Raw genomic sequence first — 72089 nt, forward strand, 5'->3', positions numbered from 1 at the left:
CCCGGTTTTTCCTTCCCCCCCCCCCCCCCCCCCCCCCCACACTCTCTGAATTATCTACGAATGTTTATTCCAATTTATGTTGAAACACTGTTGTCGTTATTCGTCAGTTAATTTACTGTGTAAAGAAATAAGTTAAAAAGGGAACACATAGTGCGTAGTGGGGCGATCACTCTGTTGTAGAAATAATTCAGAAGCCAAGATCGCTTAAATACTGTTTACTGGGTAACCGGGTTCAACACACTAAAGGTGCCGTCATCGGATCTGAATGTAGATTAACATTTATAAACCATTTGGATATAACGATACATGAGGCAGACCAGATGATTTTAGATCAGTTTGTCTCATTCGTTTATTATTTTTTTAATTAATTTATTACACATAAAGTTAATTGGCGAATAATGACAACATTATTTCAACATAAATTAGAAAAAAAAAAACATTCGTAGATAATTCTGATAGAGAGGCAGGAAAAAACAGTAATAAAAAAACCCAATATGGTCTCGAACACGGGAATCAAAGTTAAGAAGGAACGACGGTAGCCACTGAGCCACCGCTTCAATTGCGTTCTCGGCTGCAGAAGGTGTCTACACTATAGCAAGAGTGCGTTGATAACTTTGACCGTCGTTTTCTCGGAAACGGTCGAGTGTCTGCAGATAAGTCGAAACACATGTTCGCTTATTTTGTCCTCTCCTTCACTGAGCAAAGTTTCTGGACAATCAGCCTATGACACCTGGCGAGTTCTCCTCGTTAGTCGAGTCGCTTCTTACGCCCGGCGAGAATTATGTATGCCTCAGAGAAAACTGCGCCACTTGGAAACACGGCGAGCGGGGATAAACACGTTTTCCTTCTTATAAGGCAACCTTCTACAGCTAAAATTCACGAAGTGTTCTTCAGGTTGCCTCATATATTTCAGAAATGTTTCTTGCTTTAGGCCTGCCGCATATGCAAAACGTAAACATTTCATTTCATGTAATGTTTATCAGGATAAGACATGACAAGAGTGGACCAGTCCCTTCTGAGAAAAATTACAGATTCTAAGTTGCTCCACTATGTAATGACACGGGTACGGGCTTGAGACCTCTCGTTTATGCCAACGATTTCCGTGTTACACATACTTGGCCACTGCGTTGTGGCTGCCGTCGTGGAGGAGGCAGTCTGTTTCCTACTGGCGCTGTTTCCGCAGCAGATATTAACCGCGACGAATCATTCAGTCAACGCTAAATGGCCCATCTGGCTGAGGAAGACAAGGGCGCTATAATAGCACTCCATGCAGAGGGATTTTCAAATGGCTATACAGCACGAACTACGGGTCTTCCCAAGTCGACGGTAGCCAGGTGGATCAGACGAAAGGAAGAGAGTTGTAACCTGAATGGGAGGCCTCATGGGCGTCGCCGCAAAACAACAGCAGCTCAGGATCAGCAGATACGCCGTTTCAGTGAGAACCACCCATTTGTCACCCCACGACAAATTCAGCAGACTTTGGGTCTCAATGTTAGTAGTAAGACCGTCACTCGTCGTCTAAGGGAAGGTGGACTGAGAGCAAGAAGCGCTGCTGTGAAAGAGACATTGACTGTTTCCCACAGAGAAGCTCGCCTTGCTTTTGCTGCTGAAAATGTCGACAAACCTCTCCAGTTTTGGAGGCGAGTGATTTTCACGGACGAAAAAGTTTTCTCTACGGCACCAACCGGAAAAGTACTTGTTTACCGGCCTGAAGGAGCTAGGTATAATCGAAAATATATTACAGTTGCCGAAGGAATGGCAGGGAGTCGGTAACGGCATGGGCATGGATATCGGCCGAAGGGTGTGGGCTCCTGTGGGAAGTGGAAGGAAGATTCGATGCGCGCAATTACATATCAATTCTGGAGAACGTGATGTAGCCTTCTGTGACAGCAAGATTTGGCGATGATCAGATCATGTTCCAACAAGATCGCTCGCCTATTCATATGGCACGTGTGGTTAAGAGGTGGTTCGACGACCATAGTAATATTACTGTAACGGAATGGCCACGTAAAGGAGCTGACATGAATCCCATTGAGAATATTTGGGCAGAAATGGTCAGAGTAATACGAGAAAAGGGGCAGTCACCGTCGACTCGCCGACAGCTTTCTGATGTGATTCATGACGCTTGGAATGAGTTACTTGAATCTCCTAGTTATGTGGCTCGAGTTGTGGGCTCAATGCCCAACAGACTTCGAGCTGTTGTGGAAGCCGAAGGAGGCTATACGCGATACTAAGCAGCATCAGCGGAGGTGGTTTTTTTTCAGCCCTTCACCAATCAGCTGCAACAGCTGTTTCAAGTTTTTTCTTTATTTACAGACGTATATTTTATATAATTTCAAGGAAACGCAGTAAGTGGAATGTGGACAAACAAATTAATTCACAGCAAAATATGTAATATTTAATTTGACAAGAGAAGAAATACACACCTTATATATTCATGCAGTCTGTAAAAAATACATGACACACGTGTATATGCAAGAAGGGTACAAAACAATTCAGCACAAATGAAAAATATTGAGGAGAAGCTCGCCGATGAAGGCGTAATTTGAGAACAAAGGTTGGGCCAGAAGGAGAGGTAATGAGGCCCGAGAAAGCAGAGAAAAATCAAATACCCAGTAGACTTTGAGTCGTTGTCGCTGCAGAGGGCGGTTGGTATATGCGATTCGGAGCAACAGTAGAAGAATAGTTTTATTTACTGATTTTTGAGGCTTTATTTTGTGACGGCTAAACAGTGCTGCCTCATGAGACCCACTATTTGTCCACATGTGGCTAAACATCAGAGGTGTAAAAAATTTTGAGAGATGCCGAAGTTCTCTGGGAGAGTAACGTGTTTTAGACAAGAAGATGATTTTTAGTTCATTTCATTTTAACCATTCACACTACGCTTTGACATTCTAATCTTTGATTTCATTTTATTATCATGTATCTTTTCTTCAGTGAAAGTCAACGGTAGTAAGTTTCAAGATATGAAGAATAACTGGAAGTTTTTAATTAGTGGAATAGCGTATTTAACACTTAATATTTTCAACAAATCTGTAGTTATAGGACATATTAAGAAGCAAGTCAAAAATGGCATTGTGGAAAGATCAGGTTGGTTTCTAAAGGGTAACGACGGTAAAATAGCAAATACGAAACTATGGGTAACAACTATTGTTGATGGTGAGGAGCAATAATCGATATCCAGAATGAAATTTTCACTCTGCAGCGGAGTGTGCGCTGATATGAAACTTCCTGGCAGATTAAAACTGTGTGCCCGACCGAGACTCGAACTCGGGACCTTTGCGTTTCGCGGGCAAGTGCTCTACCAACTGAGCTACCGAAGCACGACTCACGATCGGTACTCACAGCTTTACTTCTGCCAGAACCTCGTCTCCTACCTTCCAAACTTCACAGAAGCTCTCCTGCGAACCTTGCAGAACTATCACTCCTGAAAGAAAGGATACTGCGGAGACATGGCTTAACCACAGCCTGGGGGATGTTTCCAGAATGAGATTTTTACTCTGCAGCGGAGTGTGCGCTGATATGAAACTTCCTGGCAGATTAAAACTGTGTGACCGACCGAGACTCGAACTCGGGACCTTTGCCTTTCGCGGGCTGTGGCTAAGCCATGCTCTAATTCGAAACATCAAAAATCAATGGAGTGACTATTATTGAACGTCATCAGGTCACTCATCGAGCATTCCTATGCAGTACTGTTACTGGTGACGTATTTTGTTGCCTTTATTGTCAACTTCATAAGAAGAAATAAAGGCTGTGCCCCACCAAAAGACGTAAACTCGAGGAAAGAGTAACGTGAACATCATATTTTACATCTGATAATTCCAAAAGTGTGTTTTGGGCTACGAATTCTGCCCCAGGGTGTGTGCAACACAGCTGGCATTTGTTGCCACAACTGAGACACCTTTCTTTCGCAGTGTAAGAAAATCGAGCAACAAAACTACATCACCTGTGCTACTACATGATAACGCACTATGTTGATTTGAGAAACAAAACAATCCAGAGACTGATAGAAAAGTCGTCTGTCAGGCACTTGTATTGATAGGGAAGTCCTCTCTCAAGCACATGTCCCTCTCGTCATATATTTGTAAAATTTTACCTTTCCCGCTCTTGATCGATCAACCGTCAAGGCAATTCATTTCTAGACGGAAATACTCTTAAAACTACTCTGGTTTAATGACATCGTTAGAATCAGTAGGTTTCTACAGGCGTAGAATTTGTAAACAACTTTAGCATTGTCAGATCGTTTCAGATATCGTGAAAAAAAATTCTGCTGCTGATCAATTTCTCTTTGATAATTACTGTTGCGTTAAGTAAACTAATGGAAAATGCAATTAAAATATTCACTGTACTAATACAAATTAAATTCAGCTTACTACAGAAACATCACGACGGCAGACTATCTTAATAAAGCATTAAGTGTCTGTGAGACGATTGAACCTATTTTAACACGAATTAGTAGGATATTACCAACTTTTGACTTCGAAAAGATCTGTATTTATTTCATTTCCTGTACCATTCGCAAGTATTATGAAAATGTGACATTTCATAGATAAAATTATGTATTCACAACAACAAAAAATATGTCGGCAGAAAACAAAAGTGGCATTATGAATTTGGCAGTACCGTAAGGTTTTCGCTCTGACACTAAGAGTTACTGAAAGTAGCAAGACGAATTTTGCTCGAGCGTTGTCTTACGATTCCCTTATTGAGTTTTTATCAGCCTGCTTGTAGCTGTGCTACAAAAGAATTAAAAATCTGGCTTTCAGCGAGTCGCGAATGGCGAACGAAAGCAGCTTGCACCTGTTAGCTAAGCATGTTACCTGGGAACTGGTTTTTTCCTAAAGTGGGAAGACGTCCTTTTGTGGTTGAATTGTTGGCAAATGTCAGTCAGACGTGTGCCGTTGGTCTAAGCGTTTCGGTGTTTTGAATTTGTGCCAATGATTTTTCTACAGGTTTCTTCTGTCCCAAATAGAGAGTTGAAGTCTCCCACTAGTATTTTCACGTCATCCTGGTGAACTTTGCTCATAGTATTTTCGAGTGTGTTCCAGAAATTTTCGACATTTTCGTAGTTTTTCTTATTTTCGATGTTGGTGGGGACACGTGCATTGATGAGCGTATATTTTTTACTGTGGCTCTGAATGAGCATAGTCATAAGTCGCTTGTTGATGGGCCGGCCACGGTGGCCGAGCGGTTCTAGGCGCTTCAGTTCGGAACCGCGCGACTGCTACGGTCGATGGTTCGAATCCAGCCTCGGGCATGGATGTGTGTGATGTCCTTAGGTTAAGTTAGGTTCAATTAGTTCTAACTTCTAGGGGACTGATGACTTCCGGTGTTAAGTCCCATAGTGCTCAGAGTCATTTGAACCTTTTCATTGTTGATGGGTGTGATTTCTTTGACAGAGTTGATGATAGATCTGTGTTCGAGAAATGCAATGCCGAAGATTGGTACGCCTTTCGCTACCTTTTGTTGTATTTTGCTTTTGAAGACGCGATGGTTTCCCTAATGCAAGGTTTCATTGTCAGTTAGTCGTGGTTCTTGAAGAGCAAAGATGAGCATTTTTTGTCGGTGGATTTCTTTTGTGAGATTATTTAGTTTTCGTGTTTGGATCAATGTATCGATGTTTCCTTTTAAATGCATGTTTCTTCCTTGTAGGGAAATTTACCAGAGATCTTCGATATTCTCTGCCGTCCTAACCTGGACTCCCCAGAATCCGAAAATCCAACTGCCGCCTGTCGACAGCTGGGTTGTGTACCACTTGGGGTAAAGTTGACTTTGCTTGCATAGTTCATGTTTGCTTGTGTTTCATTGGTTTGGCTTGGGTGATACGAGGACCGGACAGGACCAGAGGGTGTTGAAGCCTTTGAAGGCAAATATTTTCAGCCAAGCTCATTGAGCTAAGAGACGGTGACCAGAGTAGCGGTGATTTTAACTCAGACGTGTCTGGATTTTGGGTTCACGGATTTGGTAGCCGTTCAGGATTGTGTTAGTATTTGGTTCACCCCTAGTATTTGATTTCCTCGGTACCACCCATATGGGGGAGGGTTTCCCCTATCCGCCACACGCGATTATTATTATTATTATTATTATTATTATTATTATTATTGCCATTATGTCATCAGCAAATCCGATATGGTGTATCTTCCCACCACTGAAATAGATGTGTATTGTTCGATTCAGTATTTCCATCACATAAATGTGGGTTATAATTACGTTACATTGCTGCTAGAAGACATATTTCTCACTTTTTCTTAGACAGTTGCTATCTGTTACTCCATCATAGGAATTTATGTGCGCAGCATTGTTGCAATACAGACGTTCAAATTATCCGATTTCTGTAATTTCGTTTCGATACCAGATAGTTCTAATCGGATTCAGCTAGGCAGTCTTAATGTGGATATCTGACTACGACTCTGATCATGTGATAGACTGGGCAAATCACATTCTTAATCGGACTGTTGAATATAGATCACTTATCTATGACAGGGCCTGAATTCTTAAACACTGTGGAAAATAATAATCCAATGTGCTTATTACAAATACGTTATTTAAATATAAATACATGGACTAACGAGATAATAGTTTATTTACAGGAGCAGAGCCCCATCCATCATAGCAGAGCAGTGCGAGATTGGTTTCAGGCCCAAGAGAGGATAAAGCTGTTGCCGTTTGTTCCACGATCACCAAACATCAACCAGATGGAGAATATGTGGGCAGAGTAGGCCATTGCCACGTGGATCTACAAAAGCAAGCGACCTTTGGACAAATATAGAAAACATATGTTGGGAAGTAAACCATCACGCTACACTGTCGACGACTTAATGAAATCAATTCCTAAGCCTTCGAGAAATCTTACGTAATGATCGTGGGTGGGTTGGTTGCTAAAAGTATAAAAAAATGTTCAAATGTGTGTGAAGTCTTATGGGAGTCAATTGCTAAGGTCATCAGCACCTAAGCTTACACACTACTTAACCTAAATTATCCTAAGGACAAACACACACACTCATGCCCGAGGGAGGACTCGAACCTCCGCCGGGATCAGCCACGCAGATAATGACTGCAGCGCCCCGGACCGCTCGGCTAATCCCGCGCGGCTACTTAAAGTATACTCGTCCACAAAACCCATGTGGACAATTATCTGATAATCGGTCAAGAGTTGAAGTTTCCCATTAGTATTTTCACGTCATCCTGGTGAATTTTGCTCATAGTATTTTCGACTGGGCTCCAGAATTTTTCCCATGCACTTCTAAGCGCTACAGTCTGGAACCGAGAGACCGCTACGGTCGCAGGTTCGAATCCTGCCTCGGGTATGGATGTGTGTGATGTCCTTAGGTTAGTTAGGTTTTTTTAGTTCTAAGTTCTAGGCGACTGATGACCTCAGAAGTTAAGTCGCATAGTGCTCAGAGCCATTTTAACCATTTTGAACCAGAATTTTTCGACATTTTCGGTGTTTTTCTTATTTTCGATGTTGGTGGGGACACGTGCATTGAGGAGTGTATATTTTTTACTGGGGCTCTGAATGAGCATAGTACCTAAGCTTACACACTACTTACCTAAATTATCCTAAGGACAAACACACACACTCATGCCCGAGGGAGGGCTCGAACGTCCGCCGGGATCAGCCACACAGCCCATGACTGGAGCGCCCTAGACCGCTCGGCTAATCCCGCGCGGCTACTAAAAGTATACTCGTCCACAAAACCCACGTGGACAATTATCTGATAATCGGTCAAGCTTCGCTTTGTCGCAGCTCTTTAGCATACAAGTCAATTTACTCTCAGGCTCCTCCTTACAATTCTTGCAATGCAAGGTAATTGAAAAATCCCATCCACTCGACGCCAACTGAGGAACTGACTGTTGTTCAACACACAGTAGTTGTCAGCCGCCCTAGAATCAATGACTGTGTGTCTGTGTGTGTGTATGTGTGTGTTTTCGTTTTCATGCACAATCTGAATCAATACTATTAACATTAGAGGGACAACCAACAATAAATAATTCATCAAATATGACTGTAAAGTATTTTAATGCGATGGGAAGTTACTAATGAATTTTCACCCAACCCACGTCCTGCATATTACGTTAAGTAAGATGTATTAACTCCATAGTATCGTTAGCAGAGACAGTGCGCTCTTGTTGTCGAGGCTCGCGACAAGCGCAGCGATCAGCAGTGCCCAATGCCGCCGCGATTTGTTTATGTTGACTGAGCGTGGACACTGCAGCAGACGCTTCGCCATAAACAGAAAGAAATCACCTTGTCTCTGACCGCAGTGAGCGGATATCACTGACTGCGTGTTCTTATAGTAACCAACGTAAGACTCTACTCACAGGTGCCATGGAGCAATTGCAACGGGTATCTTGTCATTACTCATCAGAATATTAACCAGTGATGAAATGTCCACTCTATTTGAATCCCAAGAAAATAGGAACCTTCTCACAAAGGAATGTGAGGTGATATCAAAATTTATCCAACATACAAAAATTAACTGCAGGGCTTTCATGTATGCAGTAGTAGCACACAAGGAAATATTATGTCTTGGAAGCGTATATTTCATTTCCTGCTCTCATATTAACGCCCTTGTTTTAGTATGAAGTGGGAAAATAAACACGAAAAAAAATGGTTCAAATGGCTCTGAGCACTATGGGACTTAACATCTATGGTCATCAGTCCCCTAGAACTTAGAACTACTTAAACCTAACTAACCTAAGGACAACACACAACACCCAGCCATCACGAGGCAGAAAAATCCCTGACCCCGCCGGGAATCGAACCCGGGAACCCGGGCGTGGGAAGCGAGAACGCTACCACACGACCACGAGATGCGGGCTAAACACGAAAAACTTAAGGTCCTGAGAAGCATGTAAGTCATTTCCTCTTCTCATATCATAATTTTTGTTTTAGTATGAGGAGCTGTCCATTGTTTTGTCCAAAAGTCTGTTTCCTTTCATGCATTACTCACGTTAGGAGATTCTTATTTAAGGACTTGTGGGCTTCAAGTTCTTCAGCAGAACAAGCCTTATGTTATTGTGCTAATTACGGTATGGAAAAAAATGCAACAAAGACGAGTTCCCCTGGAGCACATGTCTGTATTCAGCAATGACCGCCAGCTGCCACAACACTTCACAGAATCCTTGCAGCGGGCAACACAACTGTGCGTGCACTTCAGACTTCATTCAGTAAGACGTCAGGAGATGGATGGAAACGTCAAATTAACGTTTCTTTCCGAGTCGTATTCAACCGAGAATGAGGTGTTAATAAGGTAGTTGAACGTTCTAGCAATTACACTTATATAATTCCAATACGAGTATTCAGATAGCCAAAAGAACCCGTTAGTGCGAAACCATCTGGAACTGCATTAACATCAAACTGCAAGAAGTTGAGACAATACTGGACTCTTCTCTTCACTAGGTGACCTATTACTGATATTTAGGATTCTCTCCGTCCTAGGCGTAATGGAAACGGAACTTCAGAGGCGCTTTCCGCTATTCTTGACAAACATGAGAAACTTGTAATCACTGCGAGTTACAACTGCGTGATGATAATGGTTCAGGTTGTCAGTAGTTGTGGTGGTGTATTGCTGTCAAACTGCTTACAGCAACGTTAATGGTGGCGCACATAATTTAGCGCTGACTACCTATTTAAGTAAAGATAGTGTTGTGGCGTCGTCGCTTGTCTTTATTTGGCCTCAGCTTCAGTAATCCGATTTAACGAACATAGTACTACATTCGCGGGCTGCTAATGATACAGTATGACTACAGAGATCATCGTGCGGGTATTACATTAATTCTGCAATGAATTGCTTAAAAAATGTTACCCTCAGCTATGCAGCTGGAATGACTCATTACACAGGTACTCTATGTTGCACTTGGTTAAGTGATCAGTTCGCTGCAATCCTGCTTCTTCTGTTTGTAAATGCTTGTATACGTCAAAAATGGTTCAAATGGTTCTGAGTGCTATGGGACTTAACGTCTGAGGTGGTCAGTCCGCTAGAACTTAGAACTACTTAAACCTAACTAACCTAAGGACATCAGACACATCCATGTCGGAGACTGGAGTCGAACCTGAGACCGTAGCTCTCGCGCGGTTCCAGACTGTAGCGCCTAGAACCGCTCGGCCACCCTGGCCGGCATACTTGTATACTGACCATTCGTTATTTGACTAAATATGAACTACAATCGAATTCGCATGTGTATGGCATGGGTTAGCTCCGGCACGAAGGTATGACTAAGGATTGGTTTCCGTTGGAGTCTGAAAGGTGGCTACACTGAGCCACAGCGCCAAAAATCGCGCCAGAGAGAGTATTGTTTCGCCGCCTCCACTGGCAGTGCGTGTTGAGAGGTAGCGGCAGGCAGTTCTTGCCGAGCAGTCGTGGTGGACACTGCTTGTATTTGAAGTTGGAATGAGATGGGGTAGTAGTGAGTGTTGTTCCATGTTATGCAGCTATGTGATGGGAGAGATAGCAGATGTTATTCTAATGGAGATATTGTAATGATCTGAGTGCCTTTCGTCAATATAAATTAAGGTAACTAACTACTGTTCTTTATTTTCTTATTATTTGTGTGTCCTGAATAATGTGTCATTACAGGTTCAGTCAACAAAGCATCTGGCTTGTGTTCTTGTATTAGAGTGTAATTTTGGTTTTCTTGCACAATTATAGTATTTGTAATTTTCTTTTATCACGTCAGTATAATTGCTATTTAAAAATTCTTGTCTTGTTGAAGAAGAACCGTGCCAGATGTGCGTTGAGTCATACTACCACATACAGAACAGCTACACTTGTGCTTTGTTGGTTTCGTGGGTTTTATAGTTGCTGGGGACTTAATTAATTAATTGTATTAACTGAAATTTTCTTACATTCTTTGTGGTCATTCTAAGCAGTCAGATTGCGTACTAAAACTAGTCAGGGCCAGCCGTTTACGAGACATGCGTAATCGGACATACAGCTACTAAAATTATTTGCATTTTTATTATTCATTTTATTAAGCCCCCATGCACGTGGCGACCGCTGCTTCGGATCGTCCCTTGGAATTCTTCTGATTGTAAAAATAGTAGACAGTAGTATTGTTGTAGTAATTTGTAGTTTAGTAATTGTAGTCTAGATTGCATGTGTAGATTTGGTAATTGTTATTCTTCTAATGGTATTTCAGAATTTAATTTTATTGCCTTGTATACGCGTTTGACAATTTAGTGCAATTATTTCAATTGTTCGATTGATCGTGTTTGAGGGAGACATTTCGTGTGAATGGTATTGTTGAAGATAAGGAGTCATTGTGTGTAATTTTCATACAGTGACGAATTTTTTATGTTTTGTAAATGATTACGCGGTCAATGAAACAGGCAAAAATGACGAATAGTCAGAATAACGAAATTGTTAACATGGCGAACTCGCCAACAGAGGAAAACAGTGTCATAAATAATGTAGTGGAAAACAATTTAATAAGTAGGGAAAATAGTCCGGAAACAGTTCAAAATTTTTCACAATCGAAAAATTCTCAGAATACGAGATTAACGACAGAAGATATGCAGCGGTTAATGAGTGCAATATTAAATGTCGGATCACAGTTGGAATCTAAATTAAAAACAGTGGGGTCACAGATAGACTCAATGGGATCTGAATTAAGTGCAATGACAACACGGTTATGCTCAAAAATAGGAACAATTGAAACCGAGATGAAAGCAGTGGGATCACAGTTAGGATCTGAATTAAAAACAGAGATGGAAGCAATGGCAACACGGTTAAGTTCACGAATAGGGACATATTTCAACATGAAAGATGAATCAAACAAAGAAATTAGAGAAGAAGTGCAACCAATTTTGAATGCTCACAATAGTAGTTTAATTTCAACAGAGATTAGACAAAGGGAACAGGATAGAGAACAGGAAGAAAGAGATCGCGTGATAGTACAGAAATTTTCAGAGTTAAATTTACAATGTGCAAAAGATAAGGAAGAAATAGTTGAAAGAATCGAGGAATCCGTACCAAATGACAGAATAAATAACATAACGCAACAGTGTGAACAGTTAACTACTAAATGTGACAATACCGAAACCCGAATCGCGACACTTACGGATGACGTAAATAAACAGAAAGAAAAAATAGGTGACTCATCGGAAAGAGTTGAGGAGATCTCAGATAAACTGACAAGTCTTAGTTTAAATGGGGACAGAGATTCAGATGATACAGCTCCATTGTCATTTTCAGAAACCAAAGAGTACCAGAATATAAATAAACATGTTGAAAATCAGGGAAAATTTAATGAACGCGTTAAAAGGGAAGTGGAGGCATTACGAAAGCAAGTCAAACAAATTGAAGGCGAAATCGTAGGAAAAGACAGCAGAAGGAATTTAGAATCACAGATAGCAGAGGGGTTTGAAGAAAGTAATTTGTTTCATTTACGAGATGCAACAAGAGAGCGACAGGCGCGCGAACTTGACAATAATCGACATTTGGACTGGGACAGACGCGGTAGGTCTTTGTCGCCACGAGGCGAAAACTTTGACTATAAACACTTTTTGACTGTTCGGAAATTTAAGATCTTCCGTAATTCTAAGAATGACATACATCCATGTTCATGGTTAGATCAATTTATGTACGCACTTCCACCAAATTGGCCACTAAGTCACAAACTGGAATTTATGTGTGGATATTTAGAAAACGAACCGGCGACGCGGATGCGCGCACTCATTAGAGATTGTAATAATCTGAATGATTTTTATCATGCATTTTTATCGGCATATTGGTCCGAAAACACACAAGACAGAGTCAAACATAGTCTGATTATGCAGCGTAATTTTAAACAGTCTGAGTTCCGCACGCCGGCAGAATACTTTGAAGACATGATTCGAAAGAATCAGTTCCTTTCCAACCCTTACAGCCCGACTGAATTAATTCGCATTTGTTTAACTAAGCTGCCACAATCCATAAGACAAATTGCCTTAGCCGGAAGATGTAAAGACGACATTGAGACTTTTAAGACTTTGTTGCAAGAACTTGAGTATGACAACGACGATGGGACTTCCTGTAATTTTTTCAGTAACAGTAATTACAGTAGATTTTCAGAGAAAAGGGATAGTGATCGGAACGGGCGTTATATGGGTAATGTTGAGAATGACAGACGTAACAGACAGAACAATAGATACCAGCCCTATGACAATAACAGACGTTTTAACAGAAATTACACAGACAATTATAATAACGGTAATTCGTACCGGAATGATCAATCATACGGAAACAGTAATCGGTATCATCAAGACAGAAATTATTCATACAGTAATAGAAATTCTTACCACAGAAATAACCAGGGTAATAGATACAACAATAATTTCAGAAGTGACAGTCGAAATTACACAAGAAGTAGTTATGCAGACAGACAGGAAAACAGAAATTTTAATAACAGACACAACCAAGAATTTGTATCTAACAGACAGGAGGGACCTAATTGGCATCCTCCACGTGACAGAACTTCAGAGAGACAAGTGCAAATCGTGGAAATGGATCCGCGAAATGACGCGAATAATCAAAGACGTGACGCAAACAATCGACAATGACTTGTAGCTTCGGCTTCTGGCAGCAGTATAGACGGTTCAGAAAGTAATGACACTACGGCTTTACACTACGTACGCCTGGAAGACATGAGAGACATTTTGTTAGACGAAAAGGAAAATAATGTAGACGCATTTTTACATCCTGTTATTGAAGTATGTGTGGGTAAGAATAAGTTCACTGCAGTTTTAGATTCTGGGAGCCCATTGAACGTCATTAGTGAATCAGTTTTTCGTATATGTGAAAGGACTATTGCCTGTCCTGTGTTACCTATTTCTAAAACTACAATTCGGGGAGCGATTTCTGGAAAGGGTGTAGAAGTTAAACAACAGACCAACTTAAATTTCAATTGTCAAGGATACGAATTTTCTGCTAATTTTATTATTGTTCCATTACTCAGTACACAAATTATATTAGGTATGGAGTTTCTTAACGCACATAAGGCAATTTTGAACTTTAAAGAGGGAAGTGTGAATTTGACTGTTGCCGGAATGCCGAAATGTTTGAAATTTTTCGAGTGTTTAACAAGATCTGAGTCAGATACAAAATGTTTAAGGTTTCTTACTTCTGATGTTTTTGTTGAGCATTATGACGACAATGTGTTTATTCATGACAATGACAATAGATACAGAGACGCGATGGATGATATAATTAATAGCGAAGAACTAATTAATGAAAAGGTTAAGAAAGCTGAAGTGCCAGATGACGTTGCAAGAGAAGAGCTGCATCAAATTTTGACTTCACATGCTACAGTGTTTAGTCATCACACGGGAACTATACAAGGCTTACAATATTTATTTAAAGTAAAAGAACACACACCATTTCGCGGGAAAACGTACGCTATTTCTTTGGCTTACAGAGAGAAGGTTAAGAATGAACTTCAGTACATGTTAGATCAGGGCATTATTGAGCCTGCAGTCAGTCCTTATACTAGCCCATTACACGTTGTTCTTAAAAAGGATGGGTCAATTCGTTTGGTTCTAGATTCCAGACAGATAAATAATATCATCATTCCTGAAACTGACCGTCCACAAAATTTAGATGAACTTCTTCAACATTTTCATGGAATTAAAGTTTTATCCACGATTGATATGCGCGCAAGTTTTTGGCAAATAGAACTCCACCCTGATTGTAGAAAATATACTGCCTTTTTAGCCTTTGGTAACTGTTACCAGTTTCGGAAATTACCGTTTGGACTTACTGTATCTTCAGCAGCATTCATTCGTAGCTTAAATGAAATTTTACCCGTTTATCTTCGTGACAATATTACTTCATATGTTGACGACATTCTTATTGCTAAACATTCTTGGAGTGAGCACAACAAAATTTTGGATTCATTGTTACGTATCTTTGCAAGAGTTGGCATTACTGTGAACTTGGAGAAATCTGAATTTGGTCGTTCACAGGTGAAATTTCTCGGTCACATTATTTCTACAGAAGGTATTCTTCCTGATCCAGAGAAATTAGACGCTATTCGTAACTATGCTGTTCCTACCACAAAACGTGATGTTCGTAGTTTTCTTGGTGTCTGTAATTTTCTTAGACGCTTTGTTAGATTGGACGATTTGGCCACACCTCGTTTATGTGAACTATCTGGAAAGAAATCTAATTGGTGTTGGGATGAGGAAGCTCAGTCAGAATTTGAACAACTTCGTGATGCCTTAGTTGGTGCTCCACTTCTTTCACACCCGGATTTATCTAAAGATTTTTGTTTGGCGACGGACTCATCATACAAAGGATTAGGTGCACACTTATTTCAAGAGATAGAAGAAAACGGCGTTGTAGTACAAAAGACTATTGCATTTGGAAGTCGTGTTCTCTCTAAATCAGAAAAGAATTATTCGATTACGGAACTTGAAGCTTTGGCTGTTGTTTGGGCTTTTACAAAATTTCGGACTTTCTTGTTTGGCAGACATACTAAGGTTTACACCGATCATCGAGCTCTGGAATTTCTTATGTCAACAAAATTAACTCACGGCAGATTGTCACGATGGGCGTTGTACCTACAGGAATTTGACTTTAGTATTGTTTACATACAGGGTTCTTCAAATATCGTTGCTGATGCTTTGTCACGTGCACGTATGGGTTTGAAACAAAGTGCTGAAGAGGACTGCAAGGAAAACAATTATTGTTTGATGTATATTCAAGGTGTTGCGTTTGAGAACTTTATTTCGTCTTCGCTCCAGGACATCGCTAAGGAGCAAAATAAGGATCCAATCTGGAAGGACATTAAGGATAAGTGGAGGAGAAAGGAAAGCGTAGCGATTAGACAGCATTATTTAGTTCGCAATGACATTTTTTTCAAACGAAAATCGGTCGACAACTCTGCTTGGTTAGTTTGTATTCCTGATGAGTGGGTTAATAAGCTGATTTGGTATACGCATTTCAGTTATGCACACTTTGGTCCCAGAAAATGCTTTCATAAATTACGAGAAAATTGCTACTTCAATAATATGGAAAAACGTATTCGATTTGTTCTTGCCAAATGCAAATTATGTCAAAAGGCTAAACCGCCGACAGTATCTCACAGAGCACCGTTGTTTCCTATCATTCCAGCGAAATTAAAGGACATGGCTGCAGTTGATTTGTTTGGTCCAGTGGTTCGATCTACTAATGGTTTTGCGTACATTTTCGTAGCAGTGGAGTTGACATCAAAATATGTGTGTTTTACACCGTTACGCAAAGCAACAGCTCGTTCAGTATCTAATGCTTTCATCAAACATTTTCTTAAAGAAGTGGGTCATGTTGATAAGGTTATATCAGATAATGGATCACAGTTTCGTTCTAAAATTTGGCTTCGTACTCTACGGCGTCGTAAAATTAAACCAATTTTCATCTCACTTTTTCACCCTCAATCTAACGCTTCAGAGAGATGGATGAAGGAAATCAATAAATTGTGTCGTCTTTATTGTCATCAGAATCACAGAACGTGGGATCAGTATCTTCATATTTTTCAAAACATTCTGAATGAACTCCCTAATGATTCAACTTCTTTACCGCCTATACTGATATTAAAAAACAAAGCACCGACAAATCGCATTTCTGAAATCGTTCCTTTTCCGCCTACACGGAAACTGCGGCATTCTGAAGTTGTCAACCTGGCTCTACAAAATATTGCATCTGCGGCTGCTAGAAGAGAGAAATCAGCTAAGCGTCCTGGTCGTTTAAAAATCTTGTCAGTTGGTCAGAAGGTGTTAATTAAGGCTCATCGTTTGTCTCACAAAGGAAAAGGCTTGTGTCGGAAATTTTTTCTGCTTTATAACGGTCCATATAGAATTCGCAAAATTATTCATGATAACACTGTTGAAGTAGAAACTCTTAAATCTCGACGCTCTAAAGGAATACATCATATATCAAACGTTAAAATTTTTGTGGAATGATATACTTTTGAAAAATTTTTGTAGAATGACATACTGGTGAGAAATTAACAGCTACATGTAAACATGCGGAGAGTACAAGGACACCGCGCTGTGTTTTGGCGGCGGCACACACTCAAAGCAACAGTCAAGTCTGCGCGCCGCTAAAGGGCAGTCGTTGACCGCAAACAATCACTTCCTACGTCACGCGCCTACAGCTGATCGAGCGCTCAGTGCGAATGCACTGACAGCCGTAAATAAATGCACAGTCTAATTTCTCCGAATAAAATCAGTATAAAGCTATAGTGACTTGATAAAGTCTGTTATTAACATTCAGTATTTTTCAGGATACGGTTCTATAAGGTATTTAAGAACTTCAGGTAAATTCTGTGCGTGTCCGACGTTGAGACGACTTGCTAGCGAGAAAATTTCAGGAAAAATGTCATTTCGAAGAAGAAAGTAATAAACTAAAAAAGGTAACTATTAATTGAGTTTATTTTTCAGGTAACATATTTCCACTTAGGTACGTACTTTAGACGTAATTTGCTGCTCGCGATTACGTGATTCATACTTTGTGCTGATTACATGTTCTATGAAATTGCTTGTGAAGCGACGTGCTTGCGTGCGTTAACTGATTTTGACAATTTTTATTAATGTACTGAGTTGTAACTTGTGTATATTATGCATCGCTTGGCTGCACTGCTTTTTCACTGATGTCATATTTTTTATTATGTGCCTGCTGTGCTTATTTATTTAAATTATAATTGTCACCTGATTAATTGTGCTGATGTGGTTAGGTATGTAAGTTATACTTTGTGATTTATCTGCTTGCGCCTTCATGTTTACTTATTTGCTTGCGCCTTCATGTTTATTTATTAGATTACAGATGAACATTTATTTGCTTACGGTTATACGATGCTGATGACCTGTTTATTATGTAAGATATGTTTGCTGCTATGCGTATGGATTGCATATTTATAAATTTCTGTTTGTTGTCACAACTACTCTTTAATTTTGTATATAGAAATGCTATTATACTGTGTATGAACATAGAGTTTAGGTTACACTGTGGTATGGGTTACGAATTGTTCGCTTGGCGAAGCCTCGTTATAGAAATTGTGCTGTATCCACTTGTTGACATTCTGTTCACTACTGCTATATTTACTCGCTGTTGCTTGTTTTGCTTACGCTCAGTGCCTAATATTTTTAACATAAGAAAATGAACTGCAGTAATTCGACGAGCGACTTTAGTACAAGAAACGTCATAGAAGTCACATGAGCTAGAGGTTTTATGAAAGCTGTATAAATGTATGCCAATAGGAAGGAAGCTAACGACATGACATACCAACACAGTTATTACGCTGCATTTTTCGTGAGCTATTGAAATAGGAAGTGACACTTGACGCAAGAAATACTCCACATGTTTGCTTCTGTTTGCCATAATCCTTGAAGTGGTGTACACACTGTGAAACATTAGGATCATTCACACTCCGTAATCGTACTTAATTACTGAGAGTTATTCGAACTAAGTCTGTTAGAGGTCATGTATGCATTCTTTGTTTATAATTCATAATGAGTAGAAGATTTTGGTCAGATGGATTACACAGAGGTTGTGTGTTGACAGTGTGTCTTCGGATTGTATGGGATGAGGAGGTTTGCATTAGGATTTTATCTGTACTTATTCGAGGAGACTGACTTGAGGAAAGAGTTATTATGGAAGTGAAATGATATTGGTGCTAAGGTTTATATGTCGACGTATTGAAGAGGTATTATGGAGGTATTGAGATTGTATGAAGTTGATTGGAGTATGGGTATAAGAGGTAAAATAAGTGAGGTGCATATTTTTTTTGTTGTTGGTCTATAAGGAACAAGGAGGATGAAGATAGCAGACTAGAACACTAAAATGGAAGGAAGATTGTCTACACACACTTTGTTAAATCACTAAGCAGTATGTACTTTTTTTTGGAGAGAGGAAGTTGCATATCTTGGCACACTGACAGTTGTTCAGCAACCGTACATTTTTATTTGGCTTGGCAAACATTGGTCTTGACATGATGACTATGACGTTGACTTAACAATTATTGACTGTTATACATTGCTGTCACTACTACTTGATACACATGATGAACATGAAATTTGACAGAAGTGGATTCAGACAGTTAACACTATACAATTACACAGTAGTACTTAATGTGGATGAAAGATGAGTGAATGTGTTTTGTGTGTTTTCCTTTCCTAATCCTACCCACCTATCTCCTAAAAATTATTTTATTTGTTTGTAGTGGCTTGCACTGACACCAATAAATATTATAGGTTTACTGATGTTTATGTACTTGTAATAGTAATATGACAATTATCTGATATCATTTGTGTGTTTGTTATGATTTGTATGTTTAGTGTAAGAGCATTGTAAAAGCATTTGTATGTGCATTCAAACTATTGTTCATGCTTGAACTGTCTGATTAGTAATAGTGAAATTACGGACTGTTACTTGTACTTTTTCTACATGATTGGTGCCACTAGGACATGTTTAATTTCTGCTAATGAACTGTGTGATAAGTGATAGTTGTTTAATGTCATTTGTCGGTGTCTGCACCTACTCAACAATGCTGGGTGCCATTGATGAACTGCTTCTACTGAGAAATGTGACTTGTTGCTGTGTGCACCTGTTCCACAATGCAGGGTGCCACTGATGGACTGCTTCTACTGAAATGATGTCACCTGTCGGTGTCTGCACCTACTCAACAATGCTGGGTGCCATTGATGAACTGCTTCTACTGAGAAATGTGACTTGTTGCTGTGTGCACCTGTTCAACATTGCTGGGTGCCACTGATGGACTGCTTCTACTGAAATGGTGTCACCTGTTGGAGTCTGAACCTACTCCACAATGCTGGGTGCCACTGATGAACTGCTTCTACTGAAATGATGTCACCTGTTGGAGTGTGCACCTGTTCCACAATGCTGGGTGCCACTGATGGACTGATTCTACTGAGATGATGTCACTTGTTGCTGTCAGCACCTGTTCCACAATGCTGGGTGCCACTGATGGACTGATTCTACTGAGATGATGTCACCTGTTGCTGTTTGCACCTGTTCCACAATGCTGGGTGCCACTGATGGACTGATTCTACTGAGATGATGTCACCTGTTGCTGTTTGCACCTGTTCCACAATGCTGGGTGCCACTGATGAACTGCTTCTACTGAGATGATGTCACCTGTTGCTGTTTGCACCTGTTCCACAATGCTGGGTGCCACTGATGAACTGCTTCTACTGAGATGATGTCACTTGTTGCTGTCAGCACCTATTCAACAGTGCTGGGTGCTACTGCTGGAACTGTGAATTACTTGTTGTGAATATTTGTATTAACTGATTTTTTGTGTATTACTGTTTGTGAAAGTTATAAGACTCTTACCTGCTCATATTCGTCATTGCTGACGTTATCGATTGAATTGTTTAACCACATGATATTTCTGTAAACTATTATGTAAAGTCACATGTATGAAAGAAATTGTATTGCTTAGTGTATTTTATATATTAGGCTATTGAAAGGTCAGTGCAAAGCCAAAATTTTATCTAGTTATATGATATTTACGTATTAATATTATCTTTTATTTTTGTCTGTATTTTTTTTTTTGACGAATTTGGTGGTATTTTCACCACCAATGCTGGCAAAAATACCATCAAATTCTAGCCCGTGGAGGAAGGGCATATGAAAGGTGGCTACACTGAGCCACAGCGCCAAAAATCGCGCCAGAGAGAGTATTGTTTCGCCGCCTCCACTGGCAGTGCGTGTTGAGAGGTAGCGGCAGGCAGTTCTTGCCGAGCAGTCGTGGTGGACACTGCTTGTATTTGAAGTTGGAATGAGATGGGGTAGTAGTGAGTGTTGTTCCATGTTATGCAGCTATGTGATGGGAGAGATAGCAGATGTTATTCTAATGGAGATATTGTAATGATCTGAGTGCCTTTCGTCAATATAAATTAAGGTAACTAACTACTGTTCTTTATTTTCTTATTATTTGTGTGTCCTGAATAATGTGTCATTACAGGTTCAGTCAACAAAGCATCTGGCTTGTGTTCTTGTATTAGAGTGTAATTTTGGTTTTCTTGCACAATTATAGTATTTGTAATTTTCTTTTATCACGTCAGTATAATTGCTATTTAAAAATTCTTGTCTTGTTGAAGAAGAACCGTGCCAGATGTGCGTTGAGTCATACTACCACATACAGAACAGCTACACTTGTGCTTTGTTGGTTTCGTGGGTTTTATAGTTGCTGGGGACTTAATTAATTAATTGTATTAACTGAAATTTTCTTACATTCTTTGTGGTCATTCTAAGCAGTCAGATTGCGTACTAAAACTAGTCAGGGCCAGCCGTTTACGAAACAGCGTAATCGGACTTACAGAAAATTAAAAAGTAATTGCATTACACATTATTAAGCCCCCATGCAAGTCCCGTTAATTTGATGGCAAGACTAATGTTCGCAAATCACCTCTATTGCCTCAAAAAACAATTGCATCTTAAATTAAATATCGAAGTACCGACGTCCGCACTGTCACAGCGCGTTGAAATACAGCAACGACAGAGGATGAAAATTTGTGACCGACTGAGCTTCGAATCTAGACCTGCTGCTTACTAGACAGACGTGCTGACCACTGCACTACTTTTTTTTTTTTTTTTAAGTTTGAGAAGTCTTTCAGCACCAGGTAGGCGGAGGCAAAGAGGGCAGGAGTCGAAAATCCGTGGCCTGGCCATAGTGCCTCCCCCATACCTGTCACTGAGCAGCTGCATTATTCACATGTATTCCATGTTTGCACTCATATATTCCTTTAAATTGTTGAACAAAATTGAAGTAGTAATTAAGGTAAAATAAATTACAGATTGTTGCCTCCAAAGGCGTGCGATCCTTGTGGAACATAACTTATAACAGTGAACAGGGTGACGGAAAAATAAATAACAAACTTTCATTCAGAAATATATTCACAATTTAAGTTATTATGCGCTGGATGCATATGAAGTCTGTAAGGAAGCCATATATTTTTCAACAAATGGTAGAAGTTTCGGAGCCGGAGGGGGTTTGCCAAATTAGAACAGTTGTGATTTAAGAACCGACGTAAAAGAACATTCCAGGAATAAAAAAAAGTGAAAGAATAGTATTCTGCTTCTAATCAATAAAACTGTCCATCTCTTTGTAGCCCACATAAAGCAATAGAGAAATTTTTTTTTAAACATTCCTTATATTTGTTATTCTTCTTCAGCTTAAAATGTTCTTCTGCAATATAAAACATGCACTCTTCTAAGTTTTGTTTATTACATGCTATATGTCATTGTTTCTGCAATTTGTCTATACTACCATCTCCTACAATAATTACTATTTCTCCTGAAACATCCTGTATAATTATTTGGCTCTCGACGGGTCATCTAAAGTTTTCAGTGCTAGACGCACGACATCGTCCGAACCCTGACGCACGACATCGTCCGAACCGTCGCGGGAATACAGTGTGGCTGCGAGGGAGTGGAATAATGGCCGGTGAGGAGGGGGGGGGGGTGGGAGGGGGGAGTACCGCGCATGTGGTATACGGCAAAGATGGGAATTCGCGTCTGATGAGGAGCGTGTGTAGATATGTGCTGCAGAGATGTTGGTTGCTGCGTCCCGACAGTGCCCACCGTCGGAGCTTCGAGTCCTCCCTCCGGCATTGTCCATAGTTTAAGTTAGATTAAGTAGTGTGTAAGCTTACTTGGTCCCATACGTTCTCACCACAATTTTACAAAATTTTAAATCCAAAATACTGCATCTCGGTTCCTACAATAGTGCAATAAGTGCGCACTGGTTAGATGTAACTGAAGTGAGTCTCCATCTCGGATTGTGGTTAAGGGCGAACCCCAAGCGAATGGCCACGAACAGTTGGAAGCGGAAACTTAATGTCATCGGAACCGTGTTGAAGGCCCATGACATGCGATCGTTAGACTGACTGCAGAAAGTTCAGTTTATAAATACATACATACTTAGCAAAATTTATCATTTCACAGCAGTCTTACCGATACTGCAGGTCACTGCACATAAAATATTAGCTGTAGCCTCTTGGTATGTGTGGAAACAAAATATCTTCAAAGTACCCTTCCACACGGCGACTTTGCAGAGGCAAAACACGGGACTTGGAATTAAGACGTGCTTTTAAACTAATACACGTCACTAAGACAGGCATCACGAAACTTCTGTTCCCCTCGTTAGATCCTGGAGATAGGAACGCTCCTGTTAATGTAGCACGCCAGCCTAGATTACGTCCGAAAGTACTATGGCGATTGGAGCTGTATAAGACTTCCACTAGCACAAACCAACACTAGAACCGTCTATGATTATATCACCAGACATCGTCTACACAAACCAATTCCGGTGAATTAAACTACAAAAAACTGGAGAAACGTCTGGAAAAATATCAACAATAAAATTATACCAACTAGAGTCAGTGCCGTATGGTACGACGTTGTAAACGAAACCATACCCTCAGCGGAACGATTATGAAAAATCAAATTGAGACCACCTTCATACTGCGACAAATGTGGGCTTGTAGAAACTGTAGCGCACACCTTCTTATGTGAAAGTAGAATCAGAATTTGGAACTGGACTACGAAGAAATTAGCACTATCCACAGAACCGCAGAAAGTCATATACCGATAACTGAAGCTTTACAACCCGACTGGAAATGTTACCCGTCCACAAAGAATAACAGTTATTCGTGGCTTCTGGGACAGTTTGTGTTGTACACTCTTTGACATAAAACTCGACCGGCGGTCGGCCGCTTCAGAGGCTAAGTCCGCGCCGATCTTCACATGGGACAAAAAAACTGGCCAACTCGCTAATTCTCTAAGTCCGGTTATCTGCACAATCTGGCAACACTGTAGACTGCGGCACTTCCTGGAGGACAACTTGTCCCAAGATAGAGAGACTCTAGGCTGATTACGCCTGTGGTCTAGCGGTAGCGTGCGTTGTTTCTGTTCATAATGTCAGTGGATCGAGAGCAGCTGGCATAAGATATTTTTATAGCCTCTTCTGTCTGAATGCTGAAGACGTGAATGTAATGGTAGCGCAGATTCAATCTATTTCGCTTTGTGAGACACCGATTTCAAAATTTTATCTAGTAACGATTTTGCGGCAGATTTCCTGCAGACTGTCCTCCTCTGGACGCCGTATGCGGCAAAGCTCCGGGATTCATTTGCTGGCTACTGGCAGCGGCCGTGGCGACAGCAGCGGCGCTGCACTCCCCCGTTCTTTATCGAAAGCGCCTGCTACCGCTCATCGCTTTTGATGATTTAAAACGCTTTATTATGAAATGTTGCTCCACAGAAAATTTCTACAATTTCCATTCACGCTCAAAAGCAACGGAGACAGACGCCCTGATTAGTAGGCGGGTTATCGGCAAGAGCTGAGTATGGCCCGAAATTAATTTTATAGACTGGGACGAAATTAAACCACCTCACTACATTCGATGAATTTATAAATGCTTCATACCTCGTTTCTTTTCCTTTCAAACTTAATTATTTGTGCAACTTTTGGTCAATGTTTGGATGTTTTCGTCAAGCCAGAGTGAGCGTCTGCGGTGTAAAGTGTATTACAGTTCTTGTTTCATTCCTTATGGTAAGTCTATGCGATAAACTGTGTGAATACCTTGCAATGCATGCTCTGTAGCAGTGCAGGCACACTGCACATTTGGAGTTCCATGTATGGGTTCATGAAGTATTTATTGATGATTGGAAGTGATAGTTAAGGTCATCAGATTTAAACCAGAAAAATTTGTCGTTTTGAAGGTTTCAGAGAACGGAAAGGAATTGCTAACGCCGGTGTTAGAAAACGTCTACAGTTAAATGCTATTGCAAAAATTTAGAAGATGGGAACTATATTAATGAACATGTGCACTTCATAAACAACCTTCTGACATGTTAGACCTATATGACGAACAAAGCTCAAATTTATATTGTTGACAGTCGGTTTGAATCTTTTCAGGACCTATTTTACAGTGAAGCACCTTGGAATTTGCAAAGCAGAAATCCATGATATTAACTTAATTTACTAAGTCGAAATCGGATGAAGATTGATGTTTAAAGGCATTCTTCAGATTTCGCATAAGAAATTTTTACTAGCAGTTTGCAACTCCATTAATTAAAATGGAAAATAAAAGGTTGTAGTCAGCGGCTTCTACCGTGATTCGAACTTGTAGTACAAGCACTGCAACGCACAAGGGAACCTCTGAGCTAACGACACACTGGCGGCCAGAGGCGGACAATAGTCACTGCGATGTTGCCTGAGCCTCAATACGCAACCTTAAACACACAAACAGAGGAGGTGGAGATTACTGTTTTAACGTCCCGTCGACAACGATGTCATTAGAGACGGAGCACAAGCTCGGGATTGGGAAGGATGGGGAAGGAAATCGGCCGTGCCCTTCCTAAGGAACCATCCCGGCATTTGCCTGAAGCGATTTAGGGAAATCATTGAAAACCTAAATCAGGATGGCCGGGCGCGGGATTGCACCGTCGTCCTCCCGACGACACAAACAGGTGCTACTTATGTGAAGAACGCCGTTCTTGGAGTCCAGAAATTAAATATACTTTCTAATTGTGTCATCTTGCAGTGGATTATATCGTACGAGTCTTCGATGTGGAAAACGAATGTCAAGTGAATTTAGCGAGGTAACGCCGACCTACACGCGGAAGTAAATGCACTATCAGAATGTTGACAAATACTTGCTACAACGCTGCCATTTCTCGGCTCTCTGACGAGGCAGCTCTTCAGCGAAATGCTTGCCGTGATTCTCCGATACGATTCTTCAGAGTGGAGACGCGCGCGCACGTTTGGTTTTTATGCGGCGTTCTCCCCTGATGGTTTCTGACGTCGCCTTGTGGGCTTTGTATACATATGAGACATTCAATTATCATTAATCCAGAATGATACAAGTTTCAGCTTCCGGCGTGGAAGAAGGCTGTTGACGCCGACATTATATCATTTCAACGTAGGGAAAGCAAAACGGATCATTCAATGTTTCTCATTCAACATAAAGCATGTGAGATAAATTTCCGTAACGTTCATAATCATCTAAAAATACAAACGAAGTAAAAATACACCGGAAGCTTATTCGAATTGAATATAATGTAAGATGCCAAACGCTTTGCACCTCGATGTCGAATTTGTCCACTTGCAATCGTTTGCAGCATGCACATAGAATGTCATGATTACCACGAGAATGAAGAAATATGTTGGTAAGGATGGAAGCAAGAAGAGACGCAGTCAACAAACATTCTATTCCTCATGGCATTCATTTCATTTGACACGTAAGAAGAGGTAAAGCGGGAATTTACTTTCGTTAACACGAAAGATATGCCGCACATATTGATAACGAGGAAGTCTGCGTCTTCATACGTTTCCTTCTCGAAATCTGTATGCTCTATTATATACTAAGTAGCCCGATCATTGTTTCAGTAATGTTACCCTCTTGTTTGACCCCGTAACGATGAACATATTCCAAATGCATGTCTCTGCGTGAAAGTAGCTGTTCGAACCCTTCCTGGGTTGTTTTTTGTATTTTATTGCTTGGAATTCCTGAGGTAGACCACTGTGCCTTCCCCCTCGTGGGTTAGGTCTCAAAACTAAACCGCTTTGTATCCAATGGCATAATTTATTCATACTGCATCAGCATAAGACTCTTGGGAGTGAGAGAATGACAATAACAATCGTAACAAGAACAAGCAAATAATGAATGATGTTTATTCCAACGCAGAACGAGAATGGCTTTAAATATAAAAATCTATATCTATATCCATATCTATTGATCTTTGAGTTGGCACAATGCAAATATATTCTTAGCATTTAGTTACTGAATTTAGTTCTGGATGTTTGCAGAGAAAAGGAAAAGTCGGTACTTCTCGCTAGTGTAATATAATGTGAACCAGCAACTACCCTTTCCTTAGAACACGACTCAAGCAGGTCCTCAAGTAGGCACTGCTGCATTCTGTTCCCTGACATTGCTCTGATGACGGTTAATGCAGATAGTTCCGATTATGAAATACAAAACGTATTGCAGGTTAGTTCCTAGGATAGTAACATTAAATTTGCGTTGTAGATGGCACATGAACGTGACGACTATCCATATTACTCATCAATATAAAAAGACAATATTTTGGGAATTTAGCAGGATTACTCAAAATGAATTCTGAAATTGGGTGACTGACCGCACAGGTGCTAAACGTCGTCAAGAGTATACGATGTCCTAATCGCATTAGGAATATGAAGATCGTCTTCTACAGCTCGCAACTTTCACATTGCTATCTCCACCCTACTCCAGACAGCTCTCGGTGGAGTTGCACTACGTTGCCGATGTTATGGAAGGCCTTCAAACCGACAACAGACCACATATTGAAAAATACAAGCGAATTCTCTTGCAGCGTAAGCTTATTGTAACTAATCTAAAAATTATTGGAGAGGAACATTGTCCTATTCAAAAAAAAGTAAAATGTTACACACTGTTGACGTCAAACGAACATTATCTATGTCCTGTCTTGTGTCCTACTCATCTATAATATCAAGTGTACTATGAAAATGATTACATATAATGGATTATAAGGTAATGCATTGATACCAGATGGTGGGGGCCGGCCGATGTGGCCGTGCGGTTCTAGGCGCTTCAGTCTGGAACCGCGTGACCGCTACGGTCGCAGGTTCGAATCCTGCCTCGGGCATGGATGTGTGTGATGTCCTGAGGATAGTTAGGTTTAAGTAGTTCTAAGTTCTAGGGGACTGATGACCTTAGAAGTTAAGTCCTATAGTGCTCAGAGCCATTTGAACCATTTGAACTACACTCCTGGAAATTGAAATAAGAACACCGTGAATTCCTTGTCCCAGGAAGGGGAAACTTTATTGACACATTCCTGGGGTCAGATACATCACATGATCACACTGACAGAACCACAGGCACATAGACACAGGCAACAGAGCATGCACAATGTCGGCACTAGTACAGTGTATATCCACCTTTCGCAGCAATGCAGGCTGCTATTCTCCCATGGAGACGATCGTAGATATGCTGGATGTAGTCCTGTGGAACGGCTTGCCATGCCATTTCCACCTGGCGCCTCAGTTGGACCAGCGTTCGTGCTGGACGTGCAGACCGCATGAGACGACGCTTCATCCAGTCCCAAACATGCTCAATGGGGGACAGATCCGGAGATCTTGCTGGCCAGGGTAGTTGACTTACACCTTCTAGAGCACGTTGGGTGGCACGGGATACATGCGGACGTGCATTGTCCTGTTGGAACAGCAAGATCCCTTGCCGGTCTAGGAATGGTAGAACGATGGGTTCGATGACGGTTTGGATGTACCGTGCACTATTCAGTGTCCCCTCGACGATCACCAGTGGTGTACGGCCAGTGTAGGAGATCGCTCCCCACACCATGATGCCGGGTGTTGGCCCTGTGTGCCTCGGTCGTATGCAGTCCTGATTGTGGCGCTCACCTGCACGGCGCCAAACACGCATACGACCATCATTGGCACCAAGGCAGAAGCGACTCTCATCGCTGAAGACGACACGTCTCCATTCGTCCCTCCATTCACGCCTGTCGCGACACCACTGGAGGCGGGCTGCACGATGTTGGTGCGTGAGCGGAAGACGGCCTAACGGTGTGCGGTACCGTAGCCCATCTTCATGGAGACGGTTGCGAATGGTCCTCGCCGATACCCCAGGAGCAACAGTGTCCCTAATTTGCTGGGAAGTGGCGGTGCGGTCCCCTACGGCACTGCGTAGGATCCTACGGTCTTGGCGTGCATCCGTGCGTCGCTGCGGTCCGGTCCCAGGTCGACGGGCACGTGCACCTTCCGCCGACCACTGGCGACAACATCGATGTACTGTGGAGACCTCACGCCCCACGTGTTGAGCAATTCGGCGGTACGTCCACCCGGCCTCCCGCATGCCCACTATACGCCCTCGCTCAAAGTCCGTCAACTGCACATACGGTTCACGTCCACGCTGTCGCGGCATGCTACCAGTGTTAAAGACTGCGATGGAGCTCCGTATGCCACGGCAAACTGGCTGACACTGACGGCGGCGGTGCACAAATGCTGCGCAGCTAGCGCCATTCGACGGCCAACACCGCGGTTCCTGGTGTGTCCGCTGTGCCGTGCGTGTGATCATTGCTTGTACAGCCCTCTCGCAGTGTCCGGAGCAAGTATGGTGGGTCTGACACACCGGTGTCAATGTGTTCTTTTTTCCATTTCCAGGAGTGTATTTAACACAAAATGACATTAAAAATTTAAGTTATTCACGAGCAGCTTGTTGAGAATATGTATGAACATTAAATGACACGACGAACCGTCTTGTTCTGCATATGGATTCAAACCCAGCTCATGCAGACTAAGCAAAGATTTCGTGACTGACGGAAACTAACAGTCATTCCTGATTAGGCATACAGAGAGTGATATACCTCGATTTTAGACAGTATCAGTTAGCAAATATCAACTTTAAATTGCATAACGCAAACCTTTTTAACAGACGCGAAGTCCTACCCAGCATCTATTGTCCCTGTTAACGAACTACGAGAGATGTTAAATATTGCTTCTTCACAAGTAACTTACTTGAAATGCCGTGAGGTAAAGCTGTGTGTTGGACACGGATTCGAACCCGGAACCTAATCGGATTGCTATCGAAGCACAGTCAAACGTGACATATCGGAATTTCGCGGCAGTAACTAGATGTTTTAACTGAAATGACGAGACGAAACATTAATTTTTTCCTTCCCAGGACTCCAACCCGGCACCTATCGCTGTTATATTCTAGAGAAAACTAACGTTAAATATGGGTTTGTTGCACCAGCAGTGACATGTGAGCATGTTTGAACTGAAATAATATGACGAAGAGTTCAGCGCTCACTGGGAATAGAGCCCCACACATATCGTTGTTGACTACACACAAAGAGACGTCAGCTACCGAATTTTTCTCCACCAGCTGCTCAGAATAGCATCTTGAACTTACAGTCATCTCGCAAATAGTTCTGTGTCTCACTGGGAGTTAAAAACGTCAGATATCGTTAGTGTTGACAGCGAATGAAAATACATTAAAAATCAAAATTATTATCCACCAGCAGATAGGTGTTCTCGTGCTAGAGCTTGATAATACATAATTAAATCTTTAGTGCCGGGCCAGGATTCGATCCCATTCACGCATAATATGTGAAGGTGTTGAGGAATCTGCAGTTTTGAACAGTTTGTGGATGAACTCAGACTTAGGTTGATAATAATTTTGAAAATATAGCAGCACTGTACTCATTGGTGTTAAACTCGTTTTCAACCAATGATTCCCACAGCTACAGGGATACTACTTGTGATACCTCTTAGACAAAATACTTAAGCAGTGTTATCAGACGAAAGATCAACCTGACACAAACTGTGGGAAGTTTGTTTTACAACCTTCGTACCTGGATATTCAGCTTTTTCCTATTTGAGATATCTGTGAACGTTGCTGCTTAAGACGATTTAAGCAGAAACTAAATTCCCTCAGCTTCGACAAAGTTTAAAGAAATCGTCTTATCGGCACTAAATCGTGGTTTGTGAATTGTTTACTGGCCGTATTCTTCCGTATTTTGCCGGTTGGAAGGCGTTCCTTTTCCCAAGACTGCAATCTTCTCTAGGTCTCCTCCAAAGGTAAGTATGTGGGTCTGAAACCTGATCCAGTACAAAAATATTCATAATTTCATTTCTAGCTTTATCAAGTGCACACCCACCTGCTAGTGAAAATTAACGCGCAATTTCAATGTCTGTTCATGTGTTGCCAACAATCGCAACAGGTGTCGTTATTTCTGGTCAAACACGCACACATCTTACTGTTCATGAGTAAGCAACTGATACTTAAGCTATATTCGTGGATGCACGGTAGGTGTGCAGTTCGATTGTCGCTTAGGCACAAAAGTTTGTATCCTTATTTTAGATTCAGACACATAGCGGCTCGTAAGAAAAACCGATACGTAACATTTGATTTTTCTTAGTTAACAATCGGATTACGTGTTGGGTTCGTATCTCTGTCACAGAACTTCACATCATGCACTTCATCTTTAAATGCATGCACACTTTGTTACTTCATAATGGAGGTATATCAGACGTCTTTCGTGGTTAGATTACAGGGATGAAAGGGTCTTGATAGGAGTCACGGTTTATTACAAAAATTGTCGTCTTTTATTTTCAAGTTTAGATTTGGTTACTGGTATTGTCAAAAATTTCGGTAATTCATGACTCTTCATGGCTAATCATCATTAGATTAACTCTTGTTCCATAGATCATGAATACGACATTTCGTAATGATGTGGAACGTGTCATTTTAATGAAAGATTTCTTTAAATACCATGATTCAATTTCTTTACAACAATTTTTTACACTCTCTCTCATTGCTTTTTATTTCTCTCTCTCTCTCTCTCTCTCTCTCTCTCTCTCTCTCTCTCTCTCTCACACACACACACACACACACACACACACACACATTCTTTTTTTTTTATTTGTATGTTGTGCTCGACTATCGGCGAGGCACGAAAACGCCTGTGAATGACTTTCTTAGTTTTTAGTGCACTTACGAAAGAAATATAAAAACAACAATGAGAGTTACTGATTTATGATGCTCAGTTTGCAGTCAGTTCTGAGTATTATTAGTAACTACGCTCCAGTCCCTAAACCTAGTTACAGAAAGCGAATCAGACGCATTACGTATTCCAGGCCGTAGCAGCCGCGACTTGGAGACACCAGCTATGGTCACTTCCCAGACCGCTGTAGGATCACATCGGTTCGTCTTCTTCCTGCTGGTACTGTAACTGAGATTTGGCAACAAGGCAACGTATGTTTGGCAACTCTGTGATCGACGAGTTACTTCCTGGTGTGCACGGAATTAAGCCTCAAAGTTCACTTGATTTTACCTGTCATTTCCATTGAATAATCTGAGTTATTATAGCTTGAAGGGTAACAAAAGATTGAAAATTTACGGTTTTCAGCCCAGGAAAGTCGTTGCAGGTGGAAATCGCATTTAATCTCGACCTTTAAATAGCGGTTTACGAGTTCTAGTTACTATTGCCGTCGTAATAGGAAGCTGAGACCCATACCTCCTCGCCAGCTCTGTGGTAACGTGCTGACCTGTGAAACAGCGTCTGTTACGGTTCGCAGTTCCAGTCTCACTGACTGAAACGTTTTTATCCCTTCTGTGAAAGAGCTACAAGCAGTCAGATCAAACAACAATAAGGAAATCGCAAGAAAATGCTTTCAGCTCATAGTGCAATATTGAAAAACTTACAATGCTGCACAACAGGTAACGCCTCTTTCCGCTGCTGACAAGCGAATTTTGGGTTTCTAGGAATACGTAACTATATTTATGAAATTCCACATTTGAGTACCTCTTGAGTATGACACAGCATACCAATTAAACACAGACCCAATCAAAATCTAAGTGAGTAGTATTTTACTAATTCGTGTCGATAGAAGCATGCTTGTGTACAGATACTTTCGTCGTAAGGTTATCATGGTTAGTTTTATTTCATTTCTTATAATACAGTGCACAATTTTCGTAAGGTTTCCTTTAGTGTTGTTAAAACAATAGTAAACATGAGAGAGAAATTAATCATCAACGGTATATGCGAATTCTCTGATGTTACCTATGACAGTCTGACAATGCACATGCAGTTTATTGATTACATGCATGTAGAAAATTTGTTCTGAGTTAAAGCTGTCAATCAAAGTTTGAAGAAGAATAAAATATCACTACCACACGACGGCTAATGTAGAAAATACTTTTCTGACATATTATGGCACGATGTGCTTTCCCTGCACATCTTCGAGATGCATCTGCTGCCTGCTGTCTATTAAACCTGAATAGAACAAAATGTCACAGTAGTTAGTCCTTTTTCCACATGTGACTACTTTGGGTTGAGAAGTGAAGGGAATTATGTTCAAAGTTCCATTAGCAGAGAGCAGAATTGCGTTTTAAAAAATATAGCACTGAATGTATTCGAACTCGCGACATCTTATCTATGCTACAAGCTGACACGTAGCTACAACAGCTCCAGAGCTCGGCAACTATTCCTGCAGAACTTTTGGATTCGACAGCACTGTGAGATTATGCATATGACCAGGTCTTGACTTCTGAGAGACAAACAGTTACAGCTTTTCTTTTGGACTGAACGACGTTTTCTAGTAACAGATAGCGCAATAGAATACTCAAGTGGAAAGGAACACTTCCTATTTAAACTTCTGCATCCTACAATGTTGGCAGTTGTGTGTAGGTGGCAGTAACGTGATTTTATGTCTGTGATTACAAAATAGTCGAATGTATGCACTGGGTAGCCGAGGCAGCTAGTTCATGGTGATTCGGTCAACCAAGTAATTGAATTTACTGAACATGCTGCAAATTACTACAGGGAGCCTGTGTGTCTGAATTCTCATCCAGTGTGGCGCAACTGCGTTACAATAGAAAAATGACGCGCAGAGAAGAGGATTTCGTGGTCTGTTGGACGGATGGTAGGTTATTATACCTATGGTCTGGGTTCGATTCCCACTTCTGTCAATGATTTTAGATAGGGAGAGACAGATTCCATTCTCTCCTGGCTACACCAAGTGAAGGAGATATAATGGCCGCGTGGTCTGAAAATTCACATTAAAGATGATATTCCTTCTTTACCAAGTAGACGGTAGGTTGAACCACAATAAAGTCTGGAGTGGCGACATGTAGAAACTCTATCACCAGTAACCTTTCTTATACTAGTTATTTATTTCAAGTGACGACACAAACGCTATGTATGGTCACAGGACACTTATTCCATCTTTTATTTGAGCTTCTGTATGTCGATAAAATTGGTTCTGAACTGGGAATGCAACTCAGACTGCCCTTAACGCGGAATTTGATCCCTTCGTGGCAATACAGCTCGGCTACAATTTGTTGTTTGTTCAAAACTGCAGATTCCTCAACACCTTCACATATTATGCGTGAATGGGATCGAATCCTGGCCCGGCACTAAAGATTTAATTATGTATTATCAAGCTCTAGCACGAGAACACCTATCTGCTGGTGGATAATAAATTTGATTTTTAATGTATTTTCATCCGCTGTCAACACTAACGATATCTGACGTTTTTAACTCCCAGTGAGACACAGAACTATTTGCGAGATGACTGTAAGTTCAAGATGCTATTCTGAGCAGCTGGTGGAGAAAAATTCGGTAGCTGACGTCTCTTTGTGTGTAGTCAACAACGATATGTGTGGGGCTCTATTCCCAGTGCAGAACAAGACGGTTCGGCGTGTCATTTAATGTTCATACATATTCTCAACTAGCTGCTCGTGAATAACTTAAATTTTTAATGTCATTTTGTGTTAAATAGTTCAAATGGCTCTGAGCACTATAGGACTTAACTTCTAAGGTCATCAGTCCCCTAGAATTTAGAACTACGTAAACCTAACTAACCTAAGGACATCACACACATCCATGCCCGAGGCAGGATTCGAACCTGCGACCGTAGCGGTCACGCGGTTCCAGACTGAAGCGCCTAGAACCGCACGGCCACATCGGCCGGCCCCCACCATCTGGTATCAATGCATTACCTTATAATCCATTATATATAATCATTTTCATAGTACACTTGATATTATAGATGAGTAGGACACAAGACAGGATATAGATAATGTCCGTTTGACGTCAACAGTGTGTAACATTTTACTTTTTATGAATAGGACAATGTTCCTCTCCAATAATTTTAGATTAGTTACAATAAGCTTACGCTGCAAGAGAATTCGCTTGTATTTTTCAATATGTGGTCTGTTGTCGGTTTGAAGGCCTTCCATAACATCGGCAACGTAGTGCAACTCCACCGAGAGCTGTCTGGTGTAGGGTGGAGATAGCAATGTGAAAGTTGCGAGCTGTAGAAGACGATCTTCATATTCCTAATGCGATTAGGACATCGTATACTCTTGACGACGTTTAGCACCTGTGCGGTCAGTCACCCAATTTCAGAATTCATTTTGAGTAATCCTGCTAAATTCCCAAAATATTGTCTTTTTATATTGATGAGTAATATGGATAGTCGTCACGTTCATGTGCCGTCTACAACGCAAATTTAATGTTACTATCCTAGGAACTAACCTGCAATACGTTTTGTATTTCATAATCGGAACTATCTGCATTAACCGTCATCAGAGCAATGTCAGGGAACAGAATGCAGCAGTGCCTACTTGAGGACCTGCTTGAGTCGTGTTCTAAGGAAAGGGTAGTTGCTGGTTCACATTATATTACACTAGCGAGAAGTACCGACTTTTCTTTTTCTCTGCAAACATCCAGAAATAAATTCAATAACTAAATGCTAAGAATATATTTGCATTGTGCCAACTCAAAGATCAATAGATATGGATATAGATATAGATTTTTATATTTAAAGCCATTCTCGTTCTGCGTTGGAATAAACATCATTCATTATTTGCTTGTTCTTGTCATTCTCTCACTCGCAAGAGTCTTATGCTGATGCAGTATGAATAAATTATGCCATTGGATACAAAGCGGTTTAGTTTTGAGACCTAACCCACGAGGGGGGAAGGCACAGTGGTCTGCTTCAGGAATTCCAAGCAATGAAACACAAAAAACAACCCAGGAAGGGTTCGAACAGCTACTTTCACGCAGAGACATGCATTTGGAATCTGTTCATCGTTACGGGGTCAAACAAGTGGGTAACATTACTGAAACAATGATCGGGCTACTTAGTATATAACAGAGCATACAGATTTCAAGGAGGAAACGTATGAAGACGCAGACTTCCTCGTTATCAATATGTGCGGCATATCTTTCGTGTTAACGAAAGTAAATTCCCGCTTTACCTCTTCTTACGTGTCACATGAGGAATAGAATAATTGTTGACTGCGTCTCTTCGTGCTTCCATCCTTACCAACATATTTCTTCATTCTCGTGGTAACCATGACATTCTATGTGCATGCTGCAAACGATTGCAAGTGGACAAATTCGACATCGAGGTGCAAAGCATTTGGTATCTTACATTATATTCAATTCGAATAAGCTTCCGGTGTATTTTTACTTCGTTTGTATTTTTAGATGATTATGAACGTTACGGAAATTTATCTCACATGCTTTATGTTGAATGAGAAACATTGAATGATCCGTTTTGCTTTCCCTACGTTGAAATGATATAATGTCGGCGTCAACAGCCTTCTTCCACGCCGGAAGCTGAAACTTGTACCATTCTGGATTAATGATAATTGAATGTCTCATATGTATACATAGCCCACAAGGCGACGTCAGAAACCATCAGGGGAGAACGCCGCATAAAAACCAAACGTGCGCGCGCGTCTCCACTCTGAAGAACCGTATCGGAGAATCACGGCAAGCATTTCGCTGAAGAGCTGCCTCGTCAGAGAGCCGAGAAATGGCAGCGTTGTAGCAAGTATTTGTCAACATTCTGATAGTGCATTTACTTCCGCGTGTAGGTCGGCGTTACCTCGCTAAATTCACTTGACATTCGTTTTCCACATCGAAGACTCGTACGATATAATCCACTGCAAGATGACACAATTAGAAAGTATATTTAATTACTGGACTCCAAGAACGGCGTTCTTCACATAAATAGCACCTGTTTGTGTCGTCGGGAGGACGACGGTGCAATCCCGCGCCCGGCCATCCTGATTTAGGTTTTCAATGATTTCCCTAAATCACTTCAGACAAATGACGGGATGGTTCCTTAGGAAGGGCACGGCCGATTTCCTTCCCCATCCTTCCCAATCCCGAGCTTGTGCTCCGTGTCTAATGACATTGTTGTCGACGGGACGTTAAAACAGTAATCTCCACCTCCTCTGTTTGTGTGTTTAAGGTTTATAAAATAAATAAAATAAAAATATTGTTTAAATATTAATTATTCTATCTGTATGATGGTGATTGTAATTGTAATTGATATTTGCTTATCTGGAACGTGGACGTTTAATTATTCGGTATCAGACGCTTGACAATGGCTTTTTCGTAAAGGCAATGTTACTCGTAGTTGACCATGAAATAAAACTGAAATAATCGGACTTCGTAATTAAATCGTTTCCAAAGACTGCTGCGGTAGGTGCGGACTCATAATCTAAATCTCAATATTACAATAATTTGCCAGCCATGCCAAAACGTCGTACAGAGGTGATTGTCTACTAAACATAAAAAAGTTACACAGTTAGTTAAATCAGATATATTCATTGAATAAACCTACAGTTCATAATCCTACTTACTTTTATAAATATAAATTCTTTACAGAATCGAGTGCGTAGTCTGGTTGCAACTCGCAGTATTCTTCTATAACATGAAATATGGCGGTGTGCCAGACAATAGAATAAAATACGTGCTTCTCGCACCACTTCTACCAGAGCTCACCATTTCTTAATCAAACATAAGAGTAACGTAATTGTGCTTTTGTTTTATCAGCGACACAGCGCTGCAGTTGTGTGCCATAGGCTTTATTTATTTGTCACTGATTATTTATTTAATTAATATTTCGCGTTTCCGAGGAAACTCACGCTCGGCATGCAAATGTGCCTTTATATTGCCCCCTGAATTGCGAGGCGAAAGGACACACCTGCAGGCGAGCAATTCACCTAAAGGCACAAGAAAATCTAAGTTATCTACAACTATTTACATGACCTACATTATACACATTATATACAAAATTTGAATGACGCGGGTGCGCCGTAAAAGTTCTTATGTTGGCAGATAGAGTGCGCGCATGCGCAGAAGCGTCTGTGTGACTCCGGCACTGCCGTTATATCGTACAGTTAGATCACGCGGCACAGTATTGCAGTTCATATTGTTCGTGTGCGCGCGTTTCTCAGTCGTTGCACAAAGAAAATATTCAACCAAGATTACATATGAAGACTACATTCTATGACAGGTAACTTAGTTTTAAATTTACAATATTTGTTATCACACAATACAACTTAGATTGTTGAATGTTCTTAGTTACATAGTATTGTTTTGAAATACTTCAAAGAAAAATGTCCGTATGTTTCAGGTGTGTTGACCTATACACATCGTGTCGTTATTACAGTTCATATTCATCTGCTGCACAATAATTTTTTACAGGTTAGTATCGTCGTGGTAAAGTTTTTTTGTTCACAGTAACATCGTTGTATAACAACGTGATTAATACATAAGTGTGTCCATTTCCCATTTCCATTATAGTCGTTGTGATGCAGTTCGTTGTGACTAAAAGCATTGCTTATTACAGATCAGACGTGACCCGTCGAGTAATTGGTCCACGTGAAGTTCGTTTTTTACATTCCGTGGAAGCTTGGTTGCAGAACCTCGGACGGCACATAGCTGGCGTCGATCCTTGGACAGTCCAGGTAAGAGTGTCCGTCACATTTCGAGAACATTTCATTCCCTGAAGTTCCAACCAAAATTCTTCCACCCGTCGTGTTGTTTTCTGGACAGGCACTATGTGTCCATTTAATCCAGTTAACATCTTGAAGTTAGGTACTGTAGTAATGTCACTAGACGATGCACGAATTATGCACTTCACATTTTCAGTTTTTTGCTGAATATAGCTCACCTAAATGTTCGTAGTTATTAATCAAAGAAATCGTTCATCGCGTTTACATAGGTACGATGCATAATGAATGGCATTAACCGTTTCCTTCACATAGGTTTCTGCGTAGTTGCAGAGTTAGTAATGTTCGTTAATTTCCGTGAACAGAGGTTCACTATGCAATGTCTTTTTGGCACTCGTTTTGTTCAAATTTTTACATAGTAACAGTTACATGATACATCAGTTAAAAAAATAAGTAATTATACATACACACGTCACATATTTTCTTAGCATAAACATAATACAGTTGCACATAAACATGTTTGCATCATCATTACATAGCTATAAGTTATTACATTGTGTCACGTGATGTCATCTGAAATTAAAATAGGTTAGACACAACATTCATTACATCAGTAGGCAAGACCAGGCGTTTTCACTACTCAATAAATATTCAAAATAGTAAGAGAGAGGAAATGTTCGATTCCTCGCGTTTTGTGCGTGTGTGTAGAGTGTCTGTGTGGCCTTGACTACTGATAGATGCTTTTCGTGTTGAGAGATGTGCGTCTAATCTATTTCTCAAAGTAAAAGATCGCTTCACAGATGACGTCTGTCGGTTCGTCAGGTGTCATACCAAGTCAGTGGTACCTACAATAACAAATGTTCCGTGAAAAATTAATATATCATTCACTGGTACGTAATCATAAATTTCATTTTGATATTCCGTCTTCCAGGTGGTGGCGCGCGCTGAAAGAAGAGTTCTTCTGCCTTCAACTGCGACTCTGGAACCACTGAAATGAAAATTTCTACACTACTTATTGTCTGTGTTGTAACAACAGAGTTTTTCGAGTTGCTTAGCAATATTTTGATGGGTATGACTTTGACATTATTCAGCATGAAATGCTCTAAGATCTCGGTATGCGTATAGCCCAATAATTTTGTTAGTTCTACGACGTTGTAACAGATACGCACCAGGATGCGGTATGGTAACAATTATATAAGGTCCTTCATATAGCAGACGCCACTTAGCGTTGCGTCGTTTGAGTGCTACAGATTTATGATGAGTACGAAGTAGTACAAGCATTCCTACCTCGAATTTTTGTTTTCTTTTTATTATGTTTCTGTGATGTTTGTTTCGTATCTGTGCGTGATGTGTCAGCGTAGTCAATACTTCTTTTACTTTTTGTTCAGGTGTGATTTCCTTGTCTGACAACTTAGGTAATGGTTCTATCCACTGATCGTTCTGTTTGCAATTGAACATGATCTCGTTAGGTGTGTAATTTGTATCGTAAATATTTAAGTTATTGTGTACGTCTTCGAAAAGACTTAGGTAGGACACCCAATTAGTATGTTTTAATGAAATATAGGTCCTCATGAATCGATTTAATTCTCGGAAAAGTCTCTCAGTCGCGTTACATTGTGGACTAAACCTCGAAATAAATATACTTTTAATGTTATTGTCCTTCAAGAAATTTCTCCATTTGTACCCAGAGTAGTATGCTGCATTATCTGACAGAATTGCTTTAGGTTTTCCCACGTGCGTCAGGTAATCACTTGAGAATCTTCGTATTATAGCACTTGCAGTGGCGGATTTTAAAGCATAAAGTTTGACATGTTTAGAAAATATATCGTAAAAAGCTAAGATATATTTGACGCCTCCAGAGCTTGCTGGATGCGGTCCACTGATGTCAGTACACAGAATTTCCAGGGGTTTACTAGGTAAAATAGAATGTAAATCTGTTTTTGTGGATAAATTCTGAGGTTTTGATTTTTGACATATGACACATGTTTTCAGTTCCCTGTAAATTTTTCTTCTCATATTGCTAAAATAACAGTATGTGCTGAGCTTTGCCAAACACTTTTTCGTCCCATAATGACCCCAAACTAAGTGTGTGTGCCAAATTAGATTACGTTCAGACTCTTTGGGAATGCATACACACCAGTTAGTAGCATTTGGATGTCGGCGGTAAAATAACACATCATTGTGTAACTTGTAATACTTAGTCGAAGGATGATTGTGTTTTTCTACCAGTAATGTTATTATCTTATACCAGTGAGGGTCAGATTTTTGTAATTTAGCCATGTTTCTGCACATATCAATATAATATTGGTGATACTGCTTGTCTTGCATTAAGAGAATCCTGTAGTCATTTATATTTTCTAAGTCACTGTTGGTATCATTCATACCTTGTGGAAGTCTAGACAAAGCGTCTGCAATGGTGTTGTCCTTACCTTTTATGTACTTAATTTCAAAAGAGTAGTTCTGAAGTGTAACTGCCCATCGTGATAGTCTAGGATGTACAAGTTTACAAGTTAACAAAAATGTCATGGCCTGGTGATCGGTGTAAATTACTGTATGTTTTCCAAATAAATAATAATTGAATTTCTTGAATGCCCATACTATGGAAAGTGTTTCTAACTCAGTAGTGGAGTATGTACGCTCACATTCAGTTAGAGTACGACTTGCAAACCCAATAATTCTTATCTGTTCCTTTTCTTTATTCTTTACAACTTGAAATAAGCAACATCCCAAGCCAGTTCGTGAAGCGTCACAAGTCATACAAAAATCTAAATTGAAATCTGGATGGCTCAATAAGTTTGCACCCACTAAAACATGTTTAATTGTATTAAAGTCATTCTGGCACTGTTCCGACCAGATCCAAACTTGATTCTTTCTGAGTAGATTTAGCAGATGTTTACTGTTCAAAAGTGTTTGTGGCAAAAAACGTCTGAAAAATGAACATAGCCCAAGGAATGATTTTAACTGCTTTTTAGTTCGAGGGCTAGGAAAGTTTCTGATAGCATCTAATTTACTGGGATCCGGACGTATGCCCTGCGAATTAATGATATGTCCTAAATACTTTATCTCACTGCAACCAAATTTTGATTTTCTAAGATTGGCTGTGACTCCAGCTTGTGCAAATTTTTCTAAAATTCTTTGAAGTGTGTCAACGTGTTCCTTCCAAGACTGTGTAGCTATCAGTATATCATCTACATAGTGTGTGACTGTCTCAACTAAATCGTCGCCAAGCACGGTATCCAGGGCTGTAATGAATACCCCAGAGCTGACATTCAGTCCGAAAGGTAGAACACAAAACTGATAGGTTCGCCCCCCGAACATAAATGCAGTATATTTCCGTGAATCAGGAGTGATACCCACCTGCCAAAACGAATTAGCGAGATCTATTGTGGAAAAATATTTTGCATCTAGAAATTTCTGTAATTGCTCTTCTAAATTTTCGGGTTTTGTGTGAACCGGTAAAATTATTTCATTAATTGCTCGTGCGTCTAACACTAACCTAATGCTTCCATTTGATTTTTTGACAACAAGTAGAGGACTACAATAAGGTGAGATGGATGGTTCAATGACCTTCCAGTCTAACATTTGTTTTAATTCTTGCCACACAGCAGGTCGTTGAGATAACGGTACGTTATATGTCTTGTGGTAGAAGATCTTGTGAGGCTTAACTTTAATCTTGTATACATACGTGTTGATAACACCTAATCGTTTGGTAAAAACTTGTAAATATTTGGATAACACTTCCTGTAGTTTTATACGTTCATGTACACTGAGAGCTGTAGCTTCACTTATATTATGATCAAGCAATGTTTTCAAGTCCATTAGCTCTGTGTCAGATGAGTGTGTTTGCATATCTTGAATGTCATTGTCAAGTACTAACTGAACCTTGTACCCTGTACAGTGTTTGTCATGCTTTAGAGTTCTCCTGTCCAAATCAATAATAATTACACTGCCTTTATCATTTAAAATACATTTACCTTTGGAGAAGTCTATAATAGAGTCCTTCTCGCTCATAATATCTATTCCTAATATGCAATTTGTCACAAGGTTTTGTACAACCAGGAATGGCCATTGTACGGTTCCATTACCTATTTTAATGTTTACAAAAACTTGCTTCGCAACCCTACATGACTTATTACCTAGTGCAGTAGTTATTTTACAGTTTTGGGCAGGAAACTCAGGCACAGGTTCCAATTCACACATCTTTTTATAGAAATTAAAAGACAAAACGCTCACAGCTGCACCTGTATCTAGGATAATAGTAGTTGGAATCCCACCTACTACACCAGTAGTAGATGCTAAAACAATTTCATTTGTGTTTGAACGACATTGTGTACTGTCTTGTAAAAGTTCATCTGATATATTGTTATTGTAGTTGTATCTTATAAATAAAACAGGTAATTTTTGTTTAGAATTATTCGGCATATCATTATTCTGTTGTTCAAGTGTGGTGTCAAATAACTGATTAACATTGAAGTCGCCCCCCAAGAATTCTTCAGCCACGACCTGGGGCATAGAAGTGACTGTTTCTAGTTTGTTGGATTAGCATTTGTACTAGGTACTGACACAGATTGAGGTTGTGCATCAGGTGTCATTTCTATTATATTCACATTCGGATATTGCCTATTATGATCTCCAAACTTTTGCGGTTGTTGTTGCTGTTGCGCATTATAACTTACCTGTCGGTCGTAAGGTATGCTCCAATTTTGTCCTGGTGGCTGCTGTGGTAAAGCAGAGTTTGAATGAAAGTACTGATCGTTACGAGTCCAACCTTGATGCTGTCTTGGCTCGTAGTTATTATTATTTCTATTTCTGTTTGTGTTTTTGTTGTTGCCTTTGTATCCGTTGTTACCGTTGTAGTTATTACCGCGGTGCCTTTTGTATGGATTGCCGCATGAAGTGTTATTACTGTTGTAACTATTGTTTGTATTGGAATACGCGTGTTGATTTTGATTTTCGTATTGAGACGGCATGTGAGTTTGCTGTTTTTGCTGTACCGCGTATCCAACTGTGGGCGCGCCAGAATTGAGTTGGCAAGCCTGCATGTTTTGCATACCACTTGTGTAAACATTGTGGCTGCTGTTTTGCCGCGCGAAGCGCTGATCTTCAAGTAACATGTCAACCGAATCTAAGGCTGTTAAAAAATAATCTGAATCGTCATCCGGGATATGTAGGAGTTTTTCTTTAATGTTGAAAGGCAATTTGGCCTTCAACGCACGGAGTATATCACGCGTTGCGACTGGTTCGTCTAAAAAGTGTCCCATGTTCAAGTATTTTTCAAAATATCTGCGTAAGTTGCCATTTTTACTGTTAAAAGTTTCAGGTTCTAAAATTCGTCTTCTGAGTCGCTCCTGGACGGATTGCGACCAGAATTTGTTCAGAAAAGCACGCTCAAACTCACTGTACGTGGTACATACGTCAGCTTGACTGTATGCCCAGACAGCTGCATCGCCTTGGATGTATCCGACAATATATGAAATCTTTTTCCGGTCACTCCAAGTGCGTGGAAATGCGTTACTAAAAGATTTAAGAAAAATCACCGGATGAATGGTTCGTTTTTCTGGGATAAAAATCTGAAATTGCCTGTGTTTCATTAAGCTTTCTTCTTCCTTCGCATTGTGATATGGATTTATTCCACTGTAATTACTGGTATGTTCAGCTGGCGAGTAATTACGATAATGTTGCTGTGGTTTACCATGATAATAGCTCGTGTTTGTGTTTGCACATCGTGGTATGTGTTGTAGTCGTGGTGTGTTTTGTTCTTGTGTGTTTGTCGTGTGCGGTATGTGTGTGTCATACTCGAATGTATATTGTTTCCTGAACTGTGCGTTTTGACTGATATTTTCGTTACATTCAGACTGTGGTCGATCGGTGAATTGTCTCATGGGTGCAGTGACGGATTGTACTGCGTCACTGATCAGCTGTTTGTTATTAGTAATGTATTGCGCTACGGAGTCGTGCACAATTGTTGGTAAATTTTCACGTAAGCATCTATCAAAATGTTTGTCTTTGTTCACTACCCAATCATGAAATTCTTTATTAATATTTTGAAAATGAGCTGTGGCATCAGATTGTAAGATGTCAGTCAGGTGTTGTTCAACATTGTCAAATTTATTCTGTACGTCAGTAATTCGTTTTTCAAGGTTGTCATGTACTGAAGGATATGTTTGAATTTGTTCAGTAAGAACTTCACACGTGACATTAAGGTTTTTTACTTGTGTCTGTAAAAGTGCTACGTCAGTTGTAGTCTTTTCTTGTCTCGTATTAAGCTGGGAAAATTTAGTACTGAGTTCAGTCATCTGTTTGGTCAGTGTGGCGTCTATAAGTTCCACACGTTTACATAAAGTGTCATTACCTGTCTTGAGTGCTATGAGGTCAGATTTAATTGCGTCATTTTGTGTCTGTAAGGTTGCCATGTTTTCGGCGTTCTGTTTCCTTATGTATGCCATATTTTCTGCGTTTTGTTTCATTAGCATTTGTAACATGTCGGCAATGTTTACTGTTTGCAAGGTCTGTGCCCCCGTCGCGTCATTAGACGTGACGTCATGCATCAACATGGGCTCTGACTGAGACTTTGAAATTTTTGTAGTGGACGGCCTATTGCCAAAATTTCCGTCAACACTTGCGTCAATGTTTGATAAATCGTCACTACCGGTTGCTGTCGTAAAGTCATTTTCTAACATTTGTCTCTCGTCCGAGTCGGATTGCGTCTGAATAGTACGTCTTTGCTGTTCCATTTTTGCGTATTGATTTCTAGTTATTACCATGCCACACGTGATATATGTTTCAAGAAAATATTTGACACTGATTTTAAAATAAAACGCAGTTGAGCATGAATCGCTCGTAGCAACAATGGCTGTCTGTTAATTTAAAAATATAAACTGAGTTTGAGATTATTGGTAATGGCTGCTGTCCATGTTACTACGTATCGTACAGAAGTCGGCCATATTGTACACTCGTGTATTGGTATTGTTGCATACGTTATTGTTTAAGGAAAAGTACTGAGAATGAAATTTATCACTGAAAACTGTTATGCGCGAAAGAAACACTACAGAATCTACTGAAAAGCTAATACACTGAATTATACGTCTGGTCAAGCCTGCTAATGCAAAGATGCTGCGTCTTACCTTATTTTGCTGGAAGTTTCATTGCGTCTTCCCGCAAAATTTTAGAATTGGAAAATATCTTCAGATTTTTTGTTATCTCTCATACATTCACGTCCAGGTCCAGAAAGTTGATTTTTCACATGAAACAAAGAGAACAATGTAACAAATGACAAAATAACGAGTCCGACACGCAGTCGCCAATATAAAATAAATAAAATAAAAATATTGTTTAAATATTAATTATTTTATCTGTATGATGGTGATTGTAATTGTAATTGATATTTGCTTATCTGGAACGTGGACGTTTAATTATTCGGTATCAGACGCTTGACAATGGCTTTTTCGTAAAGGCAATGTTACTCGTAGTTGACCGTGAAATAAAACTGAAATAATCGGACTTCGTAATTAAATCGTTTCCAAAGACTGCTGCGGTAGGTGCGGACTCATAATCTAAATCTCAATATTACAATAATTTGCCAGCCATGCCAAAACGTCGTACAGAGGTGATTGTCTACTAAACATAAAAAAGTTACACAGTTAGTTAAATCAGATATATTCAATGAATAAACCTACAGTTCATAATCCTACTTACTTTTATAAATATAAATTCTTTACAGAATCGAGTGCCTAGTCTGGTTGCAACTCGCAGTATTCTTCTATAACATGAAATATGGCGGTGTGCCAGACAATAGAATAAAATACGTGCTTCTCGCACCACTTCTACCAGAGCTCTCTCTTTTTCTTAATCAAACATAAGAGTAACGTAATTGTGCTTTTGTTTTATCAGCGACACAGCGCTGCAGTTGTGTGCCATAGGCTTTATTTATTTGTCACTGATTATTTATTTAATTAATATTTCGCGTTTCCGAGGAAACTCACGCTCGGCATGCAAATGTGCCTTTATAGGTTGCGTATTGAGGCTCAGGCAACATCGCAGTGACTATAGTCCGCCTCTGGCCGCCAGTGTGTCGTTAGCTCAGAGGTTCCCTTGTGCGTTGCAGTGCTTGTACTATAAGTTCGAATCACGGTAGAAGCCGCTGATTACAACCTTTTATTTTCCATTTTAATTAATGGAGTTGCAAACTGCTAGTAAAAATTTCTTATGCGAAATCTGAAGAATGCCTTTAAACATCAATCTTCATCCGATTTCGACTTAGTAAATTAAGTTAATATCATGGATTTCTGCTTTGCAAATTCCAAGGTGCTTCACTGTAAAATAGGTCCTGAAAAGATTCAAACCGACTGTCAACAATATAAATTTGAGCTTTGTTCGTCATATAGGTCTAACATGTCAGAAGGTTGTTTATGAAGTGCACATGTTCATTAATATAGTTCCCATCTTCTAAATTTTTGCAATAGCATTTAACTGTAGACGTTTTCTAACACCGGCGTTAGCAATTCCTTTCCGTTCTCTGAAACCTTCAAAACGACAAATTTTTCTGGTTTAAATCTGATGACCTTAACTATCACTTCCGATCATCAATAAATACTTCATGAACCCATACATGGAACTCCAAATGTGCAGTGTGCCTCCACTGCTACAGAGCATGCATTGCAAGGTATTCACACAGTTTATCGCATAGACTTACCATAAGGAATGAAACAAGAACTGTAATACACTTTACACCACAGACGCTCACTCTGGCTTGACGAAAACATCCAAACATTGACCAAATGTTGCACAAATAATTAAGTTTGATAGGAAAAGAAACGAGGTATGAAGCATTTATAAATTCATCGAATGTAGTGAGGTGGTTTAATTTCGTCCCAGTCTATAAAATTAATTTCGGGCCATACTCAGCTCTTGCCGATAACCCGCCTACTAATCAGGGCGTCTGTCTCCGTTGCTTTTGAGCGTGAATGGAAATTGTAGAAATTTTCTGTGGAGCAACATTTCATAATAAAGCGTTTTAAATCATCAAAAGCGATGAGCGGTAGCAGGCGCTTTCGATAAAGAACGGGGGAGTGCAGCGCCGCTGCTGTCGCCACGGCCGCTGCCAGTAGCCAGCAAATGGATCCCGGAGCTTTGCCGCATACGGCGTCCAGAGGAGGACAAAGCGAAATAGATTGAATCTGCGCTACCATTACATTCACGTCTTCAGCATTCAGACAGAAGAGGCTATAAAAATATTTTATGCCAGCTGCTCTCGATCCACTTACATTATGAACAGAAACAACGCACGCTACCGCTTTTTTTTTTTTTTTTTTTTTTTTTTTATCTAATGAACCGCTGCAGGAGCAGGACGACGGGTAGGGCAGGGGTCGACACCCGAAGCCTGGCCATCCCGCCGCCACGCCCAAGCAACGTGTTCGAGTTCGAGGATCGAAGGGGATCAGGAAGAGGATGTAGTGGGTTTGTCAATGTTGTTTTATTTATTTATTTCTTTAATTTTTATAACATTTTTTTTATATTTATTTGTGTTTCATTACAAAGAAAGATCCTACAACTGCCGTAGCCGTGCGTCCGAGTCGTCTTCTCTTCTGTTGGGAGGGGTTCCCGCCTATTCCGTAGACCACAGGCGTAATCAGCCTAGAGTCTCTCTATCTTGGGACAAGTTGTCCTCCAGGAAGTGCCGCAGTCTACAGTGTTGCCAGATTGTGCAGATAACCGGACTTAGAGAATTAGCGAGTTGGCCAGTTTTTTTGCCCCATGTCGCGATCGGCGCGGACTTAGCCTCTGAAGCGGCCGGCTGCCGGTCGAGTTTTATGTCAAAGAGTGTACGTCGTAATAAACAAAACTTAGAACTTAGAAGAGTGCATGTTTTATATTGCAGAAGAACATTTTAAGCTGAAGAAGAATAACAAATATAAGGAATGTTTTAAAATTTTTTTATCTATTGCTTTATGTGGGCTACAAAGAGATGGACAGTTTTATTGATTAGAAGCAGAATACTATTCTTTCACTTTTTTTTATTCCTGGAATATTCTTTTACGTCGGTTCTTAAATCACAACTGTTCTAATTTGGCAAACCCCCTCCAGCTCCGAAACTTCTATCATTTGTTGAAAAATATATGGCTTCCTTACAGACTTCATATGCATCCAGTGCATAATAACTTAAATTGTGAATATATTTCTGAATGAATGTTTGTTATTTATTTTTCCGTCACCCTGTTCACTGTTATAAGTTATGTTCCACAAGGAACGCACGCCATTGGAGGCGTCAATCTGTAATTTATTTTACCTTAATTACTACTTCAATTTTGTTCAACAATTTAAAGGAATATATGGGTGCAAACATGGAATACATGTGAATAATGCAGCTGCTCAGTGACAGGTATGGGGGAGGCACTATGGCCAGGCCTCGGATTTTCGACCCCTGCCCTCTTTGCCTCCGCCTACCTGGTGCTGAAATTCTTCTCAAACTTTAAAAAAAAGTAATAGTGCAGTGGTCAGAACGTCTGTCTAGTAAGCAGCAGGTCTAGATTCGAAGCTCAGTCGGTCACAAATTTTCTCTGCCGTCGTTGCTGTATTTCAACGCGCTGTGACAGTGTGGACGTCGGTCCTTCGATATTTAAGATGCAATTGTTTTTTGAGGCAATAGAGGTGATTTGCGAACATTTGTCTTGCCATCAAAATAACGGGACTCCAACAAAATCCAATCCTTAGTCATACCTTCTTGCCGGAGCTAACCCATGCCATATACATGCGAATTAGATTGTAGTCCATATTTAGTCAAATAACGAATGGTCAGTATACAAGTATGCCGGCCAGGGTGGCCGTGCGGTTCTAGGCGCTACAGTCTGGAACCGCGCGAGAGCTACGGTCTTAGGTTCGACTCCAGTCTCCGACATGGATGTGTCTCATGTCCTTAGGTTAGTTAGGTTTAAGTAGTTCTAAGTTCTAGCGGACTGACCACCTCAGACGTTAAGTCCCATAGCGCTCAGAACCATTTGAACCATTTTTGAAGTATTCAAGTATTTAGAAACAGAAGAAGCAGGATTGCAGCGAACTGATCACTTAACCAAGTGCAACATAGAGTACCTGTGTAATGGGTCATTCCAGCTACATAGCTGAGGGTAATATTTTTTAAGCAATTCATTGCAGAATTAATGTAATACCCGCACGATGATCTCTGTAGTCATACTGTATCATTAGCAGCCCGCGAATGTAATACTATGTTCGTTAAATCGGATTACTGAAGCTGAGGCCAAATAAAGACAAGCGACGACGCCACAACACTATCTTTACTTAAGTAGGTAGTCAGCGCTAAATTATGTGCGCCACCATTAACGTTGCTGTAAGCAGTTTGACAGCATAACACCACCACAACTACTGACAACCTGAACCATTATCATCACGCAGTTGTGACTCGCAGTGATTACAAGTTTCTCATGTTTGTCAAGAATAGCGAAAGCGCCTCTCAAGCTCAAAAAAAAAAAAAAAAAAAAAAAAAAAAAAAAAAAAAAAAAAAAAAAATGGTTCAAATGGCTCTGAGCACTATGGGACTTAACTGCTGAGGTCATCAGTCCCCTATAACTTAGAACTATTTAAACCTAACTAACCAACGGACATCACACACATCCATGCCCAAGGCAGGATTCGAACCTGCGACGTAGTGGTCGCGCTGTTCCAGACTGTAGCGCCTAGAACCGCTCGGCCACCCGGGCCGCGCCCTCTGAATTTCCATTTCCACTACGCCTAGGACGGAGAGAATCCTAAATATCAGTAATAGGTCACCTAGTGAAGAGAAGAGTCCAGTATTGTCTCAAGTTCTTGCAGTTTGATGTTAATGCAGTTCCAGATGGTTTCGCACTAACGGGTTCTTTTGGCTATGGGAATACGCATATGGGAAATATAGAAGTGTAATTGCTAGAACGTTCAACTATCTTAATAACACCTCATTCTGGATTGAATACGACTTTGACGTTTCCATCCAACTCCTGACGTCTTACTGAATGAAGTCTGAAGTGCACGCACAGTTGTGTTGCCTGCCGCAAGGATTCTGTGAAGTGTTGTGGCAGCTGGCGGTCATTGCTGAATACAGACATGTGCTCCAGGGGAACTCGTCTTTGTTGCATTTTTTTTCCATACCGTAATTAGCATAATAACATAAGGCTTGTTCTGCTGAAGAACTTGATGCCCACAAGTCCTTAAATAAGAATCTCCTAACGTGAGTAATGCATGAAAGGAAACAGACTTTTGGACAAAACAATGGACAGCTCCCTGCTTTTTGCGTTTCCGATAGCGCCTACGATAAGAATCTGGTGTCATATTATGTTTCAGAACCCTAAACTGTTCATTTTTTTGCCTCATACTAAAACAAAAGTTATGATATGAGAAGAGGAAATGACTTATATGCTTCTCAGGAACTAGAGTTTTTCGTGTTTATTTTCCTACTTCATACTAAAACAAGGGCGTTAATATGAGAGCAGGAAATGAAATATACGCTTCCAAGACATAATATTTCCTTGTGTGCTACTACTGCATACATGAAAGCTCTACAGTTAATTTTTGTATGTTGGATAATTTTGATATCACCTCACATTCCTTTGTGAGAAGGTTCCTATTTTCTTGGGATTCATATAGAGTGGACATTTCATCACTGGTTAATATTCTGATGACTAATGACATGATACCCGTTGCAATTGCTCCATGGCTCCTGTGAGTAGAGTCTCACGTTGGTTACTATAAGAACACGCAGTCAGTGATATCCGCTCACTGCGGTCAGAGACAAGGTGATTTCTTTCTGTTTATGGCGAAGCGTCTGCTGCAGTGTCCACGCTCAGCCAACATAAACAAATCGCGGCGGCATTGGGCACTGCTGATCGCTGCGCTTGTCGCGAGCCTCGACAACAAGAGCACACTGTCTCTGCTAACGATACTATGGAGTTAATACATCTTACTTAACGTAATATGCAGGACGTGGGTTGGGTGAAAATTCAGTTAGTAACTTCCCATCGCATTAAAATGCTTTACAGTCATATTTGATGAATTATTTATTGTTGGTTGTCTCTCTAATGTTAATAGTATTGATTCAGATTGTGCATGAACACGAAAACACACACACACACACACACACACACACACACAGACACACAGTCATTGATTCTAGTGAGGCTGACAACTACTGTGTGTTGAACAACACATGCACCAGTCAGCTCCTCAGTTGGCGTCGAGTGGATGAGTTTTTTCAATTACCTTGCATTGCAAGAATTGTAAGGAGGAGCCTGAAAGTAAATGGTCTTGTATGCTAAAGAGCTGCCACAAAGCAAATCTTGACCGATTTTCAGATAATTGTCCACATGGGTTTTGTGGACGAGTATACTTTAAGCGTCCGCCCCTCGTGGTCTCGCGGTAGCGTTCTTGCTTCCCGAGCACGAGGTCCCGGGTTCGATTCCCGGCGGGGTCAGGGATTTTTCCTGCCTCGAGATGACTGGGTGTTGTTGTTGTCGTCATCATCATCATTCATCCCCATTACGGTCGGAGGAAGGCAACGGCAAACCACCTCCATTAGGACCTTGCCTAGTAAGGCGGTGCGGGTCTCCCGCATCGTTCCCCTACGCTCTGTAAAGAAGCATGGGACTTCATTTCCATTTCCATACTTTAAGTAGCCGCGCGGGATTAGCCGAGCGGTCCGGGGCGCTGCAGTCATTATCTGCGTGGCTGATCCCGGCGGAGGTTCGAGTCCTCCCTCGGGCATGAGTGTGTGTGTTTGTCCTTAGGATAATTTAGGTTAAGTAGTGTGTAAGCTTAGGTGCTGATGACCTTAGCAATTGACTCCCATAAGACTTCACACACATTTGAACATTTTTTTATACTTTTAGTAACCAACCCACCCACGATCATTACGTAAGATTTCTCGAAGGCTTAGGGAATTGATTTCATTAAGTCGTCGACAGTGTAGCGTGATGGTTTACTTCCCAACATATGTTTTCTATATTTGTCCAAAGGTCGCTTGCTTTTGTAGATCCACGTGGCAATGGCCTACTCTGCCCACATATTCTCCATCTGGTTGATGTTTGGTGATCGTGGAACAAACGGCACTGAGCACTATGGGACTCAACATCTGTGGTCATAAGTCCCCTAGAACTTAGAACTACTTAAACCTAACTAACCTAAGGACATCACACACATCCATGCCCGAGGCAGGATTCGAACCTGCGACCGTAGCGGTCGCGCGGGTCCGGACTGAGCGCCTAGAACCGCTAGACCACCGCAGCCGGCCACAGTGTTTAAGAATTCAGGCCCTGTCATAGATAAGTGATCTATATTCAACAGTTCGATTAAGAATGTGATTTGCCCAGTCTATCACATGATCAGAGTCGTAGTCAGATATCCACATTAAGACTGCCTAGCTGAATCCGATTAGAACTATCTGGTATCGAAACGAAATTACAGAAATCGGATAATTTGAACGTCTGTATTGCAACAATGCTGCGCACATAAATTCCTATGATGGAGTAACAGATAGCAACTGTGTAAGAAAAAGTGAGAAATATGTCTTCTAGCAGCAATGTAACGTAATTATAACCCACATTTATGTGATGGAAATACTGAATCGAACAATACACATCTATTTCAGTGGTGGGAAGATACACCATATCGGATTTGCTGATGACATAATGACAATAATAATAATAATAATAATAATAATAATAATAATCGCGTGTGGCGGATAGGGGAAACTCTCCCCCATATGGGTGGTACCGAGGAAATCAAATACTAGGGGTGAACCAAATACTAACACAATCCTGAACGGCTACCAAATCCGTTGAACCCAAAATCCAGACACGTCTGAGTTAAAATCACCGCTACTCTGGTCACCGTCTCTTAGCTCAATGAGCTTGGCTGAAAATATTTGCCTTCAAAGGCTTCAACACCCTCTGGTCCTGTCCGGTCCTCGTATCACCCAAGCCAAACCAATGAAACACAAGCAAACATGAACTATGCAAGCAAAGTCAACTTTACCCCAAGTGGTACACAACCCAGCTGTCGACAGGCGGCAGTTGGATTTTCGGATTCTGGGGAGTCCAGGTTAGGACGGCAGAGAATATCGAAGATCTCTGGTAAATTTCCCTACAAGGAAGAAACATGCATTTAAAAGGAAACATCGATACATTGATCCAAACACGAAAACTAAATAATCTCACAAAAGAAATCCACCGACAAAAAATTCTCATCCTTGCTCTTCAAGAACCACGACTAACTGACAATGAAACCTTGCATTAGGGAAACCATTGCGTCTTCAAAAGCAAAATACAACAAAAGGTAGCGAAAGGCGTACCAATCTTCGGCATTGCATTTCTCGAACACAGATCTATCATCAACTCTGTCAAAGAAATCACACCCACCAACAATGAAAAGGTTCAAATGACTCTGAGCACTATGGGACTTAACACCGGAAGTCATCAGTCCCCTAGAAGTTAGAACTAATTGAACCTAACTTAACCTAAGGACATCACACACATCCATGCCCGAGGCTGGATTCGAACCATCGACCGTAGCAGTCGCGCGGTTCCGAACTGAAGCGCCTAGAACCGCTCGGCCACCGTGGCCGGCCCATCAACAAGGGACTTATGACTATGCTCATTTTTGTTGTTGTGAATACATAATTTTATCTATGAAATGTCACATTTTCATAATACTTGCGAATGGTACAGGAAATGAAATAAATACAGATCTTTTCGAAGTCAAAAGTTGGTAATATCCTAATAATTCGTGTTAAAATAGGTTCAATCGTCTCACAGACACTTAATGCTTTATTAAGATAGTCTGCCGTCGTGATGTTTCTGTAGTAAGCTGAATTTAATTTGTATTAGTACAGTGAATATTTTAATTGCATTTTCCATTAGTTTACAAAACGCAACAGTAATTATCAAAGAGAAATTAATCAGCAGCAGAATTTTCTATCACGATATCTAAAACGATCTGACAATGCTAAAGTTGTTTACAAATTCTACGCCTGTAGAAACCTACTGGTTCTAACGATGTCATTAAACCAGAGTAGTTTTAAGAGTATTTCCGTCTAGAAATGAATTGCCTTGACGGTTGATCGATCAAGAGCGGGAAAGGTAAAATTTTACAAATATATGACGAGAGGGACAAGTGCTTGAGAGAGGACTTCCCTATCAATACAAGTGCCTGACAGACGACTTTTCTATCAATCTCCTGGATTGTTTTGTTTCTCAAATCAACATAGTGCGTTATCATGCAGTAGCACAGGTGATGTAGTTTTGTTGCTCGATTTTCTTACACTCCGATCGAAAGGAATGCTCGATGAGTGACCTGATGACGTTCAATAATAGTCACTCCGTTGATTTTTGTTGTTTCGAATTAGAGCATGCAGTACTCCTACACCAGACTTCTGAACTTTGCCTGATGAACGCAAATGTCGCATGATGGTTAAATGGTAATCTATCACATATATCAGTAGTCGAGACTTCCTTAATGTGGAAAATCATTCATGCCAGAACGATCTTTGTTGAAACACGAATATCTTTTTCTGGCGTATTTTTAACAAAAGCACTCGCTCCAAACACAGTTAAAATCTTTCTAGCTGCCTCCTCTGCATTCACCCCTCTGTTATACCAAAAGTAAACGTTGTGTTTCAGGTGTTACACCTTTTTCCACTTGCGACTCAATTTTACAATGCTTAACTGTAGTTCATGATTTTCAAGTATGCAAAATCGAATGTTTAACTGCAAGATGATAACTAGAACTTCAAATTCGAAAATGACAGTTGATACATACACTGACAGCGTGGCGCCGCGTTCACATGGGCGGCGCCGGATTTCAGGCGGCGGGTGGCGTCTGGCCGGTGGCCGGTAGCCGCTGCAGCGTGAGGAAACGCTCGAGCGTAAGCTGTTATGATAGCGGTGCAGCCACGAGCTGTCCTGCGGAGTTGTTTTTGGAATACTTGTCATTGCTGGTGGGTAGAATGTTAAGCGAATTATCTTCGATGCTCAATCAGAATCATAACTTTAGACCGAAATGTGGTAAAAAAAAAAAAAAAAAAAAAAGGTTGGACACGAACAGGCGACCATAAGCTTAGAATGCATGACGATTACCATTTTTTCTTTTCTTTTTTTTCTTATTGTTCATTATTGATCGTTGTGTTTGGTCGTTGCGGACGTCGCAGGACATCCTGTTCTTAAGTTCGGTGGTTGATCCTTCCACTCAGTTTTTTTATTACAGAGGCCAACCGGCTGTCTGACCGAACACGCTGAGCTACCGTGCCGGCTAGCACTGGACCACGGGCTCACACAATCCGAGAACATCTCGGAAGTAGACAACACTTCCTCCTAACGCTTCCGCATCTTACAGTGTTGCCAGATTGTGCAGATGGCCGGTCAGTTTTATTGGCTACGTTAAGTGAATAGTCTCTGTGGCAGGCGGCCGGTGGTCAGTTTTTATGTCTAAAACTGTACGCCAATGTGTTTCATTCACGTATCTGTGTGACGCTAAAGTGTGGTTATGGATAATACGTATGCTCAGATTGCGAATGTAACATCATAAGTAAAGAGAGGGAAACGAATTAGGCGTCCTTCGTCTTCCGTAACATCAAATAGATTTTAGTTATTCTATCTTAAATGAACTGCGCAGAAAATCATTCACCAGAAGTAAATAACTTGTTAGCAACATCAGATGATATTAACAGCTTTCCGGCGCGGGTTAGCCGTGCTTTCAACGGCGTCATATCGCGGATCGCACGGCTGCTTGCGCTGTCAGTTCGAATCCTTCCCCGGGCGTGGATGTGTGTTAAGTTAGGTTGGTTTAAGTAGTTCTAGGTCTAGGGGCTGATGACGTAAGCAGTTTGGTCACATAGTTCTTGGAGCCATTTTTTGACCTTTCACGTAAATTTTCTTTTCATAAACGGCCGTATCTTTAGATTGCGTTGACATAGAAGCTCACTTTTTTACACCACCAAGGGACCGGTTACCACAAGAAGTGCGATACATTTCCGCTTATTATGTCTACCCGTTCTGGAGGTAAACGGGTTTTAAAGGTTGGGTAGACCGATAGACGGTCAAGAAAGTGAGACTTGTAGGGTTCCGTTTTTACTGGTTTAGGTGACGAAATCCTAACAACGAAAACAGCTACGACAGATACTGAAGATGAGGGCTGCATAAATAACACCCCCTACTTTTTATTCGAAATGTTGTAGTTGCAGTCGATACATCAGCATATTAATCGTAGCTACGCCTTCGATCCCAATCACGTTTACAGGAATGCAAATAGAATCCATTTGCCTATACACGTGGTAGTTCACATCCCAGTATTAATGTTACCGCGTTTTAGAAGTGCGAACATTCCCATTGCTAGCTAGCTTAAGAAACACTTAGGCTAATGAACGTTTTGCGGCTGTGGCGAGTCTAGTGGAGAATTCGAAACAGTGTAGAATACGTTTGGCAGCTGTGTAGCCGTTTTATTTCCTGGGGTGGTGCAGAAATATCCTACTAAATTTACTCTCTAATAACAGTGTTTTGCTATTTCGATAAACATCCCGAATGGTTGTCACATAAGCGGTGACATAAAGGAAGAAAATTCATGTTTTTGAGTCCAGAAAGCTCTATGCAACAGAAACTGCAGATCATTTTGCCATTTTCATTGCGAAATTGGTGGCTTATTCATGTCTGGGGTAATAATAGAGGGCTGCATGGGTTGTCTGCTAGCGTAGTGAAAGGAAGGTCTGGTTTGTTTTCGGTTCTAATCTCGATGGAGGCAGGTAGAATATCAGTAAAGCAATTTTAAGAAATTCTCGCGGCCCCAATACGTTTTATCGCTACCTTTATTCTGTACTGGCGCCCTGTGCATGTCAATATGACACTCTTATAGAATTTCATACATGTTACTGCCTACTTTTTCCGCTTCTGTCAATAATGGAATTGACTTAAGTGTGGCACTGAATGATTTTTAACTGAATTTCGTTATGAATCTTCACGCGTTGTTAAATTTGCACACTTTCATGGTAGGTCAGCAACGGTAATCCAGTATGACTGGTCTGAACGTTGACACAGACCGTTTCGCGGCCGAAAGCGGATAATATTTTGCTAATTCGTAACGATCCGGCGTTCTTTGTATTACTAAAACAATTACGTTATCTCGATAAGTTGAAATTCATTTTTATTGGTACAGTTCATAACAATTAGCGTTTCTTCTTTCAGTTCTGTCTTATATTTACGTGTTGTATTTAACACACTAATCAGCATTAATATAGTCTTACAAATTATTGAAAACAGCCTAAAAAAGTTCAGATAGTTTGTCAATTTCACGCAAGTGCATAGTATGTTGGTAGCACTTCGTCGCCTTGCCTGTTATGCTGTGTAGCAGACTTTAAAGCCGTGCGGATCAGCATAACGAAAAGGCGAGGGGTCTCGCTCGTTTTGTCCACGACTGTACATGATTGTCGATGATTGTCCGCATGTTTTTCGGTACAAAGTTTAAGAAACTGAGAAGTGACAGAACATGAAGATGCAGGTACGAGAGGTAGTTACGAAGTTCTAATTATCACCTCGAGAAGATCAAGTTATGGCCATGAAACTTGCTGATGGTGTTAATCCTTGAAATCCCTGGACTAGCAGGACAGAGCCGGTGAGGTTACATTTGTGGAAATGGGCCAAAATAAGTTGCTGTCAGTTACACTCAACATATAAATTTTATTAGTTAAAACACACAATAACATAAGCAATAATTAAAAACTCTCAAGGTTTTAACGAAATAGCTCCTTTGATTTGATTTAAATCGGCTGAAAGCCACATACGGAAATCCAGGGCCCAGGAGTTCTTCTGGAAGTTTCACTTATGTCAAAAAAATTTTTTTTACATCAATAAAAATAGTCTGAAGGCCACACATTAAGTAAGGAAGTGTTACGGCTTAAGGCTAAAACAAGGATTTTCTGCGTTAATTCTAAATAGGCTGAAACCTGGCTGAAGACTGCATCTCAACCAAACAGTTTAACGGCCTAAGGACTAGGAAGAAGGGCTTTCAATTTAACAGGCTGAGGGCCTTAGCTTAAAACATTTCATGCAAACTGGGCTGAAGGCCTCATACTAAAGAATAACAATGTTATGACCAAAGGGAAGACCACGATTTTAAATTTTTAGTTTAAGAGAGATTAAAACTCGGCTGAAGGCCACATACTCAAGAATGGCAATCTTATGACTTAAGGGGCACGACAAAATTTTGAATTTTCCATTTAAGAGGGATTAAACTTGGCTGAAGGCCACATACTAAAGAATACCAATCTTATGACCTAACGGCAAGACAAAAATTTTGAAATTTTAATGTAAAAGAGATTAAAACTCGGCTGAAAGCCACACACCATGTCAAAACAATTTTACGGATTAAGGCCTAGGAAGAAAAGCTTTCAATTTGAAAAGGCTGAGGGCCTTAGCTTAAAACATTTCATGCAAACTCGGCTGTAGGCCTCATACCCAAACAAATAACAATGTTGTGACTCAACGGCAAAAGCAAGATTCTAAATTTTCAGTTTAAGAGAGTTTAAAACTCGGCTGAAGGCCACACACCACGGAGAAAACAATTTCACGGCTTAAGGCCTAAAGAGAGAGAGAAAAAAAACTTACAATTAATAAACTAAAACTCGGCTGAAGGCCACGCAGAGTACTTAATACTAAAAGGAAATCACTATGTAGAACACAAGGAGTGGCGCCCAGAAGGTTCCAAGGGTCGGCCTGGGAAGTAACACTAACGCACGTTTAGGTGAGACAGACAGCCAGACCAACAACCTCTTAATTGGAAGGCAACCCAACCGAAGGCTAGCCGACAAACCAACCGACCAAAGCAGTTCTGCTCCACCCGACGAGCAAAACGACAACAAAACGTCAATAGCTCAACGTTCTGGATATTGGAGCCCAATCCAGCCAAGTCGGAATAAACGCCCAAAACTACCAACACACCTCGGCTGTCTCACTACATGCAATGCTGGACAGCAACAACACGATGAGGAAAATACACTGCCAAAACTACGTCGACGCCCAGGGCAGGTAACCGGAACGTTAACGGCCACAAGGCAGAAGATACCGCTGGTGCACTTCACTAATGAAGGAGTGAATTAAGTTAAACTCCATCAGAGAAAACGGCTGCAATTCCAGCCGACTTCAACGAACACACGTCGTTGCTCACGGGAATCTCGCAGAAAGCAACAACCAGGATTAAACGAAGAGAAGTGATAGCAGTTGAGGCTTGATAGAAGGCTAACTGAGCACTCAACTTTAGAGTCCAAGATCAGTGGGCGACGAACTTCGTAATCCTCGCAAGAAGCGCCTCACAACTCCAACCGCACGTGCACACCGCCAGTGGCTCCAGCCCGACTCCTCGCGACGGGGGCCTCCTCGCTGCCTTGCGCCAACTGACCGACTCCACTGCTGGTCCGTCCGCAACTCGGACACACGACGATCCGGAACACTGGCGCGGACCCAACCATGCAGAGGGAACACTCCGACATCTCTGCACGGGCAAGGAACCGAGCCACGTCCGGCGAGATGACGAATTGAACGGGTCCAGAAACGGTCAGAGAACCAGTTACACGTCGCCCAATCATCGGTCGTCCCCGCTCAAATCTCCTTCCGTCGGACAATGCACGTGTGTCGCCAGCGGTCGGGCGAGTACGGGCTGTCCGCGCCTCACCGGCGCTCCGTCCCCGACTTCACTGCTGCTGCGTGTCGACTGAATTGCCGCGTGCTTCTCCATATGACTTCCCGACACACGACGACCCGGAAATACTATCGGTCGCTCCAGAGATGGTACGACAATGTACTATCGATACGCGCTGCTGCTGCCACTCACGGGCAAGTAAGGCAGGAAGTTAGTGACGCCAGTAAATGGAATAAGAAAACGAGGCGGCAGTACCGTAGTCGAGGATGACAAACAATAAACGGCATGAACACGAGCCGTGCACGGTTCATCCTTCCCTGCATATCCACTCTTCACTGCGACATATTTTTTTCCAGTGATAGATCTACATCTGTCTCATACTGCGCAAGCCACCTAATGGCGTGTGGCGGGGAGTACATCTGGTACCACTAACTTATTCCCCATATCCCGTTCCGCTCGCGAACGGCGAGTGGGAAGAATGACTTTGTATTGGCTCTTAATTTCTCGAGTTTTCTCGTCGTGGTCATTACGCTTGCAATTCGTCCCGGAAAGTGCTGTCTCGACATTTCAACAGTAAACCTCTCCGTGATGCGCAATGCCTCTCTTTTAACGTCTGCCAACTGAGTTCGTTGAGCAGCTCTGTAACGCTCTCGCGCCGACTAAATGATCCTGTGAGGAAACGCTCCGCTCTTCGTTGGATCTTCTCTCTTTCTCTCTCCCTCTCTTCTATAAGTTCCAGCTGGTGAGGATCCCATATTGATGTAAAATACTCAAGAAACTGTCGAACAAGCGCCTTCCAAACCACTTCCTTCGTGGATGAGTTAGATTTCTTTAGGATTCTTCCTGTGAATCTGTCTGGCATCTGTTCTTCTAATTATTTGTTTTATGTAGTCATTCAACTTTAAATCACTCTGGATAGTTACTCCTAGATATTTTCACGGTAGGGGCACTGTTTCCAGCGGTTTGTCATCAGTAGTGTACTTGTACAGTATTAGCTTTCTTATTCTATACGTGCGCAATATGTCCCATTTGTTTACGTTCAGGGTCAATTGCCAGACCTACACCATTCATCAATTATCTGCAGATCATTCAGCAAATCGCTACTGTCTTCTGGCGTTGCTGCTTTGTTATAGACAACAGCATCATCTGGCGAACCGCCTTAAAGAGAATCCGACGATTTTTGGTAGATCATTTATGTACGTAGTAAACAGCCGGTCCTATCACACTGCCTTGTGGTACTCCGGAAATTACATTTACATCTGTCGATTTTGTTCCGTTAGGAGGGACTATTGACTTCTACTTGCATGGAAGTCTTGAATCCTCTCGCAAATCTGGTCCGATATTCGATAAATAAACTAAATGGCAGTGTGGGACTGTTCCAAATGCCTTCCTGAAGTCAAAGAGGACGGCATCAACCGGAGAGCCGTTATTTGTAGTGCTATGGATCTCATGGAGCAATAGAGCGAGCTGAGATTCGCAAGATCTCTGTTTGCGGAACCCCTCTATAAAAATCAAGAGGAGATTTGTGTTCTTCAAAAACGTCGTAGTTCTCTAACATAAGACATGTTCCGTCATTCTACAACAGATAGACGTCGACGATATAGGTCTATAATTGTACGCATCTGTCCTAGTGCCCTTCTTGAAAACGCAGAACTGCGATTTTTTCCAGTCACTAGGTATCCTTCGTTGCTCCAACGATCTACGACAAACTGCTGCTAGAAGGGAAGCAAGTTCTTTCGCATAATCTTTGTAGTACCTTACGCGTATCTTGTCTGGTCCTGATACCTTCCCACTACTAAGCGATTGTAGTTGCTTTTCTATTCCGCCATCGGTTTCTCAATATCTGCCACTTCGGTGTTCGTACGATGGTGAAAGTAGCGACTGTGTTACGATCTTCCGGAGTGAAACAGTTTCGGTAGACCGACTTTAGTGTTTCGGTCTTCTCTCTGTTATCTTCCGTTCCGAAGCCAGTATGGTCTCTGAGTGAATGGGTAGATGATTTCGAACAACTTACTGATTTTACGTAAGACTAAAACCTCTTAGTGAAGAATATCGAATAAGAGCACCTTTCAGCCATCTAAATTTCCAATTGTTTTTTATTGAGCAATCAGTTGCGATAATATATTACGCCATTTTCAGGTCCCCTGACCGACTTGTATAAAGATTCCCCCCTTTGGTCCAGTCAAAATAGGGGCGAGAATTCAATTACGCGTATCCGTACATTTTTGACAAAATGATCTCTTCGATCATTACTTGCCAACCTAGATGGCGTAATAGTGTTTATCAAAAAGAATCATCCGATTTAAAAAAAAATCATAACTATTATGTTGTTTGAGATATGTGCGTGAACAACGTACTTTTGGAAAGAGCAAACTCTCGAGTTTTACATGGTTCCCGCTAGGCAGCAGCAATGTGCTGCGCAGAAAGGGTCAGTAATAACTGTTCAGCGTGACTTTCGTACTAGGAATGGTGTGGATCCTCCTACAGCACAGAGCATTAGACGATGGCATCAACAGTTCCGAGAAACAGGTTGTTTGTGTAAAGGCAAATCGCCGGACCCTCCCTGGCTATCTGACACAGACGTCGAACGCATCCGCCATACTTTCACAAGCAGTCCGCAGAAATCCTTTCGCTGCTCAACTCGACAGCTTAACATGCCCCGATGTCCGTCTGGCGTGCGTTGCGTCGGCGTTTACACATGGAACCATACAAAGTTTAGCTACTGCAAGCTCTTCGTGAAGGAGACAAACAACAACGTGTAGATTTCTGTAATTTCGTTCTTGACAGCATGGAGGAAGACAGTTTTCTTCCACGCTTAGTGTTTGGTGATGAGGCAACATACCATTTAAATGAAAAGGTGAACTGTCTTACTGTGACAATATGTGGTAAGGAACAACCGCATGAAGTTGTACAACATGGGAGGGACTCTCCAAAATTTAATGTGTTTTGTGCAGTTTCAAGGGAAAAAGTGTATGGTCCATTTTTCTTTGCCGGGAAGACTGTTACAGGAAGCACATATCTCGATATGCTCGAGAACTTTCTTTTCCACGGTTGGGGACTGATTCGAACGGCTTCATTTACCAACAGGATGGGGCACCGTCACACTGGCATCTGAAACTGCGGGAATTTTTAAATCAATGGTTTACTGAACGATGGGTTGGTCGCACAGGACGAAATGATTCAGCCTTAGATTACTGGCCTGCAAGGTCACCGGACTTGGCTGTATGTGATTATTTATTGTGGGGCTTTAGAACAGACTGTTTATGTGCTTCCGTTACCAACAATAATGGATGAACTGGGACATCGTGTAACAGCAGCTGTGGAAGCTGTAACTCAAGACATGCTCGCTGCAGTTTGGGAACAATTTGAATACCGCATTGACATATGCCGTGCATCTCAAGGGGGGCATATTGCACTCCGTCTTCAGGCCACAAGTGGCCCATCCGGACCATCCGACCGCCGGATCGTCCTCAGATGAGGATGCGGATAGGAGGTGCGTGTGGTCAGCACACCGCTCTCCCGGTCGTTATGATGGTTTTCTGTGACTGGAGCCGCTACTATTCGGTCGAGTGGCTCCTCAATTGGCATCACGAGGCTGAGTGCACCCCGAAAAATGGCAACAGCGCATGGCGGCCTGGACGGTCACGCATCCCAGTGCCTGCCACGCCCGGCAGCGCTTAGCTTTGGTGATCTGACGGGAACCGGTGTATCCACTGCGGCAAGGCCGTTGCCCCAAGGGGGGCATATTGAAGACCTATGAAAAGGTATGAAAGAAACTTTTTGAGTTTGCCATCCATCAAGAAACAAAATTCATTTTATGTTTATTAGTTTCAGAAGTATAGACGTACAAATAAGATGATTCTTTATGATGCACCCTATATCGCCGAAACTGGTTGCTCAATGAAATAACAACTGAATATATAGACGGATGAGAGGTGTTTTGATTCGACATTCTGTACTGAACAGCCGAGGTCCTGCAGCCGTCTCATATCGGTTGATAAAATTTTACTTTCAAAGTCAATGAACGATCCTCTCATTGCTCTTCTTACGTTCATTTTCGCGTCGTTCATCTTTTGTTTGTCAGCTAGGTTTTGATTTCTCTTGAATCTGAGATGAAACTCTCTTTGTTTACGGAGCAGTTTTCTAACACGGCTAATAAGCCACGGTGGGTCTTTCCCAACCTTCAAGAACTTGCTAGGAACATAGTAGTATAAGGCATATTGAACGAATCTTTTGACTTTTTCCATTTGTGCACCACATCTTCGTCCTCATCACTGAATGCTGACTAGTCGGATACTCCGCAATTTGTATCCTGTCACTCTTGCTAAACAAAAATACGAGGGCTGTCCAGAAAGTAAGTAACGATCGGTCGCCAAATGGAAACGACTATGAAAATCCGATAAAGCTTTGCAAAGATGTGTTGGGCAGTGTCTCTAGTATGACTCTAGGTAGAATTATGTCGCTCTTTTCATTCCTGAGCTCTTAGTGAGCGCGTAAAGATGTTATAGAAAATAGTGTCTCCCGCCAAGTACGAGGGCCTGGTGAGAATTTTCCCCTGAAGCTGTGCAACCAACATTACATAACTGTCGTGCGGTTTCTTCTTCAAGACAATTCTCAGCCTCATTCTGCAGGGGCAATGAAGATGTTGCTGCATCGTTTCAATTGGAAATGTTTGGTTACCCACAATACAGCCCATAATTGTCTCCCACTGAGTTTCATCTCTGCTCAAATTAACCGCTGGCTATGAAGACAACATTTTGGCACAGACAACGAGCTTTAGGCCAGCGTAGAGAATTGGCGGAAAGCACTGGCGGCTGCCTTCTATGATGAGGGTATTGGAAATTTGGTACAACGCTACGACGAATGTCTGAATCAGAACGGCGACTACGTACAGAAGTAGCTGAAAGGAGTAGCTAACTGTTACAAATGAAACAGTTCTGATTTTCACTGTGATTTTCATTTCGCGATCAATCGTAACTTACTTTCTGGACAGCCCTCGTATCTTTACACCTTTCTTAACATTCCTCGTACAGTCACTAGTCATAGCTGCTATCACTGCCTTACGATCACTGGTACCTTCTTCTAAGTTAACTGATTCGAAAATTTCAGATCTGTTTGTTGGTGACATTCACAAGCAATGTGCCATATACGGCACAGTTCATTAAACTGACCAACTGTCAAAAGCCTGAATAACTACCTTTTACAGAGCGGACGTGCGCGAGATATGTCAGTGAGGTCCAGGGAGGTACCTACAGGAATGTGGAGCCATGCCGACTCCAGGGCCGCGGGCGGCTGCGTAGGTTTCCCGGTTCAAGATCCATGGCACCAACAGCTCGATCGAGGTGGTCTCTCAGAGTGTCGATTGGGTTCAAATCCGGGAAGTTTGCTGGTGAAGTAAGTATGGTAATCCTGAAGTAAGTATGTTAATCCTGATTGCCTTCGCACCACGAGTGTACACTGGGAGCTGTGTGACACGTTGTGTTGTCCTGCTACCAGATGCTATCGCGCCGAGGAAAAACAAGCTGCATGTAGAGACGGACATGCTCCCCAAGTATAGATACATTCTTGGTTTGACCCATGGTGCTTTGGAGGCTGACGAGATCACCCAGGGAATGCCCCGAAACCATTCCCCGGGCCATAATGCTGTCTTCTCCGGCTTGGAACCTTCTGACGGTTGTTGCAGGGGTCCGATGGAGCATAAAACTTGAGTCATCTGAAAAGGCCACCTGCTGCCACTCAGTGGAAGCCCAGTAGCGATATTGGCGCGCAAAGTCAAATCTTCGTCTTCGATGAATAGCAGCCAGCATGGGTGCATTAGCCATGCGCCTGCTGCGGATGCCCATACGTAACAACGTTCGGTGGGCGGTCTTTGAGGAGACACTTTTGTTATCCCCTTGGTCTGTCTGGGCGGTCAGTGCTCAACGTCTATTCGCCCGTACACATCTCTACGGCTGCCATTCACCCCTGTCATTTGTGACACGTGGTTCACTACAGTTGCCTCGATGACAGTTGGGATAGCGCCGTTTTGCCGTGCGAACAGCTTACAAACTTAGCCGTTTCGGAAATGCTTCCACCGTTGGCACGAAAGCCAATGATCTTGCCCCATGTCAGACAAATAGCTCAGTTTCCGCCTTACGACAGCGAATGCACTGTTTTTCGCGTCCACCCTCTCTCCGCCCCCCCCCCCCCCCCCCCCCCCTCCGTCATACTTTATATGCACTCCACTGCTAGCGCTGCCAGCTGCCGACTGCGAGCGGTTATTGCCGTCGAACATAGGAAGTGGTGTGACTGGACTGTGTATGACGCTAAATTGTTACTATAAACGCCCGCCAGCTTGACATCGATTGTTGTATCGTTGTTTCCGTTCAAATGCAGAAAACGGATTATCGCACGATACTACATTTTATGAATAGCCTGCAACGTTTTTGGGCTCCTCTGCCTTCGTGCAACGGTACTGTGGTGCGTAGATTTCAACGTGTACCAGGAATGCAGACGCAGACCTGCAGGCAGTTAATTACGTTATTTCATTAATTCGAGATGATAATACCTGACCACTTCCTCTCGTATTTTGCTTTGCTGTTAAAGCAACAATTATTCTGTGATAGAGTGCAGTGAAACTCCCCGAGGGAATTCCTTAAAATTTGTTATACTTATTTCGCTGTCACAAAGTACTTTTTGTTTATTTTGAATCGATTCACTTCTCTTCGAAAACTATGGGATGTTATGAGCCGTAGGTTAAGTGGAGTTAAACAAACCGACGAACTGCTTTACCTTCACTGCACATAATACGCGGACCACGAGGTGTGAAGATTTCCGAAGAGGTCGGAGACCACTCATAATAAACAAAATATTAACCAAACAGATACATAGTCGTCACTTTGCGCACTACGACTTGCTCGAAACCAGGTTTCGACAAATTTATTATGTATTAGAGACAGTATGCGAATCCTATGTGTACTATAGAAACGCGGATATCTAAACAACCTGATCGGAAACCCCGCATCTCACTTTCTGTTTCGGTAGGTGGAGTGATTGGTTTTACGGTAAAATCTCGATAACTTTACTTCTGCTTATTTCTCATCACATAGCATGTTTTGCTCTTGTAGGTCAAGTAGTTCTGTACACGTTTTCCAAGACGAGCTTTCATCGGAGACAAGCTTATTTTTTTGTTAATGTAATTGGTTTACCTGCGCCCGCTGAACCACTTCAGACACTGTAACTTTCAATGAGATTTTTCTCTGGCGGATGGCTACAAATTCCAGTTTTTCTGGTGTTACGAAAGTTACGTGAATGAGTGACTGATCGTTGACCGTGCACAACTGAAGGGCGCCTGGACTGTCGCACCCAGCCGGTTTCAGGTGAGGCTGTGACTAACAAGTTGGAGAACGTACAAATATTTGTGTATTCCGTTGGTCACCTCTTTCACCGGATCTCACAGCGTACGTTTTACAGTGCAGAAGAAGGAAGACTAGGGTTTGACATGCCGTCGATACAAAGTAAGAAATAAATAAATGTACCTTTACATAACAACTGACGACAATGGATGACAGGATATCATTTTAAATTATAAAATTGTGATGCAGAAACAAAAAATTACAAAATCAATAAACAAAGAAAACCAGAAACGAAGAGAGGCGATTAATAGGTTTCAGAAGTCTTTAGTAACGAAGTATGAGACACAGACCTGCCTCCGTAAGTGGCATCACTAAAGCACGCCAGCGTGATGGCGCTCGAGTCAGAGTGTAATGCATCCGTGCATTCCTCTCACTTATTTATGCAAAGTATTACGCACATTTATGCGATCGGGAATGCTCAGTAGCAGCCAGTCTGTAACGCCGGAAATGCATGTCCTCCTATTTCCATCTATTGTACTATAATTTTTTCCTTGTTTTGTTACCTCAAGATATGACATTTCTGTGTCTTTATATATTGTAATTGTTTTACTATTTGTATATATATATATATATATATATATATATATATATGCATTTATTTCGATGTATAATTGGTTGTTTTGTAAATATTATTTGTATTTTTACGCTGGGTCTTGCCTAGGGAAAACAATGCTATCGAACGAATACATCGATAGGTCGTGTGGAGAACCAGAGTGTTTAGGATCTTTGGTAGGGTTAACTCTGCCGCGTGGAGCCCGGGCAGAGCAGAGGGGGTCTGGCTGGGGTAGGGCGGTGGAGCAGGTGTGTTGTGTGGCGCTCCTACGAGTTGCCGCGCTTTCGGGGTTGGGCAGCATGTAATTGCGCTCGACTTGCTATGATAGTTTCTGACACGGTGTCGCGGACGGGAAGCATTAGCTGGCGCACATCAAGAGCCCGTTTCGCCTGGTGACCGTGTCGAGAAGAAGGCGCGCCAACATCCAGCTTCTGCAACAGCGACGGCCGACAATGAGTGACTGTCGGCACCTCCTCGATCGACGGCTTCAAACCTTCAATCAACCAACAAGGGAGACTGGAAGCACGTAAAGTTTTAGAACTGTATGGCAGACCTCAGCTTTTCAAACTGTTCCATTTTCGTAACTATAATTACAGCAACTTAGCATGAACATTTGTTGCTCATTGTCCCAATTGCATTACCAAGCAGGGTCCCTTCCTTTTCCGGAATGAACCCGAGTGTCGTTGAAATTCAAACGCCAGCATTAAAGTAATATCATTCCATTTCACTGCTTTAATTTCAAAGTTCAGTTAAAGTATTCATAGCTGGCTACAATATTTAGATTACACAAGCACAAATTAAGAGTGCGAGTTTTGTTACCATATTTTAGCTTACCTGTGACTGCAGCTCAGCTTGGTACGTACTAAATTTCACTATTGTTAATTGTTCAGAATCATTTAATTCAAGTTCAAAGTTAAATCTCTTATTTCTAACTTGCGGAGATTCAAGTAGCTTTTGAAATGATTGTTGGGGTAGCCCAAGACTAACCTTATTTTACTGAATTTAGATGTGCTTCAGAAACAAAGCTCACTATTAATTTCAGTCACTAAATTAACTTTCAATTTTCCGGTTTTATTAATTCTTTTGCTAAATTAAGTCAAAGTGTAGCGAAATTTATTACTTCTGACAAACTTTCAGGTTTCACACTACACGTGTCAACCTTCAGTTGCCGCGCTTCTAGTGCTAATTATATGTGTAATAAAATTTCTTTTTCAGTTACTATAGTAATTGTCCATAGGACTGGCGACCGTAATTTCCCCCAAATCTCAAATATCTAATTACCGCTAGTTAATTGTTAACGTAACGGCCGCACATTTACTTTCTTTATTAACTTTACCCCTTTTCAAAATTAATTTCCATCTGTTTCATTTGCATGTTTCCTTTCATTTAGATGTAACCCTTTCCTCCCTCTTTACCGACAGATAAACTTCGGTGACGATTACTTTTCCCAAATTTCCATTAGGTACACGTGGTTTAATTTTTCACTGTCATTAAGGTCGATTTGTGAGGGGCAGGTTACAAGTCTACATGTACATCTGACATTTATGCGTCAGCAAGAAGCATTAACGATAATATCATAGGAGGCAATGTTGTGCAACCTTAGTAGGGACCAAATCCGACTATTCGGGAGTAGGATCTTACAATCTGAGACAGTGTTCCGAGACAAACTTCCGTCACAATGTCCGCAAACGTGACGTCAGATCTGCCTGGCAACAGCGATCTAAACACACATTGGCTGAAAGTTTTGACATATATAAGCGTAGGAGATGAGTGAAGTGTCCCTATTGGCTGAGGGAGAAAAGGTGGGGTCTCTCTTGTGCGTCGGGAAGACAGGGCGAGTTAGTAACGAGGTACCACTCAAAACGCACAGTCGAGTAACCGGGGGCGGCTCCAAAAGAACGGTCCCGAGTAAATATTCCAGCTGTTACAGAAAATATAAAGTTAAAGTGAAGGTATTAGTTATCAGTGAGCGCTACGTGTCGCGGTCAGTATCTATCACGTGTATGGAAAGTGATAAATGTGTTGAAATGGGTTGAATATAACGGCGTAGCCAAGAGCCGCCATATTGAAATTCTGTGACGTGTGTTTCAAGGTAGTCCTCATTAAAACGTGTATATTACAAAACGTTGTTAACATTTAACAACTGGCATCCCGAAACACCCCACTTCAGCAGGATGACAAACCTACATTGAACCTGGCGCCTGAGTGCTACTACTGTGGGACGAGGGACTACCGAAGCAGCAAGACACCAGGTTAATAACACAGAAACCAGAGAAGTAAGGCAGAGTCGCTTCCTTCTCGCTACAATGCCACAGAAGGCATTGTAAGAGATAAGGATGTTCCAATCCTGGTGGAATAAAATTTTCACTGCCAGGTTTTCACCGGCAAGTGCAAGACAGTTGGTGGAGTAAAATTTCTGATCATTATTCTTTGCGCCAGTGTCCTGCATTAAATTCCAAAACCACTTCGCTGTGGCTCATGAATTGAGGGCACGTGACACTGTTGATGATGATGATTCGTCTGTCGGACAGGAACGTTAAGCTCGACGGCCCTCTTGGTGCTATTCGAGATAAGTAGACTCTGTGCCAGTACCGGATTTCTCTCTCTCTTCCCTTCATCTATATCAATACAAATACAACACTGCACTATACACGGTGGTCCATTGATCGTGACTGGGCCAAATTTCTCACGAAATAAGCGTCAAACGAAAAAACTGCAAAGAACGAAACTTGTCTAGCTTGAAGGGGCCAACCACATGGCGCTATGGTTGGCCCGCTAGATGGCGCTCCCATAGGTCAAACGGATGTCAACTGCGTTTTTTAAAATAGTAACCCACATTTTTTATTACATATTCGTGTAGTATGCAAAGAAATATGAATGTTTTAGTTGGACCACTTTTTTTTTTGCTTTGTGATAGATGGCGCTGTTATAGTCACAAACATATGGCTCACAATTTTAGACGAACAGTTGGCAACAGATAGGTTTTTTAAATTAAAATGCAGAACGTAGGTACGTTTGAACATTTTATTTCGGTTGTTCCAATGTGATACATGTACCTTTGTGAACTTATCATTTCTGAGAACGCATGCTGTTACAGCGTGATTACCTGTAAATACCACATTAATGCAATAAATGCTCAAAATGATGTCCGTCAACATCAATGCATTTGGGAATACGTGTAACGACATTCCTCCCAACAGCGAGTAGTTCGCCTTCCGTAATGTTCGCACATGCAGTGACAATGCGCTGACGCATGTTGTCAGGTGTTGTCGGTGGATCACGATAGCAAATATCCTTCAACTTTCCCCACAGAAGGAAATCTGGGGACGTCAGGTCCGATGAACATGCCGTCCAGGTGCTTCGACGACCAATCCACCTGTCATGAAATATGCTATTCAATACCGCTTCAACCGCACGCGAGCTATGTGCCGGACATCCATCATGTAGGAAGTACATCGCCATTCTGTCATGCAGTGATACATCTTTAGTAACATCGGTAGAACATTACGTAGGAAATCAGCATACATTGCACCATTTAGATTGCCATCGATAAAATCGGGGCCAATTATCCTTCCTCCCATAATGCCGCACCATACATTAACCCGCCAAGGTCGCTGATGTCCCACTTGTCGCAGCCATCGTGGATTTTCCGTTGCCCAATAGTGCATATTATGCCGGTTTACTTTACCGCTGTTGGTGAATGACGCTTCGTCGCTAAATAGAACGCGTGCAAAAAATCTGTCATCGTCCCGTAATATCTCTTGCGCCCAGTGGCAGAACTGTGCACGACGTTCAAAGTCGTCGCCATGCAATTCCTGGTGCATAGAAATATGATACGGGTGCAATCGATATTGCTGTAGCATTCTCAACACCGACGTTTCTGAGATTCCCGATTCTCGCGCAGTTTGTCTGCTACTGATGTGCGGATTAGCCGCGACTGCAACTATAAATCCTACTTGGGCATCATCATTTGTTGCAGGTCGTGGTTGACGTTTCACATGTGGCCGAACACTTACTGTTTCCTTAAATATCGTAACTATCCGGCGGACGGTCCGGACAGTTGGATGATGTCGTCCAGGATACCGAGCAGCATACATAGCACACGCCCGTTGGGCATTTTGATTACAATAGCCATATATTAACACGATATCGACCTTTTCCGCAGTTGGTAAACGGTCCATTTTAACACGGGTGATGTATCACGAAGCAAATACCGCCCGCAATG

Source organism: Schistocerca cancellata, chromosome 2, assembly GCF_023864275.1.
Source record: "Schistocerca cancellata isolate TAMUIC-IGC-003103 chromosome 2, iqSchCanc2.1, whole genome shotgun sequence".
Classification (NCBI taxonomy): Eukaryota; Metazoa; Arthropoda; class Insecta; order Orthoptera; family Acrididae; genus Schistocerca; species Schistocerca cancellata.